This window comes from Triticum urartu, chromosome 3 (genome assembly GCF_003073215.2).
Source record: "Triticum urartu cultivar G1812 chromosome 3, Tu2.1, whole genome shotgun sequence".
Classification (NCBI taxonomy): Eukaryota; Viridiplantae; Streptophyta; class Magnoliopsida; order Poales; family Poaceae; genus Triticum; species Triticum urartu.
In genome coordinates this window covers 135,796,326-135,868,414 of record NC_053024.1, presented here as the reverse complement: position 1 = coordinate 135,868,414, position 72,089 = coordinate 135,796,326, and the positions used below count along the sequence as shown (strand labels likewise).

At 45.2% G+C, this 72,089-nt stretch overlaps 2 protein-coding genes across 8 annotated transcripts; both read right to left on the bottom strand.

Annotated features, from left to right (window-relative positions):
- Nucleotides 1-10,563: 10,563 nt before the first annotated feature.
- Nucleotides 10,564-28,527, bottom strand: LOC125543306 (tRNA (guanine(37)-N1)-methyltransferase 1). Of its 5 annotated transcripts, none has more exons than XM_048706615.1 (9): nucleotides 27,702-28,526; nucleotides 27,393-27,491; nucleotides 24,921-25,061; nucleotides 24,685-24,851; nucleotides 22,970-23,043; nucleotides 22,531-22,673; nucleotides 21,787-21,898; nucleotides 11,030-11,139; nucleotides 10,564-10,931 (listed from the first exon to the last, which is right to left on the bottom strand). In XM_048706615.1, exons 1-9 carry the CDS (start codon nucleotides 28,455-28,457, stop codon nucleotides 10,785-10,787), a joined length of 1,749 nt encoding a protein of 582 aa, XP_048562572.1. In that variant the 5' UTR covers nucleotides 28,458-28,526; the 3' UTR covers nucleotides 10,564-10,784. The 5 variants fall into 5 exon arrangements, 3 of the variants coding, with proteins under 3 accessions (XP_048562572.1, XP_048562573.1, XP_048562574.1); XM_048706616.1 differs by having other exon boundaries at nucleotides 24,942-25,061; nucleotides 27,702-28,525; XR_007298377.1 differs by lacking the exon at nucleotides 10,564-10,931 and adding an exon at nucleotides 11,581-11,653 and having other exon boundaries at nucleotides 27,702-28,527.
- A 29,793-nt stretch (nucleotides 28,528-58,320) lies between these two features.
- On the bottom strand, nucleotides 58,321-61,836 carry LOC125543305 (vegetative cell wall protein gp1-like). 3 transcript variants are annotated; one of them, XM_048706612.1, is made up of 3 exons: nucleotides 60,825-61,836; nucleotides 59,961-60,054; nucleotides 58,321-58,717 (listed from the first exon to the last, which is right to left on the bottom strand). In XM_048706612.1, the coding sequence occupies exons 1-3, from the start codon at nucleotides 61,500-61,502 to the stop codon at nucleotides 58,578-58,580; spliced, it is 912 nt and encodes a 303-aa protein (XP_048562569.1). In that variant the 5' UTR covers nucleotides 61,503-61,836; the 3' UTR covers nucleotides 58,321-58,577. The 3 variants fall into 3 exon arrangements, with proteins under 3 accessions (XP_048562569.1, XP_048562571.1, XP_048562570.1); XM_048706614.1 differs by having other exon boundaries at nucleotides 59,961-60,025; XM_048706613.1 differs by lacking the exon at nucleotides 59,961-60,054.
- Nucleotides 61,837-72,089: the final 10,253 nt, after the last annotated feature.

Here is a 72,089-nt window from a genome sequence, read left to right as displayed (position 1 = left end):
TTGCAAGTTTTACATGGCTGCAATAGGGTTCTAGTAAGACCGTTTTCTTACCTACGTGAAAGCCACAACATGATTTGTCAACTTCTATTTACCCTTCATAAGGACCCTTTTCATTGAATCCGCTCCAACTAAAGTGGGAGAGACAGACACCCGCCAGCCACCTTATGCAACTAGTGCATGTCAGTCGGTGGAACCAGTCTCACGTAAGCGTACGTGTAAGGTTGGTCTGGGCCGCTTCATCCCACAATACCGCTGAAGCAAAATAAGACTAGTAGCGGCAAGAAAGTTGACAACATCTACGCCCACAACAAATTGTGTTCTACTCGTGCAAAGAGAACTACGCATAGACCTAGCTCTGATGCCACTGTTGGGGAACGTTGCAGAAAACAAAAATTTTCCTACGGTTTCACCAAGATCCATCTATGAGTTCATCTAGCAACGAGTGATCGGATTGCATCTACATACCTTTGTAGATCACGCGCGAAAGCGTTCAAAGAACGGGGATGAGGAAGTCGTACTCGACGTGGTCCAAATCACCGGAGATCCTAGCGCCGAACGGACGGCACCTCCGTGTTCAACACACGTACGGTCAGCGAGACATCTCCTCCTTCTTGATCCAGCAAGGGGGGAGGAGAGGTTGATGAAGATCCAGCACGACGGCGTGGTGGTGGATGCAGCACTCACCGTAGCAGGGCTTCGCCGTTCTTCTGTGAGAGGGAGAGGTGTAGCAGGGGAGAGGGAGGCGCCAATAGTCAAGGGGCCGGCTGCCCCTCCCTCCCCCCCCCCTTTATATAGGCTCCCCAAGGGGGGGCGGCGGCCAAGGGTGGAGTGGCCCCCAAGGCAAGTGGGGCGCCCCCCCCTAGGGTTTCCAACCCTAGGTGCAGGGGGTGGGCCAAGGGGGGCGCACCAGCCCACTATGGGCTGGTTCCCCTCCCCACTTCAGCCCATGGGGCCCTCCGGGATGGGTGGTCCCACCCGGTGGACCCCCGGGACCTGGTCCCGGTACAATACCGCTGACCCCCGAAACTCTCCCGATGGCCGAAACTGCACTTCCTATATATAATTCTTCACCTCCGGACCATTCCGGAACTCCTCGTGACATCCGGGATCTCATCCGGGACTCCGAACAACTTTCTGGTTACTGCATATTCATATCTCTACAACCCTAGCGTCACCGAACCTTAAGTGTGTAGACCCTACGGGTTCGGGAGACATGTAGACATGACCGGGATGGCTCTCCGGTCAATAACCAACAGCGGGATCTGGATACCCATGTTGGCTCCCACATGCTCCTCGATGATCTCATTGGTTGAACCACGATGTCGAGGGTTCAAGCAACCCCGTATACAATTCCCTTTGTCAATCGGTACGTTACTTGCCCGAGATTCGATCGTCGGTATCCCAATACCTCGTTCAATCTCGTTACCGGCAAGTCACTTTACTCGTACCGTAATGCATGATCCCGTGACCAGACACTTGGTCACTTTGAGCTCATTATGATGATGCATTACCGAGTGGGCCCAGAGATACCTCTCCATCATACGGAGTGACAAATCCCAGTCTTGATCCGTGTCAACCCAACAGACACTTTCGGAGATACCCGTAGTATACCTTTATAGTCACCCAGTTACGTTGTGACGTTTGGTACACCCAAAGCATTCCTACGGTATCCGGGAGTTACACTCATGGTCTAAGGAAAAGATACTTGACATTGGAAAAACTCTAGCAAACGAACTATACGATCTTGTGCTATGTTTAGGATTGGGTCTTGTCCATCACATCATTCTCCTAATGATGTGATCTTGTTATCAATGACATCCAATGTCCATAGTCAGGAAACCATGACTATCTGTTGATCAACGAGCTAGTCAACTAGAGGCTTACTAGGGACATGTTGGTGTCTATGTATTCACACATGTATTACGATTTCCGGATAACACAATTATAGCATGAATAAAAGACAATTATCATGAACAAGGAAATATAATAATAATCATTTTATTATTGCCTCTAGGGCATATTTCCAACATCTTGGTCATGTCTACACAGTTCTCGAAGCCGTAGGGTCCGCACACTTATTGTTTGTTGACGATAAAGTGTTATATGAGTTATATGTTTCGGTGACTGCATGGACATGGCGAGGAGTCTCGAAATGATCGAGATGTAAAGATTGATATATATATATAGGAGGATGGTATTTGGACACCGGAAGTGTTTCGGGGCGTACCGGGAAGGAATCGGGTCACCGAAAGGGGTTCCGGGCACCCACCCCCCCTCCCGGCAAGTTATGGGCCTTACAGGCCAAAGGAGGGGACAGACCAGCCCACAAGGGGGCTGGTGCACCCCCTCCCTTATTTGGCCAGCCCTAGGGAACGAAAAGGGGGAGGGCTAGCCCCTCCTGCCTTTCCCTCTCATGGGAGAAATGAAAGGGGGGGCGTCACCCTCCACTGCCTTTCCCGGCACTCCAAATAAGGAAAGGGGGCGCGGCTTGGGGGGAATCCCAAGTAGGATTCCTCCTACTTGGGCGCCTCCTTTGGCTGCTCCTCCCTCCCTCCAACATATATATATATAGTGTTACTATTCATCACCCAGGGTGCAGAATAAGTTATTCTTCACCCGGGGTAATCTTACGATTATTTTATATATATGGGAGGGGGCGCCTAGCACACAACAGACATTGCCTAGCCGTGTGCGGCGCCCCCCCCCCCTCCACCGTTTACACCCCCGGTCATATTTGCATAGTGCTTAGGCGAAGCTCTGTGGAGATCACTTCACCATCACCATCACCACACCGTCGTGCTACCGGAACTCATCTACTACCTCGCCGTCTTGCTGGAACAAGAAGGCGGAGGACGTCACCGAGCTGAATATGTGCAGAACGAGGAGGTGTCGTGTGTTCGGTACTATATCGGTTGGAGCGTGAAGAAAGTTCGACTACATCAACCGCGTTGTGAAACGCTTCTGCTTACGGTCTACAAGGGTACGTAGACACATTCTCCCCTCTCGTTGCTATGCATCTCCATGGATAGATCATTGCGTGTGCGTAGAAATTTTTTGTTTTCCATGCAACGATTCCCAACACTAATCTAATCTAGCCCGAGTCGAAAGCAGTGAATGTACATAGATGACGAGATCTTACCGCCATGGCCGATTCGCTCTAGTGGAGGTCGGTAGTCGGTCCAGTGGTTGCCACCGCCGTCTTGGATCGATTCGCACTAGAGCTCAGGTGGTCGCCGCCACCGGTATGAGTGGAGAAGAGGGGAGAGGGCGGTGAGGAAGGGAGGTGAGGCTAATTTATGACGACGCGTCTGGAAACAATGCGGCATACCGAGACCGCAACCACGTGTGAACCGCCCACGCCCACGTGCCTAGGGTTGCACCCGTGGACCTGGCTCCACAAAAACGTCTGATTTGAGCGTTCATCTGGATGCAGTCCGAGAGGTGCTCTAATATTCGTGCTATGCAGTCCCAGCAGTGAATGTGGGTAATCAAACAGACCATTCTCTTCCCGCGTGGGTCTGGCTGAGGTATATGCAGCCTACCAAACACGTCCTATCTGTACTGAAGCCGTGGCGGTTTGTCTTTTTTTTCATTTGCGGCACACTAGCTATGTAAATTAAGAGGAAGCTTGATTGTCACTAATGAGTGTTCTGTCGTACTCGCACAGTTTTCTTTTCCCTTGCAAGCACATTGTTTACATAGAATGAATTGTCCTTGCTGATCAGGCCACTACTCGACCTCAACCTAAGTTGTTAATACCGCGACTCATCTCCAGTTTTCTTCAACAGTAGTCATACACACTATATGCTGAACATGATACAGCACAATTTAGTACACGTATTGCCAGATAGCTAGTACTACCTTATTTAACAACGCTTCTAATCCAATTCTAAAGAGGAAGAGAGAATTGGTTTGGTCACTGTTACTGGGATGGATCCAACACCAAAATCGTCAACCAAGATGCATGCACAGTGGTCCATCAGATCAGCCCACTAGTGCTAGCTAGGATACTCCCCAGGCATGTTGTTTGAAAGAAGTGGTGCGATTGTGCAGCGCTAATGCCTGCAGAATATTGTGCTAGTACCAGAGATCATTTAGGTCAAACTCTAGATTAGCATGGCTCTAAGACTGTTCTTAGAGCCAAGATTCTGCATCAGACACGAGGAAGCACTCGTGGCAATCGAAGTGACGTCCAGCGCAATTAATGACTGAAGAACACCGCCCAGTTTTCCAAGAGCACAACATGCAGCAGGCCGGGGTCAACCAATTGACCCGGGTTATCAATAGGCAGCTTCTGCACCACTTTGTGGCTGAATATCTGCTTATGAAACTGAAGAGTATCTGGCCGTTGCATTTTGCATAGCGTCGTCTTCAACTTCAAACAGTAATTAGTATACGCGCAGTTCGTCGAGGAATCTGCATAATATGTTGTTATTTGCACGTACAGATTCAGGCAAAAGTTGGAGCAGATTAGTCCCCCAGTATTACATGGACACATAAGCATCATACGGCAAGAAGCTTTTCTGAAATGACAATGAATCATTATTGTTATTTGCGTTTGCTTCAAATCCTTTTGGTAGAACCGTAGAGGCCAAAAAAGCTTTTCTGCAATGGCAATCAATATATGCAGAAGTTGCTGGCCTTTACAGTGCACATGCCTGCGCAGGCTTAGCAGCTTGTGTGAGCTGGAAACTGGCCTGGTCAGTCAGGCACACAATTATGCAGCCGGTAAAAGGAACAAATAATGAAAAGAAGCACACAAAAGCAACACAATAATACTAGCACATTATTGTTATTTGCGTCTTCCATCATTCTGTTTAAGCACGTACAGAAAATGAAATCACAAAATCACAACAGTACTACATTCAGACATTTACTGCATGAGCAGGTTGGCCGCTGGAGAGAGGTAGGTAATTAAGCAGCTTACGCGGCAACCGGTCCAGAGCCAAGAAAACATGAGGAGCAGGCAAGCGGCCAATGCGCGCCCAGCGGCAGCGCTGCCATGCACTGGGCGCTCCCTCCTTTCTACGACCCCAGAGCAGGGCGCAGCAACCATATGCGTAGCGATACAGGGACACGGGCAGGCAGCGGCCGCTCTGCTGCAAGATAGACGGACGGCGCGCGGCGCGCATCTCCATGCATGCGCCGGACGGCCGGCAGGCGGCAGCCCCTGATTTTAGAAAAGATGGGATTGCCGCCGCTCGCGTCCGAGCATGGATGCTACAGTAAACCATGGACGAAAATGCAGCAACGGTACCTGAAACTTCAGCTGTTGCAACTTGCCACTGTTAATGTAAAAAATATCTTCTCCGACGTTTAGCCGCTCGTTCGTTAGTTGGTTCGTTCGTACTCCTGCTGTTGGTCCAGCTCCGGCAGTGGCCGTCCGTCCGTGTGTTTTTCGCTTGGCACGTCCCTCCTGTGCGCCAGTACACGTGACCGCTCCGTCGCCGCTGTACGTCAGTGGGCCAGCCAGCCGGATCTCGCCTGCCATCCTTGGTCCGGCCGACGGGGAGGAAGAAGAATTTGACCACGGCCGGCGACACACACCCACACCTACATACACAGACACAGAGCCTCGGAGGACGAGACCAACAGTCCTACGTACGCTCCTCGCATCGCTGCTAAACATGACATTTCTAGGAAACATGGTCCTTTGCCCAAAGAAGCATTGCAGAGCCGGCCTTGCATTCCATCTTTTCAGGGATCCAGCGATCATGCCCCCCTCCAGTCAGTCTTGACACAGGAAAAGAAGAAGGCTCTCCCGCAATGAAAAGAAGGGCGAAGCCACCACACCACAGGCCGTAATAATCACTACGGACTCGTCGCGCATCGGTAGCAGCAGCATCTCTCGACTCGACGGACCCTCGCTTCCTTCTAGGTTTCGCTTCGGAACGGCCGGCCCGGCCCGGTCCAACGAATCGCGAGCCGGATCCGCCTGCGTTCTCGATCGCACGCACGCATGCCTGGGGCACGGGGAGAAAGCAGCAGGCTGGCAGACACCGGCCATGCAGCCGCGGCCGCTGCATGCATGCTCGATCGCCACCCACGGCCTCCCATGCTCGCCTGTCCGTTTTCACTTACAAAAATCACCACCGACGGTTAGCATAGCAGGTCACGTGACACAGGAGATGAGATGCTATGTACGTACTACATGAGATTGTACTGAACAGTAACTACTACCATGCTCATCAATGGATCATGGCGAGCGCCACCGCCCACCGAGCTACTAGCAGAGCACCCAACAGTGGCAAAGGCTGTCGAGTAGCACGCTCGGAGTCAGTGGCAGTCCATCTCCATTGATGCGTTTGCTCATTCATCAGGATTTTCAGAAACATGTAGTAAGTAATATTTGTCGATCTGAGGAGTAGAATGGGGGCACTGATGGCCTTGGAAATTGTAGCGGCAGGCCTGCTGGGCTGGGCTCCATCGCTCGACGATCATACCAAGTGCTTCAGTTCCACTCCGCCGCTGCAGATTATCTTGAGATGAAAACGTATCACTGCCTTTGTCTTCAAAGCGGCCTGCAAGCCCACTCCGCGGCTGCATTGCTGATCGGGATCGGTCAGACATGCTTCTTCGCTTGGACATCACAGTGCCCACGCCAATCACATCACTGAGCGTCCGTCATTCTAAAGGTTATCTGCGTCCAGAGCTGGTGCACAGCTCAGCCCAGCCCACGGTGTCTCTAGCCATCATTACTTGAAGGCCTGCCATGACATGCAGAATGGCCGGCCTTTGTCAAAAACAATGACCGCCGGGCCTTGGTCAAAATCATGGGAGATCGAAGGGGGGAACATCGGGGAGTGGTGCAAAGCTAGCACAATCTGTTAGCATATGCTAATTGAAGCTGGGCCAGGGGGAGCACTGTGGTGGGAGCGCACAAGCATGGAGAACATCAAATCAACCTGAAGAAGGGGATCATGGAGAACATCAAATCAAACCTGAATAAATACAACCACATTCAGGTTGACCTCCTTTAAAGCAGCAGCTGCAGAATCACCGACAGGAAATGCAACCTGGGAGTTTGGGGAAATGAACCTAAAATTGGAGCAGATTCGGGTAAAACTGAACATTTTTTTTTCTGAGGAACTAGTAAGGGAAGAGGGCAGGAACTAGAGAGAACCTGCCTTTTTATTATTATTTTTTTAGGGGGTTCTTTTTCCTTTTTCTCCCGCGCGACTGATCCTTGCCACTAGAGGGATCAGAGCCAAATCTGGATCAACACGATACAGCCCAGCACTCTAGTGTTAGTGTGTTACGCCGTCAAGAGTGTCTATCCATCACAATTGCTCAGCCCAAATCAAGGTAGATCAAGTATTAGTATTGGTGCCGCCCATTTTAATTTAGATTCCTCCACTGGGAGCTCCTAACCATGAATCATATATACCACCTAATGCGGCAAAAGTTATATCTTGCATATATAAGATAATAGCAAGCGCTCGCCTGCGTTGTACGTCAGGCTGGGAGTGAGCATTTGTTTTCCTCGTATGTCGGACTTTCATTCAGTAGGTGGTTTTCACGCGTTCTAGGCTACTTTCATGTCAGTTTCTTTTATTTTTCTTTCTATCTATTAGGTTTTTCTTTTTTTATCCTTGTTTTTTCTTGCATTTTTTCATTCTTTTTGTCCTCTAACCATATGTTTTATGTAAAAATGATATTAAAGAAATACGTAAAGTAATTTGATGAAAATAAATGAACATTTTTGTAAACGAATATATGGATAGTATTAGAAAATACAGAACATTATTTGGAGTGCGCAAACATTTTTTTAATCACATGAGCATTTTTCTCTTACGTTTAAATTTTGTATTGAAAAAAGGATTTAAACTTTTTCAAAAATATATGAATATTATTTTAAGTGCGAAAACATTTTTCTCAACAACATGAACATTTTCTACTTTCTTTTTATTTTCATTACGCAAAATAATATTTTTTTAAACACATGATAAACACTTCTAAAATACATGACAACACTTTTGAAGATACGAGATGGCTATTTTTTAAATAGCAGATGAGCATTTTTTTAGTACTGTGACCATTTTGGAACACATGATGACCATTTTTACGTGATTTTTTAAATTATACAAACATAATATAAATTGTGTGATGACTTTATAAAACTACATGGAAGATTTTCCAAAAGGTGTGAGAACTTTTTAAAACAATATGAATATTTATACTCCCTCCGTTCCTTGATATAAGGTGTATAGATTTTTGAGAAAAAAAACTCATAATATAAGGTCTATTGCGTTGCACCACTCGTTAGGATAATTCTTTTAGGGATTTGAACACTATTTTTTATGTGAACATTTAAAACAAATGCTTAAACATCTTTTAAAATTACAATAACATTTTTTAAACTTGTGAACACTATTAAACTACTCAGAGTGAGGCCTGACCTTTTACGGAACCATTTTATTGTCATGGGTGCACTCGAGTCGTAGAAAGACTAGCCGGTGAAATGTAAGGGCAGCGCGAGATGGGCCAGCCCAGTTCCGCTGGAGGCCGAAGCCTTTTTTAAACTTTTGTTTTCGTTTTTTATTTCATTTTTTAATTTTTTTTACACTCACAAAAATCTAAAAATATTTGAATTTTCTTTCATAATTTTTTGAAAAAAATAAATGTGTATGGAACTTTTTTACCATGTATACGAAAAATGTATACAAAAAATATGCAATTTGTGAAAAAAGATGATCGTCTATATTTAAAGAATGCTAATCAAGCATTTTAAAAACAAGTATTTGAATTTTTCTAATCAAGCATTTGAAGAATATTGAATGTGTATAAAAATAATTTACCATGTATTCAGAAAATGTTAATCTTGCATTTGAGAAAATGTTAATCAAGTATTTGAAAAAATATTAAATGTGTCCAAGAAAATGTTGAATATGTATTAAAAATGTTAATCTTGTACTTGGAAAATGTTAATCAACTATTTGAAAATAATGTTAAATGTGTGTGACAAATATGTTGACCATGTATTAAAAATTAATCAAGCATTTGAAAAATATTTAAATTGTGTATAGAAAAAATGTTGACCATGTATTTTTTTCATAAAAAATGTTAAACTTGTATTTGAAAAATATTAAACATGTATTAGATATATGCCAAAAAATTAAAATGTATACGGGAAAATTAGACATAGAATAAGAAGATTTTAAAAAATGCTATCAGTGTATTTTTAAATGTTTAACGTGTATAAACATTGTTTTTGATGTGTACAAAAAATGTTGAATCTGTACTTAAAACCAATAAAACCTGGAAAACGAAAAGGAAACAAAGAAAACAAGAAAAACCAAAGAAGACCCAGAACGAAACAAGAAACAAGAGAATAAAATAACAAAAGAAAAGAAAAAAAACCTGGTGAAAACCGAGGAAAAACAAAGAAAATAGAAAAGAAGAAAAAAACCTTGAAGAAACAAAGAAAACCAATTGTAAAACGGTAAGGAAATAGGAAAAACAAAAACAAAACCGGAACAAACCGGAACAAACCCTCCCAAACGAGAGAGCGCTCGAGCCGTAGCGTGGGAGCGGACAGGGATGAGAAGGACTGGGCCGACCCAGTAAACGACGAGAGAATAAATCTATCGACGAGAGGCATTCTTCCATCTCGCTACAAGGGAGATTTAGTTCTCACAGTCGGTGAAAGGCTAGAAGAAAGAGAGCTCAGAATTTAGATTAATGCCCTGCTTGTTTGGGCCTTCCTTTCTGCCTTTGCAATTTTTCCACTTTGGCAAAAAAAGAAGCCAAAATAACACCTAAATAGGTGCTTTTTGAGCTTTTGTGGCTTTTTTGCCTAAGTGAAAACGCCCAAACTAACAGAGCTTGCCTCCCTTACCAAGCATCAATCCTTCAGCCTAGCTCCGTAGTAATCACCAACTTCCCTCGCATGCCAAAGGCACGACAATACCGAGACCTCCTACTCGTCCGTGTGCATCAACTAGGGGTGGCTTCGCTGAAGCAAAGGCAAATGGGCAGTCCCACTTTACCCATGAGCTATTTTGTTTATTTTTTCCTCCTCGGTTTTTCAGTTAGGTTTTCTCAAAAAAAAACAGCATCTGTTTTTTACGAGTTATATATTTTTTAAACATATTTAAAATTTAAAATAGGGAATTGTTCAATAGGTTTTATAATATTCAAAAATAATAATGTGTATGAAAAAATATTCATCATATATTAAAAGATGTTCAATGTATATAACAAAAATATTCATTGAATATTAAAAAATGTTCAGTGTGTATTTGGAGAACTTCACCTTATACTAAAAAAGTTCTATGTATATTTGAAAAACTGTTCACAGTATATTGGTAAAACAAAAAGTTAATCATAAATTGCAAAACCTTAAAAAAAATGAAAATACCAAAAGAATAAGAGAGAAAACTCAAGATCTGAAAAGAGAAAAGGAGAAGAAAGAAGCGAAGAAACAAACCGAAACAGAATAGCCGTTACATGGGCCAGCCCATCTGGAGGAGTCTTCAGCTAAGCTTCAACTATATGACACAGGCTGGGGTCATTCATGTAGGAGTGGCCGACAATACCAAGCGACCAGGGATAAGGGAAAGGTTTGCGGCAGTGTAAATTTACACCTTGCATTTCATCATGAAATTTTACACAGATGTGGTATACATCCATATGAATATTTAGAAGAAAAAAATCAGATTTTTTGGAACTTTAAAATATGAATTTTTCATTCTTTTGAAAAAACAGGCTCAGTAGAGCCAAGCACACAACTTCTCTTTCGTCTGCTATAAGTCTAGTATAGCAAGCCATCTGATTACAAATATTTAGCAGGTAATGTAATTCGCCTTTGCAGATGCGACAGATTCTGGAAGGGTAAAAGACGCACAGAGCATCCATTTCCCAGGGGCAACAAGCCGTACCCTGTGCATTTCAACGCCCGTCACACTGTCACACAATGCTAGATTTATCCTCTGCAATTTGGGGCATATGTGTTGATTTGGTAATACAGATAAAGAAATAACCGATTCCAGTAGAACCGAATACTGTTTGAGCTAAACATTGTATTTACCTCATGAAAGTCATATTCAGGATCCTCAGCTTTGGAGAATCCATACACATGGATCTTTGGCATGGCAATGTGTCCTGTTTGTCTGTTTCTTAAGATTCCTCTGAACACATCTACAAAAACAAGAGCAAAATCATAGGAACATTTTGATCCAATTTTTCAAGAACATATATTGATTAGAATGAACAAAGTACATGTTTTTGGAAACACATTGGCCTGCGAAAATAATAATAAGAGGCAGGTAACTATTTCCTTGTGAGAGTATTTCCAACAATGCCTCTTCTTTCTTCGACTTCAAAAGCCATATTGCCAGTGTTCTAAAACAAGGATTTGTCTGCTGTCCCTGCTTTATATGGATATATGGACTTGGAATGCGTTGTCCCATGAGAACTAATTTGGAATAGGCTCATCAAACATATTCGGTGTAAATCGGATGAAGGTACATCTAGTTATTACATCCCTTTACAAAAAGAAATGGTACGGTGCTAGTAGCATTAACATGATAATGGACAGCCCAGGAAAAAAATAAGATCCAGCGAGTTCCAAATTTGCACCTTTAGTTTACAGGATTCTTAAAACGCGGGAATAAGGGAAGTGTAAGATTCAGATGTCATGCATGTTGAAATCCTACATGAATTGAAACACATATGGGTCATCAAAATTGTTCGGTGTCGTCGCAAAAAAAAAACAGGAACTTTCATGTCATAGGAACAAAGCAAATCTTCCATGAGGTTGCGCCAATGGAAATATTCCTTCAAAATTGCATACAAAGTAGACAATAGGAAAATCCCTGCAGTTCATAATCCTACAAGCCAAACAAGCATCAGAGGAAAAAATTCTCATGAATGATCCTCTGCAATTCCTATACAATCCTATGAACCAAAGAGGCCGGCCTCTATGATTCACAGGATTACCGAAACACAGGATTGAGGCAACACCATGCCATTTTGAATACTAACCCATAATATATGTTACTACAACCAATAACATCTTATATATGGGATAGAGGGAGTACATGACTCGAATGATGTTTGGGAATCCTCCCACAATCCTTTGGAAATCCTTCAAATAAAAGAGACCCTACTTACAGCTTTGGATTTAAAATCCTAGAAAACAGTTGATATTAGCTTGTGTGCCAAATAATTGAAGTACTAGCAAGATGCCCGTGCATTGCACGGAACATGAAGATGCATTTGTACGAGTAGTTTATCTTGTGGGAGAAAAGGATGAATGAGGGAAGGCCGTATCTGCAAATGTGGAGAGGAGTGCAGGTAAATTTTCATAGTTTCCTTCCTATCCGTTAGATATAGATCGGACGGCCTATATTGCAGGATGGCAGGTACACCATCATCACCAACTCTGCTTTTTATAAGAGTAGAGATAATTCATATCAAAGAATGTAATTAGATGATAGCCTTCCTATCGGTTCAATATTTTGTCCCCCATTTAACTATTTGGCTTCGTAGTTTTCACTGAATAGCATTGTTTTTAAGGCGTCCCTAAGGCGTCGCTTAGGCGACGCCTAGGCGTCAGGGCGCCCCCAGGCTACAAGGCGTCGGCCTTGCCTTACGTGCATGCCTAAGGCGTCCGCCTTAGTCCATAGGGCGTCCAAGGCGTCCGCCTAGGCGCCATTCTTCCCGCCTTAGGCAAATGAAGACGCCTTAGACAGGGCAGGGAATTCAGGCGGGAAACAGAGCTCTGGGCGGGAAGAGAAGGGCGGGAAACAGAGTCTGGGCGCCAACAGTTACTAGCAGGGGGAGAGAGAGCCCTAACCAGTTTCAGTTTTCCCCCAACCCCACCTCTGGCGGCTGGATCTGAGCTTCTCCCCCTCCTCTCCAGCAACTTCTCCCCCTCCTCTCCGGCTGCTTCTCCCCCTCCTCTCCAGCAGATCCGCCTCCCCCTCCTCTCCAGCAGATCCTCCTCCCCCTCCTCTCCAGGACAGCAGGCAGCAGCAAGCAACCATCACCTACCTCTCCTGCAGTTGCCTACCAAATTCTGCTCAATTCTACTACTTAGAACTCTCTAAGGCGTCGCCTTGCCTTGTGCCTTAGCGCTTAGGCAGTGAGGCGCCCCCCCAGCGCCTTGCCTCGCCTTACCGCCTTAAAAACATAGCTGAATAGTTGTTATCCGGACAATGATGCGTTAAACATTTTTCTTTTGGCAAACGTCAACTGTGATTATATTGAGCACAAAGACTCCAGAGTTACATCCAGAATTACAAAGTGAGCAACATGGAAAAAGGAAATTACATGTATGCCCCTCATAAACTGTGACCATATGCATTGAACCCCATGCCTCAAGAAACATCTCCAACTGCCAGTGGAGCTACAGTCAACTGGTTGGGCGGGCCAGGTTGAAGAAGAGCCCCCAAAAATACTTGGGCCAGGTTAGAAGGGGAGACTAGTTGGGCAGCGTTTGCTCCTGGGCTGGGCAGGCCACAGCCCAGGTTGGCTCCAACGTGGCTCCGCCCCTGCCAACTGCCACCGCGACACTCCCTGTCTTCTACGCATCCACACAGGCTCCTCGTCGCCAAGCCTCGCCGCTGGCAGCCACTTACCAGCCTATATGCCCAAAAGCAACCCGTGGCCACCGACCGAGGAAAATTGATCAGCAACAATATCTTGGCCACCACTGGCGAAACAAAGATCGCGTGCTTCAGACCTGGTCACCGCCGGCAAAACGAGGATGATGGCGGAGAGAATGTCTCCAAGCAAGGAGGGAAAGGGTTATACATTGTTGCCAATGAATTTGTTGAACACCATGCCCTAGCGATCGAAAGGGCTAAAAGAGCACCCGAGATGCTCAAAATGAAGGATGATACTCTTGGACCTTCCGATGTCAACACGTCCACTGGGAAGAGAAGGATAGAAGGGCTCAGACAGCCACAGCTAACAGCAGATCGAAAAAGCACCTGCACTGGGCATGAACTTCCAGCCCGAAGGAGAGGAAGGGCATCTCCAGCGCAAAGAGAAAGCATAAGAAGCATTGCCAGGGAAAAGAGGAAAGGGGCTGTGGATCTGAATAGAAGAGTATGCTTCTCTCCCGAACAAACCTTCCAAAACCGAACAGAAGCTTAAGCGAGGAACAGAGAACTTGCCGCTGATTAAAGCTTTGAGTATCCAAATGAGTCAATGTCGCCACAGATGACAGAGAAGTACAAGCACAGGTCACCAGTGTCCGCTGACTCGGATTAGGATTTCTCAACAGAGAAACGCAGATCAACTTCTCATCAATGCAGAAGATAAGGATGAAACCTTCTGAGGCAAGGGCTGGAGCCAAAGGCATGGATTAAACAGAGCAAACGTGCCGAGGCCTGAAATCAATCCGCACTAAACTCTTGGAAATCAAATTAGAAGCAAAGAAAGCAGGTCGTCGGGGGAAAAGATGTGGGATTTCAAGATCAGACAACCAGGTACAGAAGCAAGAACAGAAACAGAGGGGTTTATTGGACACAAAAAGGGGGAGAGAGGATGACCACAGGCTGCTGGCACAGACCCAAGCTCCGATCCCCATCGGCAAGCCAAGAGGAAGGAAGAAGAATTGAATCCAGCAGAGCAGATGAGGTTATTGAAGGGATACCAGGCGAACTATGGCAGAGCCGAATCTGAGGAGCGGCGACGCCGAGAATAACCATGACCAGTGCGCAGAGCCGCCTCCAATCCACAATCAACACCGGAAAGCTGCCGTTTAGGAAGCAAACTAAGCGGATTAACACAGAGGTCTGGAATGCCGAGCTCCTCTCCCCTCCTACTCCAGCCAGACGCGCTGGCAGAGAAGAAGAGAAGAGGCAACTGGAACTGGGTGGAGGAAAACGAGAGGAGAGAGACAAGACAGGAGAGAATGTGTTTCAATCCCTGTTAAACAATATGTATGTATTTGCATGAAATGAACCTGTTATTGTCTTGTCCCACGGGAACTGGCTCATTTGGTCCTAGACACCGGTCACACACTAAATGTTTCAGATGGTGAAATTCAACAAATATTTTCAGTCATCTATCATTGGGTGCTAGTACGAGTCATCCCTAAGAAATGTTCAGAGAACCAACAACCACACATAACTCCCCGCTTTTTTAGGACCCGGACATTTCAGAAGTTAAACAACCATTTATCTACCTCTCACCCTGTTGCTGTTTATATCGGCATAGTAACCGTCGACGGGTGATCGTCGATATCGGAACTACGATGCAACTCCTAGATTGTTTGGGCAGGGTTGAAATGCTCCACTCATTCCACGCAACACGGCAAGGCAATTTACCCAGGTCCGGGCCACCACAAGGTGAAACACCCTACTCCTGATCTTGTGTTCTTGGTGTCTATTGATCTTGTAGAATTTCAGCTAGCCTATTACAACCTGCCTACTACAAATGGCCTCTGCCCTTTTATACTTGGACGGCTCCAGCGACCCGTAGTCCGGACGGCCAAAAAGGAGGCCATACCGCCACTGTAGGCTCACCTGCCCTCCAAGACCTCCCATCAATTGTCTCCTCACCAAGGTCAGGACACATCCATACACTTGCCCACTCCGACACGCATCCTGACGTCGCACCTGCCGCGGCATGGTCTTCTTCAGTCATGTCCTCCCTTTGTCCTCGGGGATGATTGGATTTCACGGTGGTCCTTGCTCCCCGAGGAGGGGAGAATGCCCGATGACGGATCTCTCGGGCACCCCTTCAAAGTCTGTTTAGCTGGACCTCAGGTACGGTGGCACCATGGTGGCTTCCCCAGGAAGGACCCAAGGGAACCCCGTCGACAGTAGCCCCCGGCCCCACCACCCGGGCATGATTGCATAGACAACAGTTGTTGTGAAAGGGTGGGTGGGCCCACCATAAGGGGGAAGCCGATGCCGGCGCCAGCCAATTCACACGAACGGTGGGTGCTACCTCAAACGAGGCGTCTCCTCGATCCTTGGGCACGCACCGTTGAACCGCCGTCCACCACGAAAAGCGGTCGTGGAAGCAGTAGGGGAGGGACTTTTACTACGAGAACCCCCCCCCCCCCTCTGTTGCATATAATCGGGCGCTCCAATCTCACGGGTCATCCATTCATTCCAAACTTTAGCCCAAACCAGCACATCCAACCGCGCCTATGATCTTCATCTCCCTCCTGCTATGGTCATGGCCCCTGCAAAACCTTCCTCCAAAGCTGCGAAGGCAAGGCTATCCGTGCCTCGCCGTCGTCTGCCGGCAATGTTTCCCCCTCTCCGCCACCTTCGCCGCGGTTTGGGGACGCTCTCCTCCCCAAATCTCGCTTCCCGGATTAGGAAGCGCGATATGGGATGCGGCTGATGATTGTTCCTAGCGGCCGCCCTCGAGCAATGGGAGTTCTCCCAACGACTCTCCCGCCCCGCCCGGACGCCAACGAGACCATGATATTCATTGGCCATATTGTGGCCGGCAAGGTTTACGAGTCGACGAGTCGTTCCGAGGTAGAGACTCATAGACTAATCGAGACTAGTCGACATGGTACTGTAGTACTCAGCTACTAATACCTAGTGGTAGTATGTAGTATATACTAACAGTACAGTATGCAATAAAACCAGCCACTGTCTAAATAATTGAGCTATGCAGCATTCTGGGCCTAAGTGGGTATGCAATAGGACCAGACACTGTCTAAATACTAGCCCAGCACCACGCAGCATCCCCCAGCTGGCCCATTTGGGCCCGAATGGCCAGCCTACTTAGCCCCCAGCCACTGGAACCCTAGCTCCCGACCTCTCCAATCGCCGCCGCCAGCACCATCACGCACGGGAGCACGTGACCCGCGCCTCCTGCCGCCTTCCACCGGTCCCGGACGCTGCCGCCAGCGAGCCCGCCGACCACCGCCATGCCTCCTCCTTTCCTCTCTTCTCTCTCTCTTCCTTCTCTCTCGTCTCAAGGCCGTGCGCCCCTACGGGTCACAGACATGGCCGCCGCCTGAGCACGAGCTCCGGCCGGCCGCCGCACCTAGCTGCGCCATCTGCCAAGCGGTGGGTAGCGGCGGCGGTGGCAGGGCAGTGGGTGCTGGCGGCGCCTCGTCCCAGCTGAGGCAGCTCTCTTTTTTGAGTCGCTCGACTCGTATAAGTCGACTAGTCCAAACTCAACTCGTATTTGTAGTCTACACGAGAAAATGAGTCGACATCCACTCTGCAACTCATAGACTAGTCGAGCGACTAGTCTAGACTAGTCGTTCGACTCGTAATCGTTGGTGGCCGGCCTTCTCCCCTCTTTTTCTTCTTCATTGCCATCCTGGAGAGCTACAACATCTACTCTTCACCTCACCCCCAATTCTGTCCAATTCCGTCATGATCTTGTCCACCTTCGCCCATCTGTGCGAGATGTTCGTCAGGGTTATGCCCTTCGTGGCACTCTTCCGCCACTACTTCACTCTCCGCATGTCAAGCGGGGAGAGCGCCGTTGGTTGCTGCTTTTTCCGCTTCTGAAACAAGCTCGGCGCCCAATACATCGATCAGAATGGGAGGAGACCTTGGCTGAGGAATAGTGGTTCATCAAGCCTCCCCCCGAGGCGCTTCCGCTTGCTGAGCCATCCCTGGCTGCAAGGAGCACCTAGGGGAGCTTGTCCTCGGACGACGAGCGACTAGGCCCGATCACGATGCGGATCATGGAGCTCAAAAGACGCAGGTGCACGGTAAGATGGTGGTGGCGGATTTTCCTCCACCGCCATTTCATGCTAACGCAGGACAGTAACTACCCCGCGTGGTAGTATACCAAAATCGAGGATATCGGTCACATTCCCCACTAGGGACAGTGTGCTCGACCTTGGGCAGCCCGGTGCATGTAGCTCCCGCTTGCGCGTGGTCCAGGAAATGGACCAACCACTTTGGGTCTATTGTACGCAGCCTTTCCCTATATTTTTGTACGAGGCTGTTTCTAGGACTTGAACCTATAAGCTCATGAACCTGTAACCTCATGATCACAAGGCAGCAGCTTTACCACTGCGCCAAGGCAGTTGCTCACCTTGTTGCTCAGCTCCCCCCACTTTCGATCGAAGCCTCTCCGGGGGCATTGACCGAGCGCTGTCGAGGGCGGGGTGATGAATACGCTCGCCGCCGTGGACAGGAGCAGGGTTGGGACGCCGCCCTGACCATCCTGTCTCCAGGAGCCTCGATGGCGGCAGTGCCTGGGGTTGTCGCGGATCCGTCCTTGCTTGATTTGTGCATGCCCAGCGATACCAGGCATGCGCCATCTGGTGGTGCATGGCCGCCGCCTCCTGCTGCCTCCCTTCAACAAGCTTTTTGATCGGCCCATGAAGCTTTGTGGGAGCTTGAACGGTTCTTCGCCGAGGTGGCTGCCCTTGAGGCAGAGTTTCGAAAACGCCTGGCCACCGCCCATGCTCGTCTCTCCACGGACTCTGAAAAACTCCAGGCAGAAGGCCTTTTCCCAGAGGATCCAGGAGGTCGTCGAGCAAGAGCAGGAGATTCTCTCTGAGGCGCAGCACTGACTGCTTCCGAGGCAAATGCCCGTGTGTGTGGGATGAAGTGATTGCCCAATGCAACGCGGGTGTACTGGAGCGCGAGCAGTGGGCGTCCCAACGTGAGGATCTGATATCCCTTCATGAGGCTGCCACCCGAACGAGGGAGGAAGAGCTAGCCCAGTAGCTGGTACAACTCTCCAAGGAGAGAGAAGCCTCAAGGCATGGGAGCTCGAGCTCGAGGGAAACTCGAGAGCCAGGAGCTTTGACACCAGGAGGAGGTTCGTCGCGCAGAGAAGGAGCAGGCAAAGAAGAGCCGCTACATCGAGACCCTGGAGAAGAAGCTTGGCGACGGCCAAGAAAGCTCAGGATGACCTTGGCGCCCTCCTGTCGATCAGTGACCACGCCAAGCAAGACCTGTCCAAGGAGGTTGAGCCAGAGTACCGAAGCGGAGGGGCACAAGGAGAGGGCTGACACCCACCATCGGTTGTACCGGGAGCTTAGCACAGCGAGGACGGAAAGTCTTGTCGCGGTGCGCCTCTCCTTTAGCCGACTGGATGCCTACGTGATGGGCGCTGAGTTCGAGCTCATTGTCATACGCACAACAATGGAGGGCGTTGTGGGGATCACGGACGGTCTTGAGAGATTGGCCACTGGTCTCCGTGCCTTCTTCACGACCATCCGACAGGTGGCGAACAAGGAGTGTCGCGGCCTAGCCGCCACGGTGGTTGAGCACGTGCTAGCCAGTTACCACGATCGCGACTCCCAATTTACGGTGGAGCCAACGCACCTAGGGCCGGTACACAAGGCGGCAGCTCGTGATCGTGAAGCAGTCCGGGCCGTCGCCACGAAGGATGCCCGCCGCTTCCGTTGTCGTGAATCTGCGGGGTCGGGTGGAGCCACTGTCGAGGCTGACGATAGTGCCCAGGGGCGCTCCAGAGTGCGCTACTGCGCACCGCCTCCCTCACTCTTTCTTCTTACTTCCGGGGCCAGAGAGCTTGTGTAATAAAAAAAACTTATCGCACAACTATTCGCTACTTCGTGGTTAGTGTGCATTTTCTCTTTTATCTGAAATGAACGTGGAGGTTCAGCTATTATTACAAACAGCCAATGGCATCCTTCCTCTCCGGTATCTTATGTCACTTTTTCCCCCACATCTCTTAGGGCCCCGAGCACGTGTGCCTGCCGCGAGATGCCTGAGCCAGACTTGAAAGCAAAAACGAGGAGAGCATCGCTTCTCAGGGGTGTTGCGCCCCCGGACGCGTGTGTCCAAGGGCGCCCTTTCTGACAGGTAGCGTACGGCAGTGAGCGGAATGGTATCAAACAAGCGCACTTGGGCGAGGGAAAACCCCGCAAGATTTTGTCATGTGAGGTTTCTGCTTTCGGATTAGGCCCCGATGTTGTCGCGGCTCAGCCTAGGTCGCCTTCTGCACCTTCTCATGTGTTCCTGCACATGCAGAAAGTGCCCTAATGGTGGCGGCTATTATGCCGTTGTGAGGTCGGCCATCACTCGGGCTGACCGATCAAACTATCATAGAGAACACCAGGTTTCTTTAACACGTCGTGACACTGCCCGAGAGAGCGCAGTGGTGCCCGAGGTCAACCCCAAGCACAGTCACCTTGTCGCCGTGTTATGGAGAAAGGCCATGCATTTCTCATGCCAGCTTGATCATGGCGAGCCTTTTGTTGAGACTAGGGTCTACAACTGGCCATAGATAACGATCTGCCGATAGGTGAAGACCCTAAAACTAATGCAATGCATAATCAAAGGAGAAACATACGGTTGCACACATGGTAGTTCTGCCCCAAGCGACCCTTACTTCGGGACCATGCTCTTTGTCCTTAAGAGTCGAAGTTGCCATGCCCGGTGTCATGGTCGTCCCTAAGACGCGCAGGGTCCCTTGCGGGGAAACAAGAGTCAAGGGAGCCCCCAAGGCCTATAACAACGAGTTTTGAAGTGCCACCGCCTTATTGCGCTTGTGAGCCGTCGCGCCAAGGCGACGATAGTCACCATGAGCGGGGGGCGCACCCTGCATGCGAGTTGCCACGCGCGCCACGATGGTGCTCCACCCTTAGAGATATCCCACCAGGTTGTCGGCGTTGGGCGTCGCCATCGCTGCACGCGTGGTTCTCAAGCTGGTGTGTTTGCTAGAGAAGATTGGAGCCTTAACCCCCCACCTGGCACGCCAGATGTCGATGGGTGATCATCGATATCGGAGGTACGATGCAACTCTTAGATTGTCCGATCAGGGGTTAAAACACTCCCTCACTCCGCGCAACACGGCAAGGCAATTTACTCAAGTTCGGGCCACCGGCGAGGTGTAACACCCTACTCCTGCCCTTGTGTTATTGGTGTCTATTGATCTGGTAGAATTTCAGCTAGCCTATTACAACCTGCTACAAATGGCATCTGCACCTTTTATACTTGGAGGGCCCTAGCGACTCGGAGTCCAGACGGCCATAAAGGAGGCCATACCATGATGTGCGCCACTGCAGGCTCACCTGCCCTTCGAGACCTCCCATCAATCGTCTCTTCACAAAGGGCAGGACACATGCATACACTTGCCCACTCCGACACGCATCCTGACGTCGCACCTACCATAGCATGGCCTTCTTCAAAAATGTCCTCCCTTTGTCCTCAGGGATGATTGCACATGACGGGTGGTCCTTGCTCCTCGAGGAGAGAACGCCTGACGGCGGATCCCCCGAGCACCCCTTCAGAGTCCGTTGGGCCAGACCTCAAGTACGGTGGCACCATGGTGGCTTCCCCGGGAAGGACCCGAGGGAACCCCGTCTTTGACCGCGCCGGCAGCAACTAGGCCATGAACTTTAGGTCTCAGAGGAAGGAAGTCGAATCCAGTACTAGGACCACCAGAGCAAGGGTTGAGTTTCTTTGTCACATCACAAACAAAAGTATTTGTGCTTCTACTCTGATAGATTTTTACAAAATTGTGTTTGCAACATGTTTCCTCAACTATAGAAGTTCAATCTAGAGCAGCATGTTCTTCATTTCACATGTTAATTTTCCTTAGGTCAAGCTGGCTACGCAGAAAGCTGCTCATGTGCCAGAGCTGTGACTTGCTGACTAGAGAAACTCCAAACAGTCCAAACAAGCGCACTTTTGTTTTTCTCATACATCTTAATAAAACATAAATACCTAAGGTGATGAGAAAGAGCGAGCAACGGAGGAGACATAGATTAACTCAGTGCATATGATCCTTTGCAGTATAATTTCCAAAATCCCACACAGCATGTTGAAGGAGGTTTCACCCAGGAAAATTATTAATAGTAAAGCCAATCCGGCTTATACCATTAAAAAGAAAATAGGTAACTACTCGGAAAAGTACACTCACCTAAAAATTCTGCAGCGTCCTTGGGCAAATTCATTACTACTTGTGTGACTGGATGCACATGTTGGCTTGAGTACATCGCATTAACAAACCTTCTGGCATCCATGTTAAATACCTGGTTAACAGAAGATTACTAGCAACTTTCACCTCAAACTCATGAAGACGCAAAAAATACTAAACATTGAATTATACCTGGCACATACTCTCGTCCATACCAGAATACTAATGCTAATTATGCTAAGAAAGAAGACTGAAAATAACTTAGATTCATTCATCGCTTCATTGATAATGGAGTATACGTCCTCCCTTATATACGGATTCTGATCTTATCCCCTTGGACAGTATCTTCAATTCTTCTATGGGATGTATAACTAAAAGCTAGGAACAATATTTATCAACTGCATGGTAGGTACCATATAGAAGATGGCCTGCTTGGCTTGAAGGGAGGAGATCATGGACTATGAGGAAGAGCCTTGGGAGAAACCAGATTGATCTATTTTATTGCTTAATTCTGAAAGGTAGGCCAACTACCAAATAGATAATTATATTAGCCCTGATAGAACTCAATAGTATATAATCTAGGAGTAATAGATAATACAATTTTATCCAAATAAATACTGCAGCTAACTATAACGACTAGCATAACTAATGCTAATAAGCAGCCTACATCTCCCACATAGATCTAGACAAACAAAATAAATGCACTTGTGCTACCCTAGCATATTTTGAAGTAAAACTGGCAATTACCTCAATTTTTCTCTCAAGTTTGTTAAGAACAATGTTTTGCTCAAGGTACTCAACTGCAGCTGGGTTTAGGTCATTTGCATAAACATATTTGACTTTTTTTGCAGCTGAAATTGCTATTGGCCCAACACCAGAGAATACATCACCTGCATGAGGATAAAACATCAAATAGTTAGTTGTGCAAGGGGAAGCAAGGTTAAGCGAAAAGCTCAGTTTAGCGAAATGGTCAGTTTCAATATGACATTAGCAACATTAAGTTGTATAGTTTATTGACAATTATTCTACAACTTAATGATGCATGAATTAGGGCCAATATGGGCAATGTAACCTGAGCGGAGTTCCATCATGTTATATTATGGGACTACGAAAACTAAGTTCAGTAAACTAAAACCAATATTCACCAAAACTATATATACTCAAAACAAGCAGAGCTGGAACTTACATACAACATCAGAATTTTGAAAGATATTGTTGACAAGCCTCTGCCTTTCTGTTGATAATCTAGAATTCCAATAGCTGTACCAGCCATCATAAGTCATTAATATTGGAAAGAAAAACATTATAAAATTGGTAAACAAACAAAAACTTTAACACTTAATCAGCGCTACTACTTAAGGAAGATAAAAACATACTCCCTCCGATCCATATTACTTGTCGCTCAAAGGAATGTATCTAGCACTGAAATACATCTAGATACATCTATTTCAGCGACAAGTAATTTGGATCGGAGGGACTACTTAATTTTAGAAACCAGACACGAACAAGACACAAGATTATATAGTAACAGGTTTTCAGGTTCAGACATTGTGTCAACAGCATAGAGTATTGTGTGTTCAGTGCTGCGGTCTCCAGTTCTCCACTCTCCAAGGCCCAAGCAAATGGAATTCACATTTCAGAAACAGGTATACTTTGAACCAGACACCGTCTTCCAGTTTTCCTCCATAATGTTGAAGGCAATTTTGCTCCAATGACAACAATCTAAAAGTAAGATGCTTCTTTCATCCGGAAAAAACTTTTATAAGCTACTATTTGCATGTATCACACTTGATGAATTAGGATCCTTAACCAGGCAATATGTGAATGTGAAAATTACTGACCCACCAAAGCATCTTTTACTACTGTTGCAATTTATGAAGCTCTAGATAAATTTTGTTTGTTAACAGCCCAGTTTGGCCCAGCAATGCATGGTAGTCTGGTACTGACCAAATCAAGCCTAGGAAGCCAGACATATTAATTAAGTCTAATCCTTTCGTTTTGGCGAAGTATGGAAAAAAAAACCATTACTGTTTTTGCTCCTGAGGCATTAGAACTTGCCTGATTTTGCACCATGCGTTAGTAAATCATTTCATGCCTATCTGCATGCTACTCCTTCCGTTCAGAAAACAACATACTGGACATTGGAATGTTCTCCAACATGTAACTTGAGCATCACTTTTTATTTATACCCTAGGTAAAAATAGTTAACTAGTAAACAAAAATGTATTTCCGACAAAAAGTATTACCAGTTTCACATACCCATCTTATGTAGCTTTTATTGGTGGTCAAAGTTAGAATAATTAACTAGTACATGTTATGTCATGTTTTTTAACAGAAGCAGTAAATCCTCATGATGGACATGAGAATGCACTACATTTTCAATTGACCTATTTACAGTTTTAGACGCTAGGCATACCCAAGGTTATCTAGATTAGGATGAAATTGGCAAAGGCTTGACTTCTTAATAGCTTATGAATAAAAAAGGAAATTTGGGGTTTTTTAACAATCATGACTAGAAAAAAGTAGCTTGTTAGCCACTAAACTATGGCACAGTAACACATCATAAAAACTGAAAGCTTCGCATTAATTGCAATTATGCTAACAATGAAACTAATGTTATTGTGATTTAAGATTTACGAATGGCATAAATTCCGAAATGTGGACAGAACAAACAGAACAGGAACGGATAAGAACACACACTGTAAAAAGATCAACTTGAAAACGAAGGCCACTCTCAATGACTCCCTATTCACAGCAACACATCATAAAAAACGAAGGCTTCCCATTAGTGAACTTGCATCTTTTTATGCTAACAATTCACTAACTTTATTGTGATTTAAGAATGACAAAAAATTCGAAATGTGGCCAGAACAAACAAAAGAGTTATGGATAAGAACATACACTGTTGCAAGATCAACTTGAAAACGAAGGCCACTCTCAATAACTGTTGTAACAAGGGAATCGTGGCCAGCTAAGATTTCAAGTTGCATAGTTCTGTAATCATTTTGAATAGCATCAATCTTATTGACAACAGTTTGGATCTTTGGCTTGTTTTTGTCTAGAACGACCTGCATGTCGAATCAAGTTGTGTTCGAGTTAAAAAAGAAGATCCAAAATATGGTTAAGAAACAACATACCATTATGTACTCAAAAATTACATGAGCTATAAGTGTCTTATAAGGTAAGTGTTCATCCCTCAAGTTCAAGTGGGCAATATGTCCTACTGTCTCAAAGCCTGCAGGAATGATTATCCCTTCAGGAAGTAATGCCTCCAAGACCTACACAAGATAAACTGAAATCAAATTATTTAAACAATATACAAGGTGCAGAACAAGGGAGAAAATGATGCAAATTCTTCATGTGGATCACATAGATCATGGAATGGACAAGTAATGATGCGAGAACATGATAGTTTTAGTCTCATATTTCCAGAACATTCACGTGAATATCTGAATTTATAGATATTTCTGATATGATGCATTAGCTTCTGGACAGAAAACAAATGCCGCTGGCTTGCCATATCAGTAGAGAAATATTAGTCAGACAACACTTTATAGGTGGCAAGTGGCAACTATCTGACCATATCTTTTTTCTTGCCAATACTATGACGCAAAAAGATATACTGATCGCATTTTCTATGAACACATCTCTGAACCAATAACTGAACATTACCACAACTAGAAACTGACCCAGTGTAATGACAGTTAAATCTACCTGAACAGGTTGATGTTTTTCCTGAATCCTGAATTTGCAAAGGCAGTGTTACCTGGACAGCACAAGCATCAGATACAAATACAAAATAGAAGCCCAACAATTCAGTTTCCACAAGTTAGGGTTCTAGAACACCCACAAACTTAAAAAAAATAGCCAATATACTAGAATTAATAAAAAAAGGCTATTATGCTAAATTTCCATCAGTGTCCAGTTGATATTTTCCTTTAACCTGGGGAATACTCTCACGACACCCGGCCCCTGTGTTGCTCTAACCTAGGGGAGTCGGGCCGCGAACCAATCCCCACAGCTGCCACCACACACCCCCCCCCCCCCCCCCCCCCCCCCCCCCCCCCCCCCCCCCCCCCCCCCCCCCCCCCCCCCGACCCTGCTCCTTCCCATCGCCGCTGGCGAAGACGCCCCCAGGCAAAACCCATACAGCTACAGCGGCAGCAGGGCTTGGTCAGATTGTTGCAGCGACGCGCTGCGCGCTTGTGGGCAGCAGAGCTCACAGAAGAGACGCCACGTCGTTCTATTGAGCTCAGTGGAGAAACGACGGAGTTAGACTAGCGGCATGGTTACCGTGCGGTGGCGGAGGCTCTGCGGCCGTGCGTGGGCAGGCTGGGCTTGCAGCGGTGGCTGTTGTGGGCGTGCTACAGGAGCACAGAGCTGTGTGGGCGTGCTGATGACCCAGATCCTAGGCTCGGCAGCGCCGGTGTGGTGTTGTGGGCTGGGGCCTGCGAGGAATGGTTGTTGAGGGTGCGTTGTAAGCCAGAGCAGCAGCCCTAGGTCAGTGCATCGCTGTGGTCCACAGATGATGTCGACTGCTTATATGTAGTGGCCGCAGAGACCTACAGATCAAGATGGAGGTGTGGCAGCACGCGCCTTCGAGGGCATGGTGGTGGTACATTGGGGCATGAGGTACCATGGTGGTTGCTTCCTGGGATTGACGGAGTGGTCGATGGTGCCGACGGCTCATTGTAAGTTGTACGGACCAGGCTGGTGCGGCTATTTTAGCAAATGTATCCGAACTTGGTGTGAAAACATAGCTCTGACCTTAGTCAGCCCTAGCGATGACAGCGCCTTAGGTGTTGTTCCCCTCCTTGGAGGCATCATCGCAGAGCTATGATCTCGCTCCTTCTGATGGGATCTTAGCTCCCTGGGTGAAGATCCAAGCTCTGGTTCTAAAGAAGCAGGCGACAGCCTCCCCGTGGTTGGAAGGGCCTCAGGTCTCCTCCCATTGTCAGTTTACCGGTGGGGATGGTGGATGCGATGGGAGGAAACCAGGGCAGCAGCTTCCGAAACCGCAATGTTTCAGAAGCCAGAGCAGCAGCTCAACCGATGTGGTGTTGCAGGATGTCGGCTCTGCTAGCTTGGGTGACTTGTGCGCAGCCTTGGGGCCGGTGTGTGCGCGTTACTGATGTATCAGTTTTCCTATTAAGTAACAGCTCGAAGAAGAAAAACGTTTACAAAATAGAATGAAAAGAGCTTTACAATGACAATTTTTTTCCTTTATTAGTAAACTGTGGATCCTAGAAAACTGTCAGTTCCTTGTGAATCTTAATGTTTGTTACAGAAGCTAAGTAGTCTTGCCATGCCTAGGTAACACTGCCAAAAGAAACAAAATGTATAACTATCTTTGTTTGATGCTGGAGCAAGTTTGTGTGTACCAGCTTCAATGTACTTGTGAATTCTGTTGGAAATAAGACGCAACATGAAGCCAGTTTCAGGAGTTTAAACCCTCAACACAAATCATGCTCAAGTTTTTTTGTATGGGGGGGGAGTTTAGATTGTAACGATAATTTTTCTCAATTGCTTAAAGGGAACAAATATATTCCTGACTTCCCAAAGAAAAAAATATAGAAGTACAGATCTGATGTAAACAAATGTTATGGTACCTCATTCATTGGCCAGTAATCATAGAACAGGGTTAGCTGACATTGCACAAGCTCATAGGCAAAAGGTCCACCCTGGTTGGCTTCGTGTTCTAACACAACCTGCAAAAGTGGTAACTAAAACCAGTAACATATCTGCAGTTGAATAATGTATAAGGTGGCACAATGTGCTGACTGGAGCACCAGCGCACATTGCCCCAGTCTTCATTCAACCATTGTTCAATCTCCACAATAACATTCAATAAGGAACTTCGCTAATCTATGTTTCTACACTGAGCAGCTACTATTAAGGAAGGCGCAAGAAATCATCACCTTGACGGCCTCGGGGAGCTCATCAACTCTCCTCTTGGCGTGACCCTCATCCAGCAGCAACAGCCGGGTGGGCTCCCCTCGCCACGCGCCCTTCCCGAACCCTTCCCCCCCGACTAACCCCTTCCATTCGTCTTCGTCGTCCTCCCCTCCCTGCTCCAGCACCTCCACGACATAGACCTTGTCTTTCTCGTACTTGGTCTCCTTGCCGCCGGCTGCTCTCCCCTTTGTCTCCCTTCGCGTCCGCCCGGCGGGCCGTGACATCTTGGCGAGGATGGGGAACTCCACGAAGCCGCGGGCATTGAACTCGCGGGCCAGCTTCTCGCGGCGCGCCACCGCCGTCGGCGGGAGGGCGGAGGAGGATCGGGGAGACGTGGGGAGAGATATGAGGCCGTCGCCGTCGTCGTTGGGGAGACGGGCGATGTTGCGGACCCGGGGCCAGTTGAGCAAGTGTCCGCGAAGGCGGCGCTCGAGGGACGCGCAGGCGGCGGCGGGAACGCGGAGGGCCGCGAGGTCGAATGTGCGCGAGAAGGAGAGGGGCGCTTCGGGAGGATGGCCTGTCGTTGGGCGGCCGCGGCGGAGCGAGGGGCCGTGGGGAGGAGGTTGAGGAGGCGGGGTTGGGGCGGCTTGTGAGGTGGAGGCAGTGGCGTAGAGGGATTTGGGGTGGAGGCGGAGAAGGAGGCGGCCAGAGGTGAAGCGGCGGAGGCGAGGGAGGATGCGGTGAGGGTGGAGTCGGAGGAGCGGCGGCGGCGTCGCCATGGAATAGGGGGTGAAGCAGGGGAACTGGACTCGGATCAGGTACAGGTTAGAGCAAAGGTATGATTTGTCCTGAAGAAGATCAGGTCCGTTTATTCTTCTTCTTTTTTGAGCTCGATGATCACGTCCGTTTATTCGAAATCTCTCGGGCCCTCCCAAACCTGCGCCATTTGTCGGGCACGCCTATACCTCGCTTGTAGCGAGGCGGAAGAGTGCCTCACCTCAGCGCCCCATTTGTGAATGAGGTATAGGCTCGGCGCGGGACAGCACACACTACCACACACCAGCCACGTATGTACCTTTTTTTTAGCTTTTGTTTATATTTCAAACAAAGTAAATATATATTCCAAATTTACTGTACCTAAATTTTCAAACGTCGATATATAGCGCAATAAACAATGTTAACACAGTGTTAAAAAAATTCATGCAACTTTTAGAAAATGTTGATTACATTCAGAAAATTGTTTATACAATGTAAAAAAATCACAAGATTCAAAAAAATGTTCCATACCATTCAAAAATGTATGCGGCATTAAAAAAATAGTCATGCCTCCAAACTTCACCACCGAGCCTATGGAATCCCGGTGCCTCCGCTCCGGTTAGGGTTTTTTAGTCCTTGCACGTGCGGCGCCCGAGCAAATGGCGGCGCTTCTTCTTCGAGTTTGTTTCACCGGCTCCGATCCTTCTTGAATTCGTTCGTCTGGTCGTAGTTGATGGAGCTCCATCGTAGATTCCTGCCGTCTCCTTGAGCAGTGAGGTTAGTGTTTCTCTTCATGTGGCGAGATTTGGTGTCAGGTGCTTCAGATATATACAAGGTTTCAACAGGTGATGATTGTGGCTCCGGGGCGCTCATCTTTAGGGGCACGTGCATGAAGAGTTCCTGACTATTATCGATGAGGTCAAACCGGCTCCGGTATGGGAGTAACGACAGCAACGTGTCAGTGACTCATTCTGACGGCAATAGTGATCATTTGATGGTCTCGAAATCTCAATTTAATTTTTTTATACTTTATGTGATTTTTTATAATAGATCTGATTCTTTTCACACAAAAATGTGTTCATGACATTTTAAGAAAATGTTTACACAACATAATAGGCTACTCCATAAAAATAATATAAAATGACATATAAAGCATACAAGGATGTATAATAGCATAAAACAATAAAAAAATTATAGATACATTGAAAATGTATCAGTTCACGTGCGTAAATGTGGCTTCGTTACCCTTCTTGATGTTATGTTGAGAACTCCACTGGCCAATGAATGATCCACCAGAGTTTCGGATCGGATTTCGGCTATGAATTTGTTACCGTATGTAACATCAAAGATTATTCAACTTTCTCTTATATGTGTGTGTATGTAGAAATAACCGAGGGATTGATCGCAAGAGCTTGAAAGAGAACATATTGGTCCGTAATAATCAAGCTTAAGCCATTTGCAAAACCCATGCATGGTCATTTCTTTGGCACGATCTTGTCAACAGACAACAAAAGTTTCAGCCAACAATGACTGAAGTAAGCGCATGAGAGTCTTGATTTGAGAACGTTAGTGGGCAGTGATGAGAATCTCTATATCTTGACTTTTTGACAACTCTTTGTGCTCAAGTTTGTTTAAAAGAAAAACACCAAAAAGAAATCAATAAAGCTATTAAGTAAGATGATCCAAGTATTTGTTTTCATGCAAGATTAAACTTCGAAAAGGAGCATAGAAGTTTTTGCTGAAGCTCTAAGTGGTTTGGTGATCAAAATAAATATTACCTAGTTGAGCATGTGCCACCTTTTACAAATATGATCCATCTTGCTTATAGCTTGTAGAGAAGACAATGATATGCCTCTGAGCAATAATCTGTATCGAGGAGATAGATGGATAACTTTGGTTTATCAACCTTCTTGCTCGAGGACAAGCAAGGTTTAAGCTTGGGGATGTTGATGACTGGATCTTATGCATACTTTTCAGAGCACATTCTAGTGCCAAAATTCCTCATATCATATCCATCTAGCACTTATTCATGTCCCCGATGCATATTTTCTCGGTATTTACTTGTTTTACCAAGTTCATTGCACAATTTTTATTTTTATTTACTTTTTATTAGTTTTCCTTTTTGCGGTCTTTGTAGGTGTGTTGACACGTTCATGGGCTTGGGACATCAAAAGAACCAAGTTGGGGGGGGGTCAAAACAGAGAAATTCCAGGCACTCGATTAAGGCCCTTTCGACACTTTGATGATTTGACATTTATCAAAGTGTCCAAATTGGAGATACAAGGCCTCTGACGCGTCAGACTTTTGCTACAAATCCAACAAGCCCAAAAACATCAAAATCGGAGTTCATATGAAAAAATGGCGACCAAAATACGAAAGTGCTCCCGAAGTCCAGAGCACAAGACAACCACCTATACGAGCGTGTATGCTCGTATGGGCGTTCATACGGCCTCCCGATAACTTCGTAAATTGATCGAAACTTTCCTGATTTCGCTCCGGTTTTGTCCCCGTTTCTACAGAATCCTTAACGACCAAGGCTTTTTTGGGAGTAAGATTTGGTTCCCCTAGAGCCCTTGGATGAAGGTGGAGCCTCTACATCAATGGAGGAGACCCGAGGAGGCCTCCTATAATAAGACCTCCAACCCTAGCCGCCAGAGACATCTATCTCCATCCTCAACAAGTCTCGGCTACAGCCAACGCACCTCCATTGCAGCAACTCCACCATGGAGAGAAGGGCCAAGACAAGGAAGAAGGAAGGGAGGAGGCGCCTCCACGTCCGGCACCTGTCGGAGAGCCGGTTCCCTCTTCATCACCGCCACCATGCCTCTCTCCATCTCCAAGTCCATGTTGCCTTGTAATTCATCCCGAAACTCTATGTACTCCATTACCATGTTTGAGTAATATAATTAGTCTTGGGGGAATATGGTGAACTCTAATTTGCACTACTACCGAATATCTCGCATGATATGATATCATATCTTACATTTTTATGTTAGTAGTTGATACGTCTCCAACGTATCTATAATTTTGATTGTTCCATGCTATATTACATTCTATTTTGGACATTATTGGGCTTTATTATACACTTTTATATTATTTTTGGGACTAACCTATTAACTGGAGGCCCAACCCAGAATTGTTGTTTTTTTGCCTATTTTAGGGTTTCGCAGAAAAAGAATATCAAACGGAGTCCAAACGGAATGAAACCTTCGAGAACGTGATTTTCGGAAAGAACATGATCCAGAGGACTTGGACCCTATGTCAAGACATCAACCAGGAGGCCACGAGGTAGGGGGGCACGCCTACCCCCCTGGGCGCGCCCTCCACCCTCGTGGGCCCCCTGTTGCTCCACCGACGTACTCCTTCCTCCTATATATACCTACTGAAAGGATCGATATGGTTGACTAGAGGGGGGGTGAATAGGCAACTAACAATTTTTAGCTTTTCTTTAACAATTTAAACTTTGCATCAAAGTAGGTTGTCTAGATATGCAACTAGGTGAGCAACCTATATGATGCAACAAGGATAGGAACAGAAGCAAGCAAGAGATATGAAACAAATAAGCTTGCTCAAATAAAGGCACGAGATAACCAAGAGTGGAGACGGTGGAGACGAGGATGTGTTGCCGAAGTTCCTTCCCTTTGAGAGGAAGTACGTCTCCGTTGGAGCGGTGTGGAGGCACAATGCTCCCCAAGAAGCCACTAGGGCCACCGTATTCTCCTCACGTCCTCACACAATGCGAGATGCCGTGATTCCACTATTGGTGCCCTTGAAGGCGGTGACCGAACCTTTACAAAAAAGGTTGGGGCTCTCTCGACAACTTAATTGGAGGCTCCCAACAAAACCACGAAGCTTCACCACAATGGAATATGGCTCCGAGGTGACCTCAACCGTCTAGGGTGCTCAAACACCCAAGAGTAACAAAATCCACACAAGAAAGTATGGGGGAAGCAAATATCCTTTGGTGGAAGTGTAGATCTAGGTCTCCTCCTTCAATCCCTAGCAAATCAACAAGTTTGAGTGGCTAGAGAGAGATCGAGCAAGAGAGCTTGAGGTGCATTAATGGTGGAGTGAGAGAGATCGAAAGTGAGAGTGGTAGGTGGGAGAAGCTCTCTTAAATACCAACCCTAAAAATCCAGCCGTTGCTGCGTTTTCAGCCCCGCAGCGGTACAACCGGCCCTTGTCCCGGTACAACCGGGACTCATGGTGTAGCTGCAGAACCCTACCAGGCGGTACAACCGGCCACTAGGCGGTGGCACCGGTTAAGAGAACGACCGGACCAACCGCCCAGCCACCGCACAACTACCGCCTCAAAACAGAGACGAGACCGGTACTTGAGCGGTGCAAGACCGGAACAACCGCATGGCCCTGAGCTCTTGGACGGTGAAGTTCTAAGCGGAAGAACCGCTTAGACCACCGGTGGTACCGGTCAACGAGGATCGACCGGATCAACCAGGCCACCACCGCCCGAGAACCGCATCAAAACAGAGCCTTGAGTGGTACTTGAGCGGTGCATGGCCGGAACCACCGTCCTAGCCTTTGTTGAGCAAGGTGGCGGTACCACCGCCCGGAGGCAGCGGTACAACCGCTCGGTCAAAGCTGGAGAGCGTCAAGGTCCAGCGGTACAACCGCTCCAGGGAGCGGTACAACCGCTGGGAAGAGCAGAAACAAGAAGGAAAGACAGGGGGAACTCTCTCTCACAACTGAGGAAGACAAAGAAGGGGTGAGGAAAGTGTACGTGAACTGATTCCCCCAGAGCTTCCTAATGAGGATTCCCTCTTGATAGTACGGGTACCCTACGACCAAAGATAATAAAAGCATAGAGGACACGTCTTCGATCTTTTCCTACGAGAGGCAATAGCAATCCGATGTAAGCCTAAGCATCGAGAACCTGAAACATATAGCACACGATTAGACCACAACGGGTTGTCATCATCATCCAAAACATAAAGTAGGGAAATGCCCTTTCAATCTCCCCCTTTTTGGTGGATGATGACAACAACACGATTTGCAAGAGATGAGTCAATGAAATCTAGACGGAACTCCCCCTGAATGTGTGCCCCAATAGGAACTCGCTGTTAGAAAGCATGGGCACATTTTCAGGACTAGACTCCCCCTAGATTTTATAGACTCACCACTCTGATCACAAAGAGGAGAGACAATATAATACTTAGAGTGCAATAATAACGATAATGACCGATGAACGGAAAGGTAAAAGGAGTAACATAAGTCTCACACACAGCAAGGAACGAAACAAGTCCTCGAACAAAGACCAACACTACAACATAAGAAAAAGAGAGAAAAGCCCATGCAAATCCCCGAGACCTATAGAACCCTCTCCCCCTTTGGCATCAAAACACCAAAAAGGAAAAGAGCGAAGCTAGCGTCCCAAAGCTCAGGCGTCCTCCTCTGACTCCTCGGTCGCATCTGGATCCTCATCATCAGAGTTGTCATCGTCGTCGTGATCGGATTCTTCCATGGCATTGTCAGCTGCAGCAAATGAGGAGGATGGCTGGGGAGGGGCTTCATCATCAGTCCAGGTGCTATGGGTGAAAATCCAACGCTCCTCTAGGGTGATGCTCTTCTCAGAGCCACTCTGAACCGGCATGTTGAGGTGCTTCATCATTGCAATTTGGCGACGTCGTGCAAGCTTCTCATTGACATGTGCCTCATACATCTTCTTCTGGATGTCAGCCTGGAGACAAAAGGTCTTCTTCACCTTGGCAGTGAGTTTGGCCACCCATGAAGGCTTGGCCCCTGGCTCCAGCTCAAAGTCCTCATCGTCAGAAGTAGCATAGACATCCTCAGGAGCATTTCCAGGGAAGCGAGGCTCGCATTCTTCTTCTTATTAAGGAGCTTGACCTCATGAACAGTGAGGTTGTCTAGAGAAGTAAGGAGCTCTCCAGGACGACGAACAGCCCACACAGAGTTCAGAAAGCACATGACAAACGGGGCATAGATTGGGACTTTACGGTAGATGACCATGTTGTACATCTCATGCCACATCCAATTTGACACATCAAACGTTGCCCCTGTCCCCACCATGGTCTTCATAGCAACCATCAAATCAACCAGATAGCCAAAATAGGAGAGAAGCAACACCCTAGGAGAGAGAACCCAACACAAAGAGCAAAGAAGAAAGAGAAAACAACACGAGAACAACAAGGCTAACTCCAACCTCCCGAAGAGAGGACGGTGGCCGAGGCCACCTATGTTTGAGTCAATTGGTATGGCACCGCGAAGAATTATCCTTGGGTCCATGACCAAAACTCGTCTTTGAAGCACAAGTACCATCAAACATGGCTAATGTGAAAGACTCGATCAATTTATGCATAATGGGGGGAGGGAGAGTTCATTGAGAGAACATCACTCCCCCTATGTCCATGCCTACATCTAAACAAGACAACATTGAGTACGGTGGGGTGTGCAAGGGTTCAAGCAACATTGCTCGAATCAATGATATTTAGCTCATGCCTTAACTCGCGAAATCTTGCTTCATCCAAGGGCTTCGTGAAGATATCTGCAAGGTTATCATGAGTGTTGACATAGTTGAGCTCGATCTCTCCTCGCCTAATGTGATCCCGGATGAAGTGAAGTGATACCGGATCTCAATATGCTTCGTCTTGAAGTGTTGCACCGGGTTGAGAGAGATCTTGATGGCACTTTCATTATCACACCAAAGAGGCACTTTGTCACAAATGACACCGTAATCCTTTAAAGTTTGCCTCATCCATAAGAGTTGTGCACAACAACTCCCGGCTGCAACATACTCCGCCTCGGTGGACGAGAGAGACACACAAATTTGCTTTTTGGAAGACCAACTTACCAAGGAGCAACCAAGGAATTGGCACCCTTCGGAAGTGGACTTCCTATCCACTTTGTCTCCCGCCCAATCGGAATCCGAGTACCCTACAAGCTTGAAGTTTGATCCTCTTGGATACCATAAGCCAAAGTTTGGGGTATGAGCCAAATATCGAAAGATTCGTTTGACCGCCACATAGTGACTTTCCTTAGGTGCGGCTTGAAACCGTGCACAAATTCCCACACTCAACATGATATCTGGTCTAGATGCACAAAGGTAAAGCAAGGAACCAATCATGGAGCGATATACCTTTTGATCCACCTCTTTACCATTGGGATCTAAGTCAAGTTGGCACTTGGTGGGCATTGGAGTAGAAGCCGGCTTGACGTCACTTAATTTGAATATCTTAAGCATGTCTTGAGTGTATTTGGATTGATTGATGAAGGTTCCTTCTCTTCTTTGCTTCACTTCAAACCCTAGAAAAAACTTCAACTCTCCCATGGAGGACATCTCGAACTTTGAGGTCATGAGAGCGGCAAATTCCTCATTGAAAGCTTTGTTAGGAGAACCAAAGATAATGTCATCAACATATAATTGGCACACAAACAACTCCCCTTTGACCTTCTTAGTAAAAAGAGTGGGGTCGATTAGCCCAACTTCAAAACCACGATCTTGTAACAACTCGGTAAGGTGGTCATACCATGCACGTGGGGCTTGTTTAAGGCCATAGAGTGCCTTATCGAGTTGATACACATGATCGGGAAGGTAGGGATCCTCGAACCCGGGGGGTTGCTTGACGTAAACCAATTCATTAATAGGACCATTAAGGAAGGCACTCTTCACATCCATTTGTTGTAACTTAAAGTTATGATGAGAAGCATATGCAATCAACATGCGAATGGATTCAAGACGAGCAACGGGAGCAAAGGTTTCACCGTAGTCGATACCCTCGACTTGGGAGTAGCCTTGTGCTACCAAACGAGCCTTGTTGCGAATGATAATCCCATGGGAATCTTGCTTGTTCTTGAATATCCACTTGGTTCCAATGACATTGTGGTTCCCCGTTGGCCTTGGCACCAATCTCCACACTTTGTTGCGCTCGAAGTTGTTGAGTTCTTCATGCATGGCATTGAGCCAATCCGGATCTTCTAGCGCCTCATAGACCTTGTGGGGTTCCACACAAGAGACAAACGTGTGATGCTCACAATAATTTGCTAATTGTCTACGAGTGCTTACCCCCTTTCTTAAGCTTCCAAGCACATTCGTCATGAGATGATCCTTGGTGGAGAGCTTGGATGCAATCTTGGCGGCACGGCGCTCTAATTCCTCCTCGGTGGTGAGTTGAGGAGCGGTCACTTGATCATCTTGAGCGCTGTCATGAACTTGTTCTTGATCTTGAACTTGCTCGGGGGAGAGAACTTGACCTTGGGCATCACTTGGTGTGTCAACACCGTCTTGAGTATGACATTGCCCTTGGTCTTGTTCATGATGTTGAGGGCCTTCACTTTGTTCTTCGGAAGCGTGTGGGCCTTGGGTTGGTGATGGCTCCACTTGAGTGGAGCATCGTCCTTCTCCTTCGGCCACAAGGGGTTCCTCAATGGGTAGGATAAAACCAACACCCATTCTTCTTATGGCTTGAGGAGGAATTTCATCACCTACATCACAAGTGCCACTTTGCTCCACTTGGGAGCCGTTATTCTCATCAAACTCCACGTTACACGTCTCCTCAATAAGTCTCGTGGATTTATTGAGGACACGGTAAGCATGAGAGTTTGTAGCATAACCAACAAATATGCCCTCATAAGCTCTAGCCTCAAATTTAGACAACCGAACACCTTTCTTGAGAATGAAACACTTACACCCGAATACCCGGAAGTACTTGAGGTTGGGCTTGTTACCGGTGAGTATCTCATATGGAGTCTTGTTCAAGCCCTTGCGGAGGTAGAGCCGATTGGATGCATGACACGCGGTGTTGATGGCTTCAGCCCAAAAGTTGTACGGAGACTTGAACTCCGCCATCATGGTCCTTGCCGCATCCATCAACGTCCGGTTCTTCCTCTCCGCAACACCGTTTTGTTGAGGGGTGTAGGGTACGGAATATTGATGCTTGATTCCCTCATCACTAAGAAACTCATCCAAGGTGTAGTTCTTGAACTCGGTGCCGTTGTCACTTCTTATTGTCAAGATATTTGCATTGTGTTGACGTTGTGCTTCATTTGCAAAGTCAATGACAGTTTGTTGGGTCTCGCTCTTCCTCTTTAAGAAATACACCCACGTGTACCTTGAGCAGTCATCCACAATCACCAAGCAATACTTCCTACCTCCAAGACTATCGAAGGATGGAGGCCCAAAGAGATCCATGTGAAGGAGCTCCAAAGGCCTCTTTGAATAAATGATAGTCGTGGGAGGGTGAGCCTTCTCATGTAGCTTTCCTTCGATACAGGCACTGCAAGCACGATCTTTAGCAAAACTAACATTCGTTAGTCCAAGGACATGGTCCCCCTTGAGGAGACTTTGCAAACATCTCATATTGACATGGGCTAAACGGCGATGCCAAAGCCATCCCACATCAACTTTAGCCATTAGGCATGTCGCGGTCTTAGTGGGTCGCTCCGAAAAGTTAATCACATATAGATCGTTCTCGACATGCCCAACAAAGGCTACTTTAAGAGTCTTGCTCCACAAGAGGGCCACGGTATCGATATCAAAGAAAGTGGCAAAGCCCATGATTGCAAGTTGACGAACCGAAAGTAAATTGTATGCAAGGGACTCAACAAGCATGACCTTCTCAATCGTGAGATCATGAGAGATGACCACCTTGCCAAGTCCCAATACCTTAGAAGATGAGGCGTCACCCCACTCGACATTGGTGGGCATAGATGGACCCTTGTGCACGTCCACCACCAAGTCCTTGCTTCCGGTCATATGATTTGTAGCTCCACTATCGAGAAACCATGATCCCCCATCGGAAGCAAACACCTACAAGAGATCAATGCTTGGTTTTAGGTACCCATTTTTAATGGGTCCTTTGGTGTTAGTAACAAGGGTCTTTGGAACCCAAATAGACCATTCGATGTATTCATGAAGAGAACCAACAAATTTGGCATAAACATGCCCATCACAAGCACGACATAACACATAAGAAGGATTAAAATCACCGGCTTTGTTGGGAGGGGTGGCATTTCCCTTCTTGACATTGCCCTTTGCAATGTTCTTCTTCTTCTCCTTGGACACACTCTCTCCCTCCTTCACAAAGGTTTGCATGAGAGGAGGAGGTCGTTTGGTCTTGTCATTCTTCTTCTTGTTCTTGGAGTCGGGCACGTACCCAACCCCTTCCTTGGCCACGACTTCCTTTTGACTACTCAAAAGGTCGTTGAGGTTCTTTTCACCTTGTATGCATGACACAAGGCCTTTCTCAAGATGCTCCTTCAACTTAGCATTTTCCTCAACAAGATGTATATGCTCACAACACGGGTTAGTAGCATTTGCATTGTCAATTAAAACCATATGAGGAAATGTGGCTTTCTCCTTAGTTAGCTTCACTTGGAGTTGATCATGAGACTCCTTGAGACTAGCGTGAATACCCTTCAAGGCCTTGTGGGCCTTGTCAAGTATATCAAACTCCTCTTTGAGTCTAGCAAGATCAACCCCGAGTTTGGCCTTCTCGGAATTTAGCACACGAGAAACAACAAGAGCATGATCACGATCTTTTTTTAATTTAGCATGATCTTCATTGTGTGACTCCTCAAGAGCCAAACGTAGACCACGCTCTTCCTCAAGAGCATTGGAAAGATCCGAAATCTCATCGGCATAGTCACGACTATGCCCTTCCATCTTAGAGATGGTATCTTCGTGAGCATCGATCATATCATTGGCTTCACCAAGTTGTTCCAAGAGAGCAACAAAGTGCTTCTTGGACTTGCCCTTGAGTTTACCCATAAAGGTCTCAAACTCATTCTCCTCCACATTAGTTCCCTCATGTTCACCAATGCAATCCGTTGAAGAAGGATGATTAATGATGGTAGTTTTGATGTTGGGGGTTACCTTGTTGGTGGCTTTAGCCATGAGGCACTTGGCGGTGATGCTCTCATTGGGTGAGTCGAATAGAGACACCTGTGGAGTCGTCGCGATGGCTATGGAGGCCATGGCAACCGACTCATCACTTTCATCATCGTCATCATCCTCATTGTACTCTTCTTGTACCACCAATGCCCTGGGAGGCGTCTTCTTGGTGAAGGTGCTCTTGTTGGGGAATGACTTGGCCTTGTCCTTTTGGATGAGCTTGCCACCATTGTCTTCCCTCTTCTCATACGGGCATTTCGCAACAAAATGACTCACGTTGCCGCAATTGTAGCAAGTCCTTACACGTTGCTTGCCCTTCGTGCCACTTGAGTTGTTTTTGCTAAAGTTTGGCCTCGAGTTTTTCTTGCTCCAAAATTGCCTTGAAGCAAGTGCCATGTGTTCATGATATGCATACTTCGTATCTTCGGGGTTGCTCTCCTCTTCTTCCTCTTCTTCTTCTTCAACCGTGAGCTTGGCCTTCAATGCAAGGTTAGGCCTCTTTGCCCTTTGAGAACGAAGCACCGCATTGTCGGCGGTCTTGTCCAGAATGTTCATGGCCACAAACTCATCCAACACTTCGCTTGAGGTCAAAGTGTGGAAGTCCGGTCTTTGACGAATGACGGAGGACATGGCCTTGTGATAGGGCATCATTGCCTTGAGGAATTTGCGCTTGATCCAATTGTCATTTGTGTCCTTGCTCCCGTGATCTCGTAGTGAGACTGCGAGTTTGGTTAGTCTCCGATAAAGCTCACGAGGTTCTTCATCTTCTTTCATTGCAAACTCATCGGCCTCATCTTGTACCACTTCATAGTTGGAGCGTTGAATGCTTGCGCTTCCTCGGTAGAGAGAGACAACACAATGCCATGCATCTTTGGCCAAGGCGAAGGGACGAAGATGAGGTAGGTCTTCGGATGGAATTGCATCTTGAATGATGAAGAGAGCATTCTCATTAAATTGATTGTCCGTGGCTTCTCGAGGAGTGAAGTTGCTTGAATCATGCGGATAGAAACCTTCTTCAATGATTCTCCAAAGGATAGTGTTCACATGATTTAAATGGCGTTTAAAGCGGTAAACCCAAGAATCAAAGTCCTCATTTTTCACAATCTTAGGGGGAGGACCGGCATGATTCAAATAAGTGGAAGGAACCGGTCCACCATAAACAAGTGGTGGTTCCACATGGGCAAAGATGTCGGTGCCATTCTTACCACTAGAAGAAGGAGCCTTTTCACTACTAGCTTCCCCCTTGTCGGGGATAGCATCCGTCACCTTGTCGGTGGGGTCACCCACTTTCAACAGTGCGGTGGATAGTTTAAGCCCCTCAAGAAATTTAGTAAACATGCTTTCAACTTCGGTCGTCATGGAGGTTTTCAATGTTTCCAAGGCCACATTGAACTCCTCACGAGAGACCAAGGTTCCCCCATCGCCCGTAGACGAGGTCGGATTCACACCGGAGTGTTCCTCCACACCGTCTATGGTATCAACCATACTCTTTGGATGGTAAAGTCCTTAATAAAGAGACGAGGCTCTGATACCAATTGAAAGGATCGATGTGGTTGACTAGAGGGGGGGTGAATAGGCAACTAACAATTTTTAGCTTTTCTTTAACAATTTAAACTTTGCATCAAAGTAGGTTGTCTAGATATGCAACTAGGTGAGCAACCTATATGATGCAACAAGGATAGGAACAGAAGCAAGCAAGAGATATGAAACAAATAAGCTTGCTCAAATAAAGGCACGAGATAACCAAGAGTGGAGACGGTGGAGACGAGGATGTGTTGCCGAAGTTCCTTCCCTTTGAGAGGAAGTACGTCTCCGTTGGAGCGGTGTGGAGGCACAATGCTCCCCAAGAAGCCACTAGGGCCACCGTATTCTCCTCACGTCCTCACACAATGCGAGATGCCGTGATTCCACTATTGGTGCCCTTGAAGGCGGTGACCGAACCTTTACAAAAAAGGTTGGGGCTCTCTCGACAACTTAATTGGAGGCTCCCAACAAAACCACGAAGCTTCACCACAATGGAATATGGCTCCGAGGTGACCTCAACCGTCTAGGGTGCTCAAACACCCAAGAGTAACAAAATCCACACAAGAAAGTATGGGGGAAGCAAATATCCTTTGGTGGAAGTGTAGATCTAGGTCTCCTCCTTCAATCCCTAGCAAATCAACAAGTTTGAGTGGCTAGAGAGAGATCGAGCAAGAGAGCTTGAGGTGCATTAATGGTGGAGTGAGAGAGATCGAAAGTGAGAGTGGTAGGTGGGAGAAGCTCTCTTAAATACCAACCCTAAAAATCCAGCCGTTGCTGCGTTTTCAGCCCCGCAGCGGTACAACCGGTCCTTGTCCCGGTACAACCGGGAATCACGGTGTAGCTGCAGAACCCTACCAGGCGGTACAACCGGGCCACTAGGCGGTGGCACCGGTTAAGAGAACGACCGGACCAACCGCCCAGCCACTGCACAACTACCGCCTCGAAACAGAGACGAGACCGGTACCTGAGCGGTGCAAGACCGGAACAATCGCATGGCCCTGAGCTCTTGGACGGCGAAGTTCTGAGCGGAAGAACCGCTCAGACCACCGGTGGTACCGGTCAACGAGGTTTGACCGGCTCAACCGGGCCACCACCGCCCGAGAACCGCATCAAAACAGAGCCTTGAGCGGTACTTGAGCGGTGCATGGCCAGAACCACCGTCCTAGCCTTTGTTGAGCAAGGTGGCGGTACCACCGCCTGGAGGAAGCGGTACAACCACTCGGTCAAAGCTGGAGAGCGTCAAGGTCCAGCGGTACAACCGCTCCAGGGAGCGGTACAACCGCTGGGAAGAGCAGAAACAAGAAGGAAAGACAGGGGGAACTCTCTCTCTCTCACAACTGAGGAAGACAAAGAAGGGGTGAGGAAAGTGTACGTGAACTGATTCCCCCAGAGCTTCCTAATGAGGATTCCCTCTTGATAGTACGGGTACCCTACGACCAAAGATAATAAAAGCATAGAGGACACGTCTTCGATCTTTTCCTACGAGAGGCAATAGCAATCCGATGTAAGCCTAAGCATCGAGAACCTGAAACATATAGCACACGATTAGACCACAACGGGTTGTCATCATCATCCAAAACATAAAGCAGGGAAATGCCCTTTCACCTACGTACCCCCAAACTACCAGATGCGGAGCCAAAACCCTAATTCCACCGTCGTAACTTTCTGTATCCACGAGATCCCATCTTGGGGCCTTTTCTGGAGCTCCGCTAGAGGGGGCATCGATCACGGAGGGCTTCTACATCAACACCATAGCCTCTCTGATGAAGTGTGAGTAGTTTACCTCAGACCTTCGGGTCCAGAGTTATTAGCTAGATGGCTTCTTCTCTCTTTTTGGATCTCAATACAAAGTACCCCCCCTCTTGTGGAGATCTATTCGATGTAATCTTCTTTTGCGGTGTGTTTGTTGAGACCGATGAATTGTGGGTTTATGATCAAGTTTATCTATGAACAGTATTTGAATCTTCTCTGAATTCTTTTATGTATGATTGGTTATCTTTGCAAGTCTCTTCGAATTATCAGTTTGGTTTGGCCTACTAGATTGATCTTTCTTGCAATGGGAGAAGTGCTTAGCTTTGGGTTCAATCTTGCAGTGTCCTTTCCCAGTGACAGTAGGGGCAGCAAGGCACGTATTGTATTGTTGCCATCGAGGAAAACAAGATTGGGTTTTTATCATATTGCATGAATTTATCCCTCTACATCATGTCATCTTGCTTAAGGCGTTACTCTGTTTTCATGAACTTAATACTCTAAATGCATGCTGGATAGCGATCGATGAGTGGAGTAATAGTAGTATATGCATGCAGGAGTCGGTCTACTTGTCTCGGACGTGATGCCTATATACATAATCATACCTAGATATTCTCATAACTATGCTCAATTCTGTCAATTGCTCAACAATAATTCGTTCACCCACCGTAAAATACTTATGCTCTTGAGAGAAGCCACTAGTGAAACCTATGGCCCCCGGGTCCATCTTCATCATATTAATATTCCAATACTTAGTTATTTCCTTTGCCTTTATTTTACTTTGCATCTTTATCAAAAAATACCAAAAATATTATTATTATTATTATCTCTATCAGATCTCACTCTCGTAAGTGACCGTGAAGGGATTGACAACCCCTTATCGCGTTGGTTGCGAGGATTTATTTGTTTGTGTGCAGGTACAAGGGACTCGCGCGTAGCCTCCTACCGGATTGATACCTTGGTTCTCAAAAACTGATGGAAATACTTACGCTACTTTGCTGCATCATCCTTTCCTCTTCAAGGAAATCCAACGCAATGCTCAAGAGGTAGCAAGAAGATTTCTGGCGCCGTTGCCGGGGAGTCTACACAAAAGTCAACATACCAAGTACCCATCACATACCCTTATCTCCCGCATTACATTATTTGCCATTTGCCTCTCATTTTCCTCTCCCCCACTTCACCCTTGTCGTTTTATTCGCCCTCTCTCTCTCTATCCTCCCTCTCTTTCTCCATTTGCCTCTTTTTGCCCGCTTGCTTTTTGTTTGCTTGTGTGTTGGATTGCTTGCTTGTCACGATGGCTCAAGATAACACTAAATTGTGTGACTTTACCAATACCAACAACAATGATTTTATTAGCACTCCGATTGCTCCTCTTACCGATGCTGAATCTTGTGAAATTAATGCCGCTTTGCTGAATCTTGTCATGAAAGATTCGTTTTCCGGCCTTCCTAGTGAAGATGCCGCTACCCATCTAAATAGCTTCGTTGATTTGTGTGATATGCAAAAGAAGAAAGATGTGGATAATAATTTTGGTAAATTGAAGCTATTTCCTTTTTCGCTTAGAGATCGTGCTAAAGCTTGGTTTTTGTCTTTGCTTAAAAATAGTATTGATTCTTGGAACAAGTGCAAAGATGCTTTTATCTCTAAGTATTTTCCTCCCGCTAAGATCATCTCCCATAGAAACGATATTATGAATTTTAAGCAACTTGAGCATGAACATGTTGCACAAGCTTGGGAGAGGATGAAATTAATGATACGTAATTGCCCGACTCATGGTTTGAATTTGTGGATGATTATACAATTTTTTTATGCCGGATTGAATTTTGCTTCTAGAAATCTTTTAGATTAGGCCGCGGGAGGCACTTTTATGGAAATCACTTTAGGAGAAGCTACTAAACTCCTAGATAATATTATGGTTAATTATTCTCAATGGCATACTCAAAGATCTACTAATAAAATGGTGCATGCGATAGAAGAAATTAATGTTTTGCGTGGAAAGATGGATGAACTTATGAAATTATTTTCTAGTAAGAGTGTTTCTTCTGATCCTAATGATATGCCCTTGTCTACTTTGATTGAGAATAATAATGAATCTATGTGTGTGAATTTTGTTGGTAGGAACAATTTTGGTAACAACGCGTATAGAGGAAATTTTAATCCTAGGTCGTATCCTAGTAATCCCTCTAATAATTATGGTAATTCCTACAACAATTCTTATGGAAATTATAATAAGATGCCCTCTGATTTTGAATCTAATATTAAAGAATTTATTACTTCACAAAAGAGTTTCAATGCTTTGATTGAAGAAAAATTGCTTAAGATTGACGAGTTGGCTAGGAACGTTGATAGAATTTCTCTCGATGTTGATTCTTTGAAACTTAGATCTATTCCTCCTAAGCATGATATCAATGAGTCTCTCAAAGCCACAAGAATTTCCATTGATGAGTGCAAAGAAAGAACCGCTAGGATGCGTGCTAAGAAAGATTGCTTTATAAAAGCGTGTTCTTCTAGTTTCCATGATAATAAATATGAAGATCTAAAAGTTATTGATGTGTCACCTATTAAATCTTTGTTTTGCAATATGAATCTTGATAATGATGGGACTGAATATGATCCACCTTTACCTAGACGGCGTTCCAAAAATTCGGAGCCTTTAGATCTTGATGCTAAAATTGTTAAAAGTGGGATTGAAGAAGTCAAAACTTTAAATAGTAATGAACCCACTATTTTGGATTTCAAGGAATTTAATTATGATAATTGATCTTTGATAGATTGTATTTCCTTGTTGCAATCCGTGCTAAATTCTCCTCATGCTTATAGTCAAAATAAAGCTTTTACTAAACATATCGTTGATGCTTTGATGCAATCTTATGAAGGAAAACTTGAGTTGGAAGTTTCTATCCCTAGAAAACTTTATGATGAGTGAGAACCTACTATTAAAACTAAAATTAAAGATCATGAATGCTATGCTTTGTGTGATTTGGGTGCTAGTGTTTCCATGATTCCAAAGACTTTGTGTGATTTGCTAGGTTTCCGTGATTTTGATGATTGTTCTTTAAACTTGCACCTTGCGGATTCCAATATTAAGAAACCTATGGGAAGAATTAATGATGTTCTTATTGTTGCAAATAGGAACTATGTGCCCGTAGATTTTATTGTTCTTGACATAGATTGCAATCCTTCATGTCCTATAATTCTTGGTAGACCTTTCCTTAGAACGACTGATGCAATTATTGATATGAAGGAAGGGAATATTAGATTCCAAATTCCGTTAAGGAAAGGCATGGAACACTTCCCTAGAAAGAAAATTAAATTACCTTATGAATCTATTATGAGAACCACTTATGGATTGCCTACCAAAGATGGCAATACCTAAATCTATCCTTGCTTTTATGCCTAGCTAGGGGCGTTAAACGACAGCGCTTGTTGGGAGGCAACCCAATTTTATTTTTATTCCTTGATTTTTACTCCTGTTTAGTAATAAATAATTTATCTAGCCTCTGTTTTGGTTGTGTTTTTTGTGTTTAATTAGTGTTTGTGCCAAGTAGAACCGTTGGGAAGACTTGGGGAAAGTCTTTTTAATCTTGCTGTAAAAAACAGAAACTTTAGCGCTCACGAGAATTGCTGCCATTTTTATTTGGAAAGTGCTATTTATTTAATTATTTTTGAATATGATTAATATATAAATTCCACACGTACATCAATTTATTTTAGAATTTTTGGAGTTCCAGATCTTGCGTTAGCTACAGATTACTACAGACTGTTCTGTTTTTGACAGATTCTGTTTTTTGTGTGTTGTTTGCTTATTTTGATGAATCTATGGCTAGTAAAATAGTTTATAAACCATAGAGAAGTTGGAATACAGTAGGTTTAACACCAATATAAATAAATAATGAGTTCATTACAGTACCATGAAGTGGTGTTTTGTTTTCTTTCGCTAACGAAGCTCACGAGATTTTCTACTTTAAATTTTGTGTTGTGAAGTTTTAAAGTTTTGGGTGAAAGGTTTGATGGACTATGGAACAAGGAGTGGAAATAGCCTAATCTTGGGGATGCCCATGGCACCCCCAAGATAATCTAAGGACACCTAAAAGCCAAGGCTTGGGGATGCCCCGGAAGGCATCCCCTCTTTCATCTACTTCCATCGGTAACTTTACTTGGAGCTATATTTTTATTCACCACATGATATGTGTTTTGCTTGGAGCGTCTTGTATGATTTGAGTTTTTGCTTTTTAGTTTACCACAATCATCCTTGATGTACACACCTTTTGAGAGAGACACACATGATTCGGAAATTATTAGAATACTCTATGTGCTTCACTTATATCTTTTGAGTTATATAGTTTTTGCTCTAGTACTTCACTTATATCTTTTAGAGCATGGTGGTGGTTTTGTTTTATAGAAACTATTATTCTCTCATGATTCACTTAGATTATTTTGAGAGTATTAAATAGCATGGTAATTTACTTCAATAATCCTATTATGTTAGACATTCAAGATTAATAAAAAAATTCTTATGAGTGTGTTGAAAACTATGAGAAGTTTGGTACTTGATAATTGTTTTGAGATATGGAGATGGTAATATTAGAGTCATGCTAGTCGAGTAGTTGTGAATTTGAGAAATACTTGTGTTAAATTTTGTGATTCCCGTAGTATGCACGTATGGTGAACTGTTATGTGATGAAGTCGGAGCATGATTTATTTATTGATTGTCTTCCTTATGAGTGGCGGTCGGGGACGAGCGATGGTATTTTTCTACCAATCTATCCCCCTAGGATCATGCGCGTAATACTTTGCTTTGATAACTTGTAGATTTTTGCAATAAGTATATGAGTTCTTTATGACTAAGGTCGAGTCCATGGATCATATGCACTTTTCTTCCTTCCACCATTGCTAGCCTCTCTAATACCGCGCACCTTTCGCCGGTATCATACACCCACCATATACCTTCCTCAAACAGCCACCATACCTACCTATCATGGCATTTCCATAGCCATTCCGAGATATATTGCCATGCAACTTTCCACCGTTCCGTTTACTATGACACGGTCCATCACTGTCATATTGCTTTGCATGATCATGTAGTTGACATTGTATTTGTGGCAAAGCCACCATTCATAATTTTTTCATACATGTCACTCTTGATTCATTGCATATCCCGGTACACCGCCGGAGGCATTCACATAGAGTCATATTTTGTTCTAAGTATTGAGTTGTAAGTAAATAAAAGTGTGATGATCATCATTTTTAGAGCATTGTCCCAAGTGAGGAAAGGATGATGGAGACTATGATTCCCCCACAAGTCGGGATGAGACTCCGGACAAAAAAAGAGGCCATAAAAAGGCCCAAATAAAAAAATGATAGAAAAAGAGAGAAGGGACAATGCTATTATCCTTTTACCACACTTGTTCTTCAAAGTAGCACCATGATCTTCATAATAGAGAGTCTCCTATGTTATCACTTTCATATACTAGTGGGAATTTTTCATTATAGAACTTGGCTTGTATATTCCAATGATGGGCTTCCTCGAAATGCCCTAGGTCTTCGTGAGCAAGCGAGTTGGATGCACACCCACTTAGTTCCTTTTGTGGAGCTTTCATATACTTATAGCTCTAGTGCATCCTTTGCATGGCAATCCCTACTCACTCACATTGATATCTATTGATGGGCATCTTCATAGCCCGTTGATACGCCTAGTTGATGTGAGACTATCTTCCCTTTTTTGTCTCCTCCTCAACCATCATTCTATTCCACCTAAAGTGCTATGTCCATGGCTCATGCTCATGTATTGCGTGAAGATTGAAAAAGTTTAAGAACACCAAAAGTATGAAACAATTGCTTAGCTTGTCATCGGGGTTGTGCATGATTTAAATACTTTGTGAGGTGAAGATAGAGCATAGCCAGACTATATGATTTTGTAGGGATAACTTTCTTTGGCCATGTTATTTTGAAGAGACATAATTGCTTAGTTAGTATGCTTGAAGTATTATCATTTCTATGTCAAAATTTAACTTTTGTCTTGAATCTTTCGGATCTGAATATTCATACCACAATTAAGAAGAATTACATTGAAATTATGCCAAGTAGCATTCCACATCAAAAATTCTGTTTTTATCATTTACCTACTCGAGGACGAGCAGGAATTAAGCTTGGGGATGCTTGATACGTCTCCAACGTATCTATAATTTTTGATTGTTCCATGCTATATTATATTCTGTTTTGGACATTATTGGGCTTCATTATACACTTTTATATTATTTTTGGGACTAACCTATTAACCGGAGGCCCATCCTAGAATTGCTGTCTTTTGCCTATTTTAGGGTTTCGCAGAAAAAGAATATCAAACGGAGTCCAAACGGAATGAAACCTTCGGGAACGTGATTTTCGGAACGAACATGATCCAGAGGACTTGGACCCTATGTCAAGACATCAACCAGGAGGCCACGAGGTAGGGGGCGCGCCTACCCCCCTGGGCGCGCCCTCCACCCTTGTGGGCCCCCTGTTGCTCCACCGACGTACTCCTTCCTCCTATATATACCTACGTACCCCCAAAATACCAGGTATGGAGCCAAAACCCTAATTCCACCCCCGTAACTTTCTGTATCCACGAGATCCCATCTTGGGGCCTTTTCCGGAGCTCCGCCGGAGGGGGCATCGATCACGGAGGGCTTCTACATCAACACCATAGCCTTTCTGATGAAGTGTGAGTAGTTTACCTCAGACCTTCGGGTCCATAGTTATTAGCTAGATGGCTTCTTCTCTCTTTTTGGATCTCAATACAAAGTTCTCCCCCTCTCTTGTGGAGATCTATTCGATGTAATCTTCTTTTGCGGTGTGTTTGTTGAGACCGATGAATTGTGGGTTTATGATCAAGTTTATCTATGAACAATATTTGAATCTTCTCTGAATTCTTTTCTGTATGATTGGTTATCTTTGCAAGTCTCTTCGAATTATCAGTTTGGTTTGGCCTACTAGATTGATCTTTCTTGCAATGGGAGAAGTGCTTAGCTTTGGGTTCAATCTTGCGGTGTCCTTTCCCAGTGACAGTAGGGGCAGCAAGGCATGTATTGTATTGTTGCCATCGAGGATAACAAGATGGGGTTTATTTCGTATTGCATGAGTTTATCCCTCTACATCATGTCATCTTGCTTAAAGCGTTACTCTGTTCTTATGAACTTAATACTCTAGATGCATGCTGGACAACGGTCGATGTGTGGAGTAATAGTAGTAGATGCAGGCAGGAGTCGGTCTACTTGTCTCGGACGTGATGCCTATATACATGATCATACCTAGACATTCTCATAACTATGCTCAATTCTGTCAATTGCTCAATAGTAATTTGTTTACCCACTGTGAATACTTATGCTCTTGAGAGAAGCCACTAGTGAAACCTATGGCCCCCGGGTCTATCTTCCATCATATTAATCTTCCAATACTTAGTTATTTTTATTGCCTTTTATTTTAGTTTGCATCTTTATCATAAAAATACCAAAAATATTATCTTATCATATGTATCAGATCTCACTCTTGTAAGTGACCGCGTAGGGATTGACAACCCCTTATCGCGTTGGTTGCGAGGATTTATTTGTTTGTGTAGGTGCAAGGGACTCGTGCATGGCCTCCTACTGGATTGATACCTTGGTTCTCAAAAACCGAGGGAAATACTTACGCTACTTTGATGAATTACCCTTTCCTCTTTAAGGGAAAACCAACGCAAGTGCTCAAGAGGTAGCAGTAGTCTTCTTGATGTTGAGTGAAGTCAACTATTCAACATATACCAATTTTTAACAGAAAGTTACTATTGTTGGCGAGCCGGCTGATTGCGAAGGTAGGTTAGTGACAAGGACTTTACTCATGATGAGAAGACTCGCTATGTAACGCCTTCGATGCGGCTATATCTCCCACGTGTCGAAGCACGACTTAAAGGCATAACCGCATTGAAAGCAATGTCGCAAGTGAGGTAATCTTCACACAACCCATGTAATACATAAGGGAAAGAGATACATAGTTGGCTTACAATCGCCACTTCACACAATTACATGAATAACGCATTACATCAACCAAATACAATTAAGGTCCGACTACGGAACCAAAATAAAAGAAGACTACCCCAAATGCTACACAAATCCCAGATCGTCCCGACTGGGCTCCACTACTGACCAACTGGAAACGGAACAACCCAATGAACACGGACTTCATCGAGCTCCTCCTTGAGCTTAGTTGCGTCACCTGCTCGGTAACATCGGCACCTGCAAACTGGTTTTGGAAGTAACTGTGAGTCACGGGGACTCAGCAATCTCACACCCTCGCGATCAAGACTATTTAAGCTTATGGGTAAGGCAAAGTTATGAGGTGGAGCTGCAGCAAGCGACTAGCATATATGGTGGCTAACATACGCAAAAGAGAGCGAGAAGAGAAGGCAAAGCACGGTCGATAAAAGTATGATCAAGAAGTGATCCTAGAACAACCTACGTCAAGCATAACTCCAACACCGTGCTCACTTCCCGGACTCCGCCGAGAAGAGACCATCACGGTAACACACGCGGTTGATGTATTTTAATTAAGGTCAACTTCAGGTTTTCTACAACCGAACGTTAACAAATTCCCATCTGCCCATAACCGCGGGCATGGCTTTTGAAAGTTCAAAACCCTGCAGGGGTGTCCCAACTTAGCCCATCACAAGCTCTCACGGTCAACGAAGGATATTCCTTCTAGCGGGAAGACCCGATCAGGATCGGAATCCCGGTTACAAGACATCCTCGACAATGGTAAAACAAGTCCAGCAAGACCACCCGATGCGCCGACATCCCGATAGGAGCTGCACATATCTCGTTCTCAGGGCACACCGGATAAGCTAAGCGTATGGGAGCCTACGTAACCCAAGTTGCCAAGGGACGGCCCCGCACGGTGCTCTGGGTTGGACCAACACTTAGACAAGCACTGGCCCGAGGGTTTAAAAATAAAGATGACCCTCAGGGTGCGCGACTCCCAAGGGAAAAAAAGGCTAGGTGGCGAATGGTAAAACCAAGGTTGGGCCTTGCTGGAGGAGTTTTATTCAAAGCGAACTGTCAAGGGGTTCCCATTATAACCCAACCGCGTAAGGAACGCAAAATCCGGGAACATAACACCGATATGACGGAAACTAGGGCGGCAAGAGTGGAACAAAACACCAGGCATAAGGCCGAGCCTTCCACCCTTTACCAAGTATATAGATCCATTAATTTAAATAAGAGATATTGTGATATCCCAACAAAATAACCATGTTCCAACATGGAACAAACTCCAATCTTCACCTGCAACTAACAACGCTATAATAAGGGCTGAGCAAAGCCGTAACATAGCAAAACAATGGTTTGCTAGGACATGGTGGGTTAGAGGCTTGGCTTATCAATATGGGAGGCATGATAAGCAAGTGGTAGGTATCGCATCATACGCATAGCAAAAGAGCGAGCAACTAGCAAGCAAAGATAGAAGTGATTTCGAGGGTATGGTCATCTTGCCTGAAATCCCGCAAGGAAGAAGAACGAGTCCATGAAGAAGACAAACGGACGTAGTCGAACAGGTCCTCACAAACGCGACGTTATCGGAACCAACCCGAAGAAGCAAACACCGGAAAGAAGCACACAACATAGTAAACAACCATCACATAACATGGCATGATGCAAAATCAAGTATGATGCATGTCCGGTTTAATGAGGCATGGCATGGCAATGTGCACAAGCAAAACTACAAGTTAAGTGGAGCTCAATATGCAACGAGTTGCATATTGACGAAACACCACAACAATTATTTAGTTCTCTCTCATTTAGGTACCCAACAATATTAAATGTTGATTAACATGGTAAGAGGTGAGGCATAACAAAACTACACCATCTAAACAATTTAAATGGGGCCGGATATAACAAATAACGAATCCGGTAAATCCCCATATGCATATATTAGGTTAGGTCCTGTTCTGCCCTATACCATATTTTTGAGTTGTTTAACATGCAAAGCAATGACACCATGATAAACTAGGCAAAATTCTACCCCATTTACATATAAAGTTTATTAAATTTGAAGTTACGGTTATTTAGCTATGAATTAAGTCATTTTAGCATGGCATAGGGGCAAATTTAAACAAACATCATTTTAAACATTTTGAACATGGGTGAAAGTGACATATTATTAAACTAGATGAAAATCTAAGCATGTTTCGTATATAAATCATTTTAAACCGATGCACGGTTTTTAAGTTATTATATGCATGAAGTTTAGGGACCCTTCTGCAAAATTGCAAAACCCTGGAAAAGATAAAATCGCGCAAAGGAAAAAAACACCTACGGGCCGATTCTAAGGCACTCTGGGCTGGAGGAGCTGTTCACCATGGGCCTTGGCCCGTTCGGTGGAGGAGGGAGGCCTGGCGCTGGCTTTGCGGTCCAGGAGGCTGGTTGGCGGATCTGGGTCACGCGACGAGAGGTCAACGCGGGCGCGGCTCCGTTGTTCTCGCATGCAGAAGCAGGGAAGGCCGGCGAGGGGCTTGGGCGCTAGGACTTGGGGCTCCGGCGAGATGGGAAGTCCGGCAACGACGGGGAGGGTCGGGACCCGACGGATCCGATGCGAAGGAGGTCGAGGAGGGCCGAGGCGAAGCACTGGCGTTCTCCTATGCTCGAAACAGAGCAAGCAGCGACCGGCGAAACAAGCTTCAGGCGCCGGGGAGGAGCAGGCGGGGCGCTGGCAGGCACGGGACGCGGCGGTTCGACGTAGTTCACCGGGACGACGGCAGCAGGCGGCGGACTTGACGCGGAGGCTGAAGATGGCGGGGTTGAGGAGGAGCTGAGGCGGCCTGCTCCGGACGGCGGCTTGCGAGGACTAGGCGTGGGCTTCGTCAGGGACGCAGGGTCGCCGGGTAGCTGGGAATGAAGGGAGGTGAGGCGAGGGACTTGGCGACGCTGGAGGTCAACCCCGACGGGGAAGGCAGGGCCCGGAAGGAGAGGGCACACGACAACTTCGGTCGTCGGCGGCCACGGCATCAGGGGCGAGCCCCTTTCATATCCTGACAGAGAAGAAATCAAACGAGGGGGGAGAGATTAGAGGAGGAAAGATAGGAAAATAGGGGAAGAAAAGGAGACGGGCGGCGACTCATCTGCTCGTCGGCAGCCGCTGAACGGAGGCGCACGGGAGCAGGGGCTGGAGGGCTCCTGGTGCTCCGGTGGTGGACTTCCCTGGCTGGCGGCGCCATGATTGGAGGAGGCAGCTGCAGGATAGCTCGGGCTCCTCTGATCGCTGGTGGAATGGGTGGATCAGGAGGGATTGGTTTTGGTTGGCTGGTGTGAAATCGAGGAGGGGATGGATCCCGAGGGATTTGGTGGAGAGGCGGCGGCGATGGGACAAAGCCCCTAGAAATTAGGGTTGGCTTGATTTGGCAGGGGGTTGGACTGTATATATGGAAATAGGATTGTGGTTGGACCCTCCGATCGTAATCGGACGATCGCGAATAATATAGCTAGGGAGTTCAAATAAGAAAACAGAGATATTTTGTAGATGTTTGGGGATGATCCGGACACAACGGTGACGACAGTCCGGGCCGGATCCGGGACAACTCTCGGATGCGCGCGAGGGGCCGATGCACTGTGCAAGGAGGGGGTTTCGGGGCCTGGAGGTTGGTAGCGGACTGTGCAGAAAGCTTTGGGCTGAGAGAAGAGAAGAGAGAGAGACCCGGCGACTGTTTCCGGAGACCGAAAACGCCCGACGTTTTGACCGACTATACTGTCGCTATAGTTTAACGGTTGGGCTATCAAACGAACTCCAAATGCGATGAAACTTGACAGGCGGTCTATCTACACTATAATAAGACCACATGCCAACTTTCAACCCAATTCGAGAACATTTTCCGGCCACTTGTAAAATAATATTTCAGACGTGCCGCGGGCGCGTGCAAGTGTGTTTGGACTCAGAACGGACAACGGATGGCACTGGGGGAACCCGGACGGATGCAGGTTTTGAAAACATGATGATGCAATGCACATGATGACAATATGAAATGCAACACGCAAGCAAATGACATGGCAACGCCGACGAATAACTGGAAGACACCTGGCGCATCGGTCTCGGGGCGTCACAACACTCCACCACTACGAGAGGATCTCATCCCGAGATCTAGAATGGCACCGGAGGGAAAAATGGAAGAGAAAGAGAAGAGGTAAAACTAAGTTGCTTCTTTGACAAACGAGTGAGACCAAAGAACCTTGAAAAGGTTAAGCCATTTCGAGAAAAGAATACAACGGAGATGAAAAATTTGAGAACACTCCGTTAGAAAAGAGGGACAAGGAAGAACAAAGTTGAAAGCACTCCGGTAGGGAAGATTAATAAGAAAGAACAAATTCGGACAGCACTCCGGTTGAAAAGAGATGCAAGGCTTGATAAGGCGAAAAGAACTTGAGCAAAGGGGCACAATACTCCGGTTAAAACAAGATAGGGAAGGAATAAGAATGATATAATTTGGACAGCACTCCGCCTGTAAATGGAAGGAATTAAACTTGACAAGATGAGAGGATACTTGAAAAAAGGACACGACACTCCGGTTAAAAGGATAAGCACGAAAAGAACATGATATTTGAGAAAACGAGATGATGGGTGAATATAGCAGCAATACAAAGCCTCCGGAAGAAATGAAAGAATGCAAAGAAAAGAATGGAGAAGAAAAACAACATGTTCTAAATTTGAGAGAGCATCCTTAAAAAAGAAGGATTGAATGGAGTTTTTGGGAAATCAACAACGAAAAGAACAGGCTTGTTGAGGCTTATGAAAAACATCTTGAGATTATGAGGTGAAATTCTGCCACTAATGGAAACAATAGATTGGATTGATATGAACAAGACGAGAAACTTATTTCATCAGGAGGATAGATGAAGAACTTGGGTCATTCGTGAGCACCATAAATAGCAAACGATCCTTAGGGAAAGCTTTATGTGAAATATAACCTAATATAACTCCAATGAAGAGATTGATGGATTTAAAATACCTCATTCTTAACAACCTGTGAATCATGAAACATGAACTCAAATTATCAAGAATAACATAATACCACCTCCAATGATATGGACGAAAGAATTGCACTCCGGATTGCAAGATGGAGAAATACTTGAGCTCCTCTGAAAAGAATCTCAATGAACACTTAGAGAATGAATTAAATCCTTGATGAACCCTCATGTAGAACCTCCGTGCGAACTCCGGTAACAAAATGATAACGAGACGAAAGGGAAGTTGAAAACACAAGGTGAAACCTTGTAATGCTTTAGATGGGTCTTCGCGACGATATAATGCGGAAAAAACTTGGAACTCCAGAAAAGAAAGGTGAAACAAATGAAAACGAGAATTTGATGAGCCTCCAGAATAAGGAATTAATCACTTGGATGAAACAAAAATAAGAATTATGTTATGCTTATCCTTCACCAATTAAATTGATGACAATGAACGGATTTGGCATATTGCTTATTCTCGTAGAAAGGATTAAGATAGATATAGCACAAACTTAAGAAGGTCTTCGACGAACCACCGGTAGAATTAGGAAACAACGAATGAATTGATATGATAAGAAAGAAGAAAAAAAAATCTTGAGCGAACCACCGTAAGCATTGCCAAAGAACGAAGTAAAGGGATAAATCACCGGAAAGGAAGTAGAGAATGAATGAAAATACTTGAGGGAAATTAGATCCACGGGAACAAAAGATCACGAGCTGATTAGAGAATATTTGAATGATGCACCCGTAAGATTTGGAGAATGATAGCTGAAAGCTGAGAATGACTAATATTTGAAAAGATGGCCTTCATAGGAAATAAATGGAAAAACAACTCATGAAATGCTCCGGGTGGGTGAAAAGAATTCTGACAATCGAAAACGATTATGAGAGGATGGTCTCGAACTAGAGCCACGAATCTCTGAGAGAACGGATAAGATATGGATGTAAAACTCTTCTTCGGTCTTCAAATTCTGATAATTACGACGGGACACACCACGAAGAATTGTTGAAGCACTCCGTAATGAAGAAGAATGGAAAAGTTGAACCAACGATGAAAAGAATTCGCCAGATCTTGGAGAAAAATGTTTGACTGATGATAATTGATACTTACGTCACACTTTAGAAGATTTGAGAAAAACTCCGGGAGAATAAGAAGAGTCGGGTAAGATCCTGGGAAAAGACCAGTGGGTTAGGGCCCACTCAAAAGAAGACACCGTTGAAATGACTTAAAAGAGAGATAGCACCGGTTGAATTAAATGGCTTGAAATTGAGATAATAACCTCGAGATATCTTCAACAATCCGGAACCAAAAGAATAGCGAGAGGTGAAAGATTATTTGGAGCACCGGCATGAGAAAAACATTTGAAACAAGGAAAAGAATATGATCAACAAAGCTTGACTTGAATCCACCGGAGAAGAAAAAGAATGACGAAAGATGAACTCGAAGCTCCGTTAGAATCTCCACGATAATTCACCGGATCGAAACTTGAAAGAAAAGGATGAAGAGACTTCACACGAATAAAATGGATAGTTGATTTAGAATTTTGATTCCTTGAAGCAAAAGGGTGGGAGGGCGGGTAAAACAAAGACAACTTGGGACGGATGAAACGAACGCCGTTGAGAAGACTTGAGTTGATCTTGCGGATGTTGAAATGATCGGATCCACTTGAAGAGAAACACACCGGTTGAAAAGGATTGACATGACAAACTCGATGATCGAGAAGGATTAGTATTCGCATTGGAGTATGAGAACACCATTTGGGGAAGGTATAGAATCAAACACTTGACATTGAAGCAACTCGAATACCACAACTCAAAACAAAACAAAGGATTGGCTTGCAAAATAAGCCGGAACAAACATATGATAGAGATTTCATTCGAAGTTTTCGTGGTGGGGCCTACACGGGCTCGATCGTACATCACCATCATGTACAAGGCAGTGCACATGACATACGAAGCGTCCTCGAGTCGGCATTGCCAAGGACTCTTTAAGACACAACGAAACCACTGTAAAACCAACCGTGAATAGGCGGACCACTAGACGTCGAACCCCAATTTCATATCATACATCTGTCAGAAAGATATCCTAAGAGCTACTTGAATTCCCACTTATAAACTTCCGAAACTTTCCGGTTATGCAATCAGGTGTTGGGGATACAGGGGAAGCATAATATCTCACCCAAAACTAGCAAATCCTACATCCAGCTGTATCCATCCTTCAACACATAACCAAGAAACCTTCGGAAATCATCTACCTCAACCTTCGAAAAGCATCTATTATACGAGTTATGGCAATACTCCCGAACTCCCGCCCCAGTACTGGGTGGCGTCGAGGTTATCTCACCAACAACTGCATAAAAGAGATTTTCGATGTCGGCAAAACTAATCTCAGGTATTCCAGAACTGCAACGATAAAATTTTGACGACAACACCTCGGAGCTCAACTCCCCGGGACACTGCCACAACCCCTAAATGACAGGAGGCACCAAGAACAATGTTCTCGTCACAAAACCATCGGAACGATTCCAAGATACCCGCGTGATCCTAATTTTTTTTTAGTGAAATTTGAGAAGAGAAGAGTCAAAACTCTACGTCAGGATGCCTCACCAGAGCAACGAAGGGACTGAAGAGTAAAAAGAAGTCCTAACTCTCCGATATATATAATTCCTAAATGACTCAAAACATTTTTCTAGACTCAACAACGCCAGTTATTCGATCAAGCAGGGGGCTCCTAAGGTCGAGGAAGGCTCTGATACAAACTTGTAAGGCCCTCGATGCGGCTATATCTCCCATGTGTCGAAGCACGACTTAGAGGCATAACCGCATTGAAAGCAATGTCGCAAGTGAGGTAATCTTCACACAACCCATGTAATACATAAGGGAAAGAGATACATAGTTGGCTTACAATCGCCACTTCACACAATTACATGAATAAAGCATTACATCAACCAGATACAATCAAGGTCCGACTACAGAACCAAAATAAAAGAAGACTACCCCAAATGCTACACAAATCCCCGATCGTCCCGACTGGGCTCCACTACTGACCAACTGGAAAACGGAACAACCCAATGAACACGAACTTCATCGAGCTCCTCCTTGAGCTTGGTTGCGTCACCTGCTCGGTAACATCGACACCTGCAAACTGGTTTTGGAAGTAACTGTGAGTCACGGGGACTCAGCACTCTCACACCCTCGCGATCAAGACTATTTAAGCTTATGGGTAAGGCAAAGTTATGAGGTGGAGCTGCAGCAAGCGACTAGCATATATGGTGGCTAACATACGCAAAAGAGAGCGAGAAGAGAAGGCAAGGCACGATCGATAAAACTATGATCAAGAAGTGATCCTAGAACAACCTACGTCAAGCATAACTCCAACACCGTGTTCACTTCCCAGACTCCGCCGAGAAGAGACCATCACGGTAACACACGCGGTTGATGTATTTTAATTAAGTTCAACTTCAGGTTTTCTACAACCGAACGTTAACAAATTCCCATCTGCCCATAACCGCGGGCATGACTTTTGAAAGTTCAAAACCCTGCAGGGGTGTCCCAACTTAGCCCATCACAAGCTCTCACGGTCAACGAAGGATATTCCTTCTAGCGGGAATACCCGATCAGGCTCGGAATCCCGGTTACAAGACATCCTCGACAATGGTAAAACAAGTCCAGCAAGACCACCCGATGCGCCAACATCCCGATAGGAGCTGCACATATCTCGTTCTCAGGGCATACCGGATAAGCTAAGCGTATGGGAGCCAACGTAACCCAAGTTGCCAAGGGACGGCCCCGCATGGTGCTCTGGGTTGGACCAACACTTAGACAAGCACTGGCCCGGGGGTTTAAAAATAAAGATGATCCTCGGGATGTGCGACTCCCAAGGGAAAAAAGGCTAGGTGGCGAATGGTAAAACCAAGGTTGGGCCTTGCTAGAGGAGTTTTATTCAAAGCGAACTGTCAAGGGGTTCCCATTATAACCCAACCGCGTAAGGAACGCAAAATCCGGGAATATAACACCGATATGACGGAAACTAGGGCGGCAAGAGTGGAACAAAACACCAGGCATAAGGCCGAGCCTTCCACCCTTTACCAAGTATATAGATCCATTAATTTAAATAAGAGATATTGTGATATCCCAACAAAATAACCATGTTCCAACATGGAACAAACTCCAATCTTCAGCTGCAACTAACAACGCTATAAGAGGGGCTGAGCAAAGCGGTAACATAGCCAAACAATGGTTTGCTAGGACATGGTGGGTTAGAGGCTTGGCTTATCAATATGGGAGGCATGATAAGCAAGTGGTAGGTATCGCAACATAGGCATAGCAAAAGAGCGAGCAACTAGCAAGCAAAGATAGAAGTGATTTCGAGGGTATGGTCATCTTGCCTGAAATCCCGCAAGGAAGAAGAACGAGTCCATGAAGAAGATAAACGGACGTAGTCGAACGGGTCCTCACAAACGCGACGTTATCGGAACCAACCCGAAGAAGCAAACACCGGAAAGAAGCACACAACATAGTAAACAACCATCACATAACATGGCATGATGCAAAATCAAGTATGATGCATGTCCGGTTTAATGAGGCATGGCATGGCAATGTGCACAAGCAAAACTACAAGTTAAGTGGAGCTCAATATGCAACGAGTTGCATATTGACGAAACACCACAACAATTATTTAGTTCTCTCTCGTTTAGGTACCCAACAATATTAAATGTTGATTAACATGTCAAGAGGTGAGGCATAACAAAACTACACCATCTAAACAATTTAAATGGGGCCGGATATAACAAATAACGAATCCGGTATATCCCCATATGCATATATTAGGTTAGGTCCTGTTCTGCCCTATACCATATTTTTGAGTTGTTTAACATGCAAAGCAATGACACCATGATAAACTAGGCAAAATTCTACCCCATTTACATATAAAGTTTATTAAATTCGGAGTTACGGTTATTTAGTTATGAATTAAGTCATTTTAGCATGGCATAGGGGCAGATTTAAACAAACAGCATTTTAAACGTTTTGAACATGGGTGAAAGTGATATTTTATTAAACTAGATGAAAATCTAAGCAAGTTTCATATATAAATCATTTTGAACCGATGCACGGTTTTTAAGTTATTATATGCATGAAGTTTAGGGACCCTTCTGCAAAATTGCAAAACCCTGGAAAAGATAAAATCACGCAAAGGAAAAAAACACCTACGGGCCGATTCTAAGGCACTCTGGGCTGGAGGAGCTGCTCACCATGGGCCTTGGCCCGTTCGGTGGAGGAGGGAGGCCTGGCGCTGGCTTTGCGGTCCAGGAGGCTGGTTGGCGGATCTGGGTCACGTGACGAGAGGCCAACGCGGGCGCGGCTCCGTTGTTCTCGCATGCGGAAGCAGGGAAGGCCGGCGAGGGGCTTGGGCGTGAGGACTTGGGGCTCCGGCGAGATGGGAAGTCCGGCAACGACGGGGAGGGTCGGAACCCGACGGATCCGATGCGAAGGAGGTCGAGGAGGGCCGAGGCGAAGCACTGGCGTTCTCCTATGCTCGAAACAGAGCAAGCAGCGAACGGCGAAACAAGCTTCAGGCGCCGGAGAGGAGAAGGCGGGGCGCCGGCAGGCACGGGACGCGGCGGTTCGACGTGGTTCACCGGGACGACGACAGCAAGCGGCGGACTTGACGCGGAGGCTGAAGATGGCGGGGTTGAGGAGGAGCTGAGGTGGCCTGCTCCGGGCGGCGGCTTGCGAGGACTAGGTGCGTGCTTCGTCAGGGACGCAGGGGCGCCGGGTAGCTGGGAATGAAGGGAGGTGAGGCGAGGGACTTGGCGACGCTGGAGGTCAACCCCGACAGGGAGGGCAGGGCCCGGAAGGAGAGGGCACACGGCAGCTTCGGTCGTCGGCGGCCACGGCATCAGGGGCGAGCCCCTTTCATATCCTGACATAGAAGAAATCAAACGAGGGGGGAGAGATTAGAGGAGGAAAGATAGGAAAACAGGGGAAGAAAAGGAGATGGGCGGTGACTCATCTGCTCGTCGGCAGTCGCTGAACGGAGGCGCGCGGGAGCAGGGGCTGGAGGGCTCCTGGTGCTCTGGTGGTGGACTTCCCTGGCTGGCGGCGCCATGATTGGAGGAGGCAGCTGCAGGATGGCTCGGGCTCCTCTGGTCGCTGGTGGAATGGGTGGATCGGGAGGGATTGGTTTTGGTTGGCTGGTGTGAAATCGAGGAGGGGATGGATCCCGAGAGGGATTTGGTGGAGAGGCGGCGGCGATGGGACAAACCCCCTAGAAATTAGGTTGGCTTGATTTGGTAGGGGGTTGGACTATATATATGGAAATAGGATTGTGGTTGGACCCTCCGATCGTAATCGGACGATCGCGAATAATATAGCTAGGGAGTCCAAATAAGAAAACGGAGACATTTTGTAGATGTTTGGGGACGATCCGGACACAACGGTGACGACAGTCCGGGTCGGGTCCGGGACAACTCTCGGACGCACGCGAGGGGCCGATGCACTGTGCAAGGAGGGGGTTTCGGGGCCTGGAGGTTGGTAGCGGACTGTGCAGAAAGCTTTGGGCTGAGAGAAGAGAAGAGAGAGAGACCCGACGACTGTTTCCGGAGACCAAAAACGCCCGACGTTTTGACCGACTATACTGTCGCTATAGTTTAACGGTTGGGCTATCAAACGAACTCCGAATGCGATGAAACTTGACAGGCGGTCTATCTACACTATAATAAGACCACATGCCAACTTTCAACCCAATCCGAGAACATTTTCCGTCCACTTGTAAAATAATATTTTGGACGTGCCGCGGGCGCGTGCAAGTGTGTCTGGGCTCAGAACGGACAACGAATGGCACCGGGGGAACCCAGACGGATGCAGGTTTTGAAAACATGATGATGCAATGCACATGATGACAAGATGAAATGCAACACGCAAGCAAATGACATGGCAACACCGGCGAATAACTGGAAGACACTTGGCGCATCGGTCTCGGGGCGTCACACGCTATTACTTTATTCTCAAATTATTTCCGTTCTCATTAAATGGTGATGTGATACGTCTCCAACGTATCTATAATTTTTGATTGTTCCATGCTATTATAGTATCTGTTTTGGATGTTAATGGGCTTTATTTTACACTTCTATATTATTTTTGGGACTAACCTATTAACCCAATGCCCAATGAAAATTGCTGTTTTTTTTGCCTATTTTAGTGTTTTGCAGAAAAGGAATATCAAACGAAGTCCAAACGGAATGAAACCTTTGGGAGCGTGTTTTTTGAACAAACATGATCTAGAGGACTTGGAGTGGACGTCAAGAAACGAACGAGGTGTCCACGAGGCAGGGGACGCGCCCTCCCCCTTGTGGGCTCCTCGTGGCTCAACTGACCTACTTCTTCCTCCTATATATATTCACATACCCCGAAAACAGCCGGGAGCACCACGAAACCCTATTTCCACCGCCGCAACATTCTGTACCCAAGAGATCCCATCTTGGGGCCTTTTCCGGAGCTCCGCCGGAGGGGGCATCGATCACGGAGGGCCTCTACATCAACTCCATGGCCCCTCCGATGATGTGTGAGTAGTTTACTTCAGACCTTCAGGTCCATAGTTATTAGCTAGATGGCTTCTTCTCTCTCTTTGAATCTACAAAGTTCTCCTCGATCTTCTTGGAGATCTATTCGATGTAACTCTTTTGCGGTGTGTTTGTCGAGATCTAATGAATTGTGGGTTTATGATCAAGTCTATCTATGAACAATATTTGATTCTCCTCTGAAATATTTTATGCATGATTGGTTATCTTTCCAAGTCTCTTTGAATTGTCAGTTTGGTTTGGCCTACTAGATTGATCTTTCTTGCAATGGGAGAAGTTCTTAGCTTAGGGTTCAATCTTGCGGTGCTCGATCCCAGTGACAGGAAGGGAAACGACACGTATTGTATTGTTGCCATCGAGGATAAAAAGACGGGGTTTATATCATATTGCTTGAGTTTATTCCTCTACATCATGTCATCTTACCTAATGCGTTACTCTGTTCTTATGAACTTAACACTCTAGATGCATGCTGGATAGCGGTCGACGTGTGGAGTAATAGTAGTAGATGCAGGCAGGAGTCGGTCTACTTGTCGCGGACGTGATGCCTATATACATGATCATGCCTAGATATTCTCATAATTATTCACTTTTCTATCAATTGCTCGACAGTAATTTGTTCACCCACCGTAATACTTATGCTATCTTGAGAGAAGCCACTAGTGAAACCTATGGCCCCCGGGTCTATTTTCCATCATATAAGTTTTCAATCTATTTTACTTTGCAATTTTTACTTTCAATCTATATCATAAAAATACCAAAAAAATTATCTTATTATTATCTCTATCAGATCTCACTCTCGTAAGTGACCGTGAAGGGATTGACAACCCCTTTATCGCGTTGGTTGCGAGGTTCTTATTTGTTTGTGTAGGTACGAGGGACTTGCGTATGGCCTCCTACTAGATTGATACCTTGGTTCTCAAAAACTGAGGGAAATACTTACACTACTTTGCTGCATCACCCTTTCCTCTTCGAGGGAAAACCAATGCAGTGCTCAAGAGGTGGCAAGAAGGATTTCTGGCGCCGTTGCCGGGGAGTCTACGCACAACTCAAGACATACCAAGTACCCATCACAAACTTTTATCCCTCGCATTACATTATTTGTCATTTGCCTCTCGTTTTCCTCTCCCCCACTTCACCCTTACCGTTTTATTAGCCCTTCTTCTGTCTGTCTTTCCATTTGCTTTGATGTCTTACTTGGCTCGTTTGCTCGTTTGTTTGGAATAGTTTTTTATTTATTGCTAAACAGAGAATCTAAGATCTATGGATCCTCATCCTCTTGATAATCTTTTTAAGAGATCCAATTATGATGAACCAATTGCTAGTGAGTTTTGTGCACTAAATTATCTTTATGAAGTTTTGCTTGAAATTCGTGAATCTAAAAATTGCGATGAAGTACTTTATGAAGTGAGTCACGATAGATCTTTTAATAAAAAGCATGATTGCAATGATGATAGTATAAATTCTATTAATGTCAATTGTGCTTATAATATGCAAAACCCTAAGCTTGGGGATGCTAGCTTTTGCTATGTCCACTACTTGTTGTAATGATCATGATTGGGGTGATTCTTCTTATGATCTTGAAAATTTATTTAAGCCCCATGATGAATATGAGATTGATAATAATGTTTGCAATAATATTGAAAGTGGGTTTGGAAGAGTGTCAACTTTAGATCCCACATATTTGGAGAATGTTCAATCTTATGAAGTTTTTGATAAAAGTGGGTTTGGAGAGGTCATGACTTTAGTTAATGTTAATCCCACTATTTTGGAAGAGTGTCAACTTTGCATACATGTGGATCGTGTTAAGAATATGTTTTTTGATAGCTATATTGTTGAATTTGATTATGATCCTACATGTAATTATTATGAGAGAGGAAAATATGGTGGTAGAAATTTTCATGTTACTAAATTACCTCTCGTTATGTTGAGATTGCTATTGTTTCTTTCTGCTTCCTTGCATATGCTAGTTTTTGCTTGCCTTGATAATTTGTTTGTCTATAAGATACCTATGCATAGGAATTATGTTAGACTTAGATTTTTTTGTCACGTGTTTTATGATGCTCTCTTTGTGCTTCAATTCTTGTCTTTCATGTGAGCATCGTTGAAATCTTATACCTAGCTATAAGGCTTTAAAGAAAAAACGCTTGTTGGGAGACAACCCAATATTTTTCCTTGCTGTTATTCAATAAATAATTCATCCATCCTCTGTTTATATGTGGTTTTATGCTTTTAATTAGTGTTTGTGCCAAGGAGAACCTTTGGGAAGACTTGGGGAAAGTCTTTGCGATCTTGCTGTAAAAAACAGAAACTTTAGCGCTCACGAGATTTGCTGCCATTTTTTACTGGAGAGTGATATTTAGTTAATTCTTTTTTCAGATGATTAATAGATAAATTCCACACGTCCAGAAATTATTTTAGAATTTTTGGGGTTCCAGAAGTATTCGAAACCTACAGATTACTACAGACTGTTCTGTTTTTGATAGATTCTGTTTTTCGTGTGTTGTTTGCTTATTTTGATGAATCTATGGCTAGTAATAGAGTTTATGAACCATAGAAAAGTTAGAATACAGTAGGTTTAACACCAATATAAATAAAGAATGAATTCATTACAGTACCTTGAAGTGGTGGTTTGTTTTCTTTTACTAACAGAGCTCATGAGATTTTGTTTTAAGTTTTGTGTTGTGAAGTTTTCAAGTTTTGGGTAAAGATTTGATGGATTATGGAACAAGGAGTGGCAAGAGCCTAAGCTTGGGGATGCCCAAGGCACCCCAAGGTAAAATCCAAGGACAACATAAAGCCTAAGCTTGGGGATGCCCCGGAAGGCATCACCTCTTTCGTCTTCGTCCATCGGTAACTTTACTTGGAGCTATATTTTTATTCGCCACATGATATGTGTTTTGTTTGGAGCGTCTTGTATGATTTGAGTATTTGATTTTTAGTTTACCACAATCATCCTTGCTGTACACACCTTTTGGGAGAGACACACACGAATTGTAATTTATTAGAATACTCTATGTGCTTCACTTATATCTTTTGAGTTGGATAATTTTTGCTCTAGTGCTTCGCTTATATCTTTTAGAGCACGGCGATGGTTCTATTTTATAGAAATAATTGATCTCTCATGCTTCACTTATATCATTTTGAGAGTCCTTTAGAACAGAATGGTAATTCACTTTGGTTATAAATTTTAAATGCTAAGAGAAGTTGGATGCTTGATAGTTGTTTTGAGATATAAAGGTGGTAATATTAGAGGTGTGCTAGTTGAGTAATTGTGAAATTGATGAATACTTGTGTTGAAGTTGGGTAGCATGCACGTATGGTAAACGTTGTGTGACAAATTTTAAGCATGGGGTGTTCTTTGATTGCTTTCCTTATGAGTGGCGGTCGGGGACGAGCGATGGTCTTTTTCTACCAATATATCCCCCTAGGAGCATGCGCGTAGTTCTTGGTTTTGATGACTTGTAGATTTTTGCAATAAGTATGTGAGTTCTTTATGACTAATGTTGAGTCCATGGATTACACGCACTCTCACCCTTACATCATTGCTAGCCTCTTCGGTACCGTGCATTGCCCTGTCTCACCTTGAGAGTTGGTGCAAACTTCGCCGGTGCATCCAAACCCCGTGATATGATACGCTCTATCACACATAAGCCTCCTTATATCTTCCTCAAAACAGCCACCATACCTACCTATTATGGCATTTTCATAGCCATTCCAAGATATATTGCCATGCAACTTTCCACCGTTTCATTTATTATGGCACGCATCATCATTGTCATATTGCTTTGCATGATCATGTAGTTGACATCATATTTGTGGAAAAGCCACCATGCTTAATTTTTCATATGTGTCACTCTTGATTCATCGCAATCCCGGTACACTGCCGGAGGCATTCACATAGAGTCATATTTTGTTCTAAGTATCGAACTGTAATTCTTGAGTGGTAAGTAAATAAAAGTGTGATGATCATCATTAGAGCATTGCCCCATGTGAGGAAAGGATGATGGAGACTATGATTCCCCCACAAGTCGGGATGTGACTCCAGACGAAAAAAGAGGCGATAAGAAAAGGCCCAAACAAAAAAAGAGAAGGGACAATGTTACTATCCTTTTTCCACACTTGTGCTTCAAAGTAGCACCATGATCTTCATGATAGAGAGTCTCTTATTTTGTCACTTTCATATACTAGTGGGAATTTTTCATTATAGAACTTGGCTTGTATATTCCAATGATGGGCTTACTCAAATGCCCTAGGTCTTCATGAGCAAGCAAGTTGGATGCACACCCACTTAGTTTCTTTGATGAGCTTTCATATATTTATAGCTCTAGTGCATCCGTTGCATGGCAATCCCTACTCCTTGCATTGACATCAATCGGTGGGCATCTCCATAGCCCATTGATTAGCCACGTCAATGTGAGACTTTCCCCCTTTTTGTCTTCTCACACAACCTCAATCATCATATTGTATTCCACCCATAGTGCTATGTACATGGCTCACGCTCATATATTGCGCGAAAGTTGAAAGAGTTTGAAAAGGCTAAGTATGAAACAATTACTTGGCTTGTCATCGGGGTTGTGCATGATGAGAGCATTTTGTGTGACGAAAATGAAGCATGGCCAAATGATATGATTTTGTAGGGATAAGTTTTCTTTGGCTATGTTATTTTGATAAGACATAATTGCTTGATTAGCATACTTGGAGTATTACTATTTTTATGTCAACAATAAACTTTTATTTTGAATCTTTCGGATCTGAACATTCATGCCACAATAGAAAAAAATACATTGAAGAACATGCTAGAAAGCATTCCACATCAAAAATTCTGTTTTTATCATTTACCTACTCGAGGACGAGCAGGAATTAAGCTTGGGGATGCTTGATACGTCTCCAACGTATCTATACTTGGAGTGGACGTCAAGAAATGAATGAGGTGTCCACGAGGCAGGGGGCGCCTACCCACTGGGCGCGCCCTCCCCCCTCGTGGGTCCCTCATGGCTCAACCGACCTACTTCTTCATCCTATATATGTTCACATACCCCGAAAACATCCGGGAGCACCACGAAACCCTATTTCCACCGCCGCAACCTTCTGTACCCAAGAGATCCTGCTACCTCTTGAGCATGCGTTGGTTTTCCCTTCAAGAGGAAAGGGTGATGCAGCAAAACAGTGTAAGTATTTCCCTCAGTTTTTGAGAACCAAGGTATCAATCCAGTAGGATACCACGCGCGAGTCACCTCGTACCTACACAAACAAATAAGAACCTCGCAACCAACGCGATAAAGGGGTTGTCAATCCCTTCACGGCCACTTGCAAGAGTGAGATCTGATAGAGATAATAATAATAAGATAAATATTTTTGGTATTTTTATGATATAGATTGAAAGTAAAGATTGCAAAATAAAATAGATTGGAAACTTATATGATGGAGAATAGACCCGGGGCCATAGGTTTCACTAGTGGCTTCTCTCAAGATAGCATAAGTATTATGGTGGGTGTACAAATTATTGTCGAGCAATTGATAGAAAAGCGAATAATTATGAGAATATCTAGGTACGATCATGTATATAGGCATCATGTCCGTGACAAGTAGACCGACTCCTGCCTGCATCTAGTACTATTACTCCACACATCACCGCTATCCATCATGCATCTAGAGTATTAAGTTCATAAGAACGGAGTAACACTTTAAGCAAGATGACATGATGTAGAGGGATAAACTCATGCAATATGATATAAACCCCATCTTTTTATCCTCGATGGCAACAATACAATACGTGCCTTGCTGCCCCTACTGTCACTGGGATCGAGCACCGCAAGATTGAACCCAAAGCTAAGCACTTCTCCCATTGCAAGGAAAACCAATCTAGTAGGCCAAACCAAACTAAAAATTCGAAGAGACTTGCAAAGATAACCAATCATACATAAAACAATTCAGAGAAGATTCAAATATTGTTCATAGATAAACTTGATCATAAACCCACAATTCATCGTCTCAACAAACACACCGCAAAAAGAAGATTACATCGAATAGATCTCCACAAGAGAGAGAACTTTGTATTGAGATCCAAAAAGAGAGAAGAAGCCATCTAGCTAATAACTATGGACCCGTAGGTCTGAGGTAAACTACTCACACATCATCGGAGCTATGGTGTTGATGTAGAAGCCCTCCGTGATCGATGCCCCCTCCGGCGGAGCTCCGGAAAAGGCCCCAAGATGGGATCTCACGGATACAGAAGTTACGGCGGTGGAATTATTGGCTCCGTATCTGGTATGTTTTGGGGTACGTAGGTATATATAGGAGGAAGAAGTAGGTCGGTGGAGCCACGAGGGGCCCACGAGGGTGGAGGGCGCGCCCAGGTAGGCGCACCCCCCTGCCTCGTGGCCGCCTCGTTGATTGCTTGACGTCCACTCCAAGTCCTCTGGATCAAGTTTGTTCCAAAAATCACTCTCCCAAGGTTTCATTCCGTTTGGACTCCGTTTGATATTCCTTTTTCTGGAAACACTGAAATAGGCAAAAAAAACAATTTGGGTTGGGCCTCCGGTTAATAGGTTAGTCCCAAAAATAATATAAAAGTGTAAATAGCCCATTAAACATCCAAAACAAAATATATAATAGCATGGAAGCAATCAAAAATTATAGATACGTTGGAGACGTATCAAGCATCCCCAAGCTTAATTCCTGCTCGTCCTCGAGTAGGTAAATGATAAAAACAGAATTTTTGATGTGGAATGCTACCTAACATAATTTTCAATGTAATTTTCTTTATTGTGGCATGAATGTTCAGAAAGATTCAAGACAAAAGTTTAATATTGACATAAAAATAATACTTCAAGCATACTAAAGCAATCATGTCTTCTCAAAATAACATGGCCAAAGAAAGTTATCCCTACAAAATCATATAGTCTGGCTATGCTCTATCTTCATCACACAAAGTATTTAAATCATGCACAACCCCGATGACAAGCCAAGCAATTGTTTCATACTTTTGATGTTCTCAAACTTTTTCAACTTTCACGCAATACATGAGCGTGAGCCATGGACATAGCACTATATGTGGAATAGAATGGTGGTTGTGGAGAAGACAAAAGGAGATAGTCTCACATCAACTAGGCGTATCAACGGGCTATGGAGATGCCCATCAATAGATATCAATGTGAGTGAGGATTGCCATGCAACGGATGCACTAGAGCTATAAGTGTATGAAAGCTCAAAAAGAAACTAAGTGGGTGTGCATCCAACTTGCTTGCTCACGAAGACCTAGGGCAATTTGAGGAAGCCCATCATTGGAATATACAAGCCAAGTTCTATAATGAAAAATTCCCACTAGTATATGAAAGTGACAACATAGGAGACTCTCTATCATGAAGATCATGGTGCTACTTTGAAGCACAAGTGTGGAAAATATATGTAATGCCCTACTTAATAGTTATTATTCATATTTCTATGTGACCTGTGAGTGTTAATCACATGGCTATGTGAACTAGATTATTGACTATAGTGCAAGTGGGAGACTGTTGGAAATATGCCCTAGAGGCAATAATAAATTAGTTATTATTATATTATATTTCATTGTTCATGATAATCATTTATTATCCATGCTAGAATTGTATTGATAGGAAACTCAGATACATGTGTGGATACATAGACAACACCATGTCCCTAGTAAGCTCTAGTTGACTAGCTCGTTGATCAATAGATGGTTACGGTTTCCTGACCATGGACATTGGATGTCGTTGATAACGGGATCACATCATTAGGAGAATGATGTGATGGACAAGACCCAATCCTAAGCCTAGCACAAGATCGTGTAGTTCGTTTGCTAAAGCTTTTCTAATGTCAAGTATCATTTCCTTAGACCATGAGATTGTGCAACTCCCGGATACCGTAGGAGTGCTTTGGGTGTGCCAAATGTCACAACGTAACTGGGTGGCTATAAAGGTACACTACAGGTATCTCTGAAAGTGTCTGTTGGGTTGGCACGAATCGAGACTGGGATTTGTCACTCCGTGTAAACGAAGAGGTATCTCTGGTCCCACTCGGTAGGACATCATAATAATGTGCACAATGTGACCAAGGAGTTGATCACGGGATGATGTGTTACGGAATGAGTAAAGAGACTTGCCGGTAACGAGATTGAACAAGGTATCGGGATACCGACGATCGAATCTCGGGAAAGTACAATACCGCTGGACAAAGGGAATTGAATACGGGATTGATTGAATCCTCGACATCGTGGTTCATCCGATGAGATCATCGTGGAACATGTGGGAGCCAACATGGGTATCCAGATCCCGCTGTTGGTTATTGGCCGGAGAGTTGTCTCGGTCATGTCTGCATGGTTCCTGAACCCGTAGGGCCTACACACTTAAGGTTCGATGACGCTAGGGTTATTAGGAAGACTTGTATGTGATTACCGAATGTTGTTCGGAGTCCCGGATGAGATCCCGGACGTCACTAGGAGTTCCAGAATGGTCCGGAGGTAAAGATTTATATATGGAAAGTTGTTGTTCGGGTTCCGGGAAAAGTTCGGTTTTTTCCGGTATTGTACCGGGAAGCTTCCAGAAGGTTCCGGAGGATTCCGGAGGTCCGGAAAATGTTCCACCACGTCCAATACAGCAGCATGGGCTGTAGGGGGCGCCCTAACCTTAATGGGCCAAGGGAACCAGCCCCCCAAGGCCCATGCGCATGGGAGAGGGGAAACCCTAAGGGGGAGGGCCTCCACTTGACTTGGGAGGCACTCCTCCCCCCTTGGCCGCCGCCCCAACCCTAGATGGGATCTAAGGGGGCTGGCCCCCTCTCTCCCCACCTATAGATAGTGGAGGGGTGGGAGGGCGGCCACACACCCTTGAACCTGGCGCAGCCCCTCCCCTCCAATACCTCTCCTCCTCCGCGTGAGCTTGGCGAAGCCCTGCCGGAGAACTGCCACTCCATCACCAC

Bases quoted from the DNA above. Each gene is read 5' to 3' on its own strand.
- LOC125543306 (XM_048706615.1), bottom strand. From the start codon at position 28,457: ATGGCGACGCCGCCGCCGCTCCTCCGACTCCACCCTCACCGCATCCTC. The intron at 27,492-27,701 runs GTGATGATTTCT...CCACTTTTGCAG, and splicing joins AGCTCCCCGAGGCCGTCAAG to GTTGTGTTAGAACACGAAGC. The intron at 24,852-24,920 runs GTATGTTGTTTC...TTCGACATGCAG, and splicing joins TAATTTTTGAGTACATAATG to GTCGTTCTAGACAAAAACAA.
- LOC125543305 (XM_048706612.1), bottom strand. From the start codon at position 61,502: ATGTCAGGATATGAAAGGGGCTCGCCCCTGATGCCGTGGCCGCCGACG. The intron at 60,055-60,824 runs GTGAGCAGCTCC...TTGCTTCTTCGG, and splicing joins CGAACGGGCCAAGGCCCATG to GTTGGTTCCGATAACGTCGC. The intron at 58,718-59,960 runs GCAAGATGACCA...TTCCAAAACCAG, and splicing joins TCTTCCTTGCGGGATTTCAG to TTTGCAGGTGTCGATGTTAC.